At 41.1% G+C, this 72089-nt stretch overlaps 3 protein-coding genes across 3 annotated transcripts in view; 2 read left to right on the top strand and 1 right to left on the bottom strand.

Annotated features, from left to right (window-relative positions):
- The window catches only part of LOC105918450 (teratocarcinoma-derived growth factor 1), a 5893-nt gene extending 1814 nt beyond the window's left edge, over nucleotides 1–4079 (top strand). The window contains exons 4-6 of the mRNA XM_012853532.3: nucleotides 1117–1231; nucleotides 1375–1484; nucleotides 3079–4079. Of these exons, the coding sequence (XP_012708986.2) occupies nucleotides 1117–1231; nucleotides 1375–1484; nucleotides 3079–3188 (335 nt within the window). The 3' untranslated portion in view covers nucleotides 3189–4079. The remainder of the gene's footprint in view (nucleotides 1–1116; nucleotides 1232–1374; nucleotides 1485–3078) is intronic.
- Nucleotides 4080–10432: 6353 nt separating this feature from the next.
- ptpa (protein phosphatase 2 phosphatase activator) lies at nucleotides 10433–41627 on the top strand. Its single transcript, XM_012853533.3, has 10 exons — nucleotides 10433–10549; nucleotides 13088–13191; nucleotides 13316–13402; nucleotides 13505–13630; nucleotides 13714–13831; nucleotides 15440–15539; nucleotides 17088–17212; nucleotides 20529–20629; nucleotides 32957–33064; nucleotides 40911–41627. The coding sequence occupies exons 1-10, from the start codon at nucleotides 10525–10527 to the stop codon at nucleotides 40983–40985; spliced, it is 969 nt and encodes a 322-aa protein (XP_012708987.1). The 5' UTR covers nucleotides 10433–10524; the 3' UTR covers nucleotides 40986–41627.
- A 9576-nt stretch (nucleotides 41628–51203) lies between these two features.
- ier5l (immediate early response 5-like) lies at nucleotides 51204–53519 on the bottom strand. The gene has a single exon (XM_012853534.3). The coding sequence runs from the start codon at nucleotides 53375–53377 to the stop codon at nucleotides 52550–52552; it is 828 nt and encodes a 275-aa protein (XP_012708988.2). The 5' UTR covers nucleotides 53378–53519; the 3' UTR covers nucleotides 51204–52549.
- Nucleotides 53520–72089: the final 18570 nt, after the last annotated feature.

The following is a 72089-nucleotide window of genomic DNA, read 5'->3' on the forward strand; positions in this document are numbered from 1 at the left end:
GATGCTTAGATGTTACAAGGTTTTTTTTGTGGAGGAAAGGAATCAGAATTTGCAGATTTTCTGTTTTAATTTGGCTGTAAAACTGTAAAGAGGGTCTGGATGTTGCAGGCCATGATCAGTGGAGTTTTAGTGTTTTTCTGTTAATTTCAGATGTTTGTTCAGACTCTGGGTGTTTACTGATGTGAAGCGAAGGAGTGCTGCTGGAATGTGCTGCCAGATGCAGACTCTGGTTTATTTCACAGATACAGAGGAGCTGCAGCAGCAAGCAGAGCTCTGACTTAAAAACATTTTTTAAATCTGCTAATAAAACTAATAGAGATCATGCTTTGTCTATATATTTATACCCAATAAAAATACAAAACTAAACAAAACCAAGGGTAATTACAAACGTGTTGGAGGAAACAGACTGTTAAATAGAAAATAAGGGACTTCATGGCAGCATGGTGCTCATCCATCTGAACGTGAAGTACTCTGTAAAACTTCCTTCAGATTGAGATTTTTTTTAGGTTTAATGGGTTTTATTTTGTCCCTAATAGTTAAACATACTTTACACACTGCAAAAACAGAACTAAAAATAAGTAAAATGTTCTTAAAGTTAGTGTATATGTCCTTGATTTGAGCAGGTAAATAAGATGATCCGCCAATGGAATAAGATTTTTGCACTTAAAATAGGAACAATTCATCTCCATCATCTTATTTCAAGTGCAGAATGTCTAATTATCTTATTTTAGGGGTCAAAATACTCATTCCATTGGCAGATGATATTATTTACCTGCTCAAATCAAGGACAAATACACTAACTTTAAGAACATTTTACTTATTTTTAGAATGGTTTTTGCAGTGCAATATCTCATTCTCAAGTCTTTACTGGGGGGGAAACAACTAAAGTGCAAAAAAACTTCAATATCTTTAGAAACCTGGAGATGTTCTGACCAACACCCCTTTAAAAGAATAAAGTCTGAATGCTCAAAGGAAAATGGACATGACAGGAACTAAATCAGTATTTTAAATATTTAATGAAATCACGATGTTTCCCTTTTCAGAACTGAGGTAATAATTAGATGAACACAAAGTGAGACAGAGGTTTATGTTTTTAATGTTTTTAATGTTTTTAAGGCGCTGAGCAGAGCCGGAGCTGCTGTAAGAACGGAGGAACCTGCATCCTCGGCAGCTTCTGCGCGTGTCCTCCATTCTTTACCGGGAGGAGCTGCGAGTACGACACCCGGATCAGGTAAATAACCAGAACGTCTCCGTTAACATTAGTTATCGCTTTGTTTTGGCCAGACTCACAGTCTCTTTGTGTTGAAGTGCAAAGACTCACCGTGGGTCATTAATGCGGTTGTCTTTTAATTCTGATCTCTTTTATTTCTACAGACGATGTGATTTTATACCTCATGGAGAGTGGGTCCAGAAAGGATGTTCTTACTGTCGCTGTTTCTACGGCGTCTTGCACTGCTTACCTCGTGTTTTCCACAAAGATTGTGGTAAGAAAGTTTACACGCATTACAAGACAAAGCATCTGCCCTTATTTGATCTGAAAATGGCTTCATGCAGCTGAGAGTCTGGCAGCTTTAAACTCTGAGAAAAGCATCAAGGTTGTCAAACATTTTAATTTTTAATCCTCTCTTTATCCCCTGTGATGTGCTTCAGGTAATCACTGAAGGGTTTTGTAATCTCAAAGGTGTGGAGCAACAATCAACACCCACAGATCACGATAAAACCCGCCATTCACACTAAAAAAAACAATTCCTTCTTAGTGTAAACAGAACATAAAAAATTAAACCGGGTCAACTCCTTTTCTGAGTTAACAGAGCCAGTTTGCTGTTAAATTAGTTAATTCAATAAAATTTTATTTATATAGCGCCAGTTCATGAAACAAGTCAAATTAAATTTAATACTAGCTTGCATTAGCATGTCATGAGTAACAGCCAAATATTGTAATATGTTAACGTCTTTGAAAAGTCCATAATATTCATGTATTTATTTTTAAATAAAAAGTTATGTTTGTGTTACAAGATGTAGAAAACATGGGAACAGTAACATGAAGAAAATAATATAGATAAAATAAGATTTGATTAAAAATAATTAAGATGATGACCTTAGTTACATCTTGTTTTCAGCTAATGATGGTGTCCATCCTTTGTTATTTATACATATTTACATTTATACCGTTTTGTTTTTATTCTCTTTTAATCCTACAGGGTCCCTGGGTATTTTTTGAGTTAATAATTTTATTTATTTATTATTTTTTATTTCATCACAGGCAACTGTCTGTCATGACGGCAGCAGCATACAATATGGCCCAGTGTGTCTTTTGGGGTGAATTCAGGATTTTCCAGGGTTTAGTTTTCTTCAAGATTATTTGTATTAAACAAAGAAATCAGCATCCTTCCAGCTTTTAGCCATCGACTCAAATTCAACATATATTTTGTAATGCATACCATTACAATTTGATATCTGTTTTTGACTTTATGTTAAAATACCCTCAAAATTGTGTGCTATATTTATGTACTTTGCATCTATTTCCATGTAGACCAGTGATCTGTTAATTTATTTTAAACATATTTACGCAAAAAGTTGACTGAGCTTTTAGTGAAGAGATGGATCGCTTCAGTTTGTGGAAGAAGAAGAAATCTCCGTCATTGCAAGTAGTACATTCCAACCAATCGTGTCTTCTACATTTAACCATCCCTTGGGGAGCGTTGGGCAGCTTTTACAGCTTTTACAGCTCAGAGGACCAATCGGGGCTGAGAGCCTTGCTCAGGGACCGTGGTGGCAGTCTGCGGGATGAACCCGGGTATTTGCAGCCTTCTCAGAGAGCTCAGCGCCGCCCTGACCACCAGACCACCACTGTCCCAGTTTATTCCAAAAATAAACACGATTCAGACGTGTAGAGGGTGAAAGCTTTTCCTGCCCTGTTTGGGAGATAAACGTGTGTCTCTAAGACTTGAAGGAGCTGCTGAAGGATTAGATAAGTCTATGTTTAGGGAAAGAGAGAACGGCTGCAGAACTAAAGAAGTATAAGGAGGAAGATGAGGGATGGGAAGTCTTCAGTGATTCTCTCCGTTTTCTCTCCAGATGACTCAGACGAGGCGGTGCGTTGGCTTGATTCGTCGGCGCTCAGGATGAATCCTCCCAGCTGTTTCCTGTATCTGCTGCTGCCACTTCCTGCGCTGCTGCTCCTCTGATGCGAGCTCCTCTTTACTGCAGACGTGCTGCTTAGATTCATGTCCAGAACGAGCAGAATCGCTTTTATTCTCCCCTCGGCTGTAAACCGACCAACACCGATGCAATAAGCTGCAGCGCTGGTCAGATGTTTCAACAGAGAACGGGAGGACAGGATTTCTTCCAAGTTAAACCCTGATTTGTGTTTGTCGAGGATTTAAACAAAATGAAGGATGCTGTACATAAGATATTTATGCAAAATGTTTTTTTTTAAATCATTTATCACTTTATTCTCTCTTTGTGAAAGAAAAATATTTCCTGTGATTTCTTGTTTGAGACTTGCACAAACTGATCTGATGTGACACTTTGTCTTTAAATCTAACCCTAATGTGTTTTATTATTGCCTTTATTTATGTTGTTGTTGTTGTTGCACAGGATTTAGTTTTAAGGAAAGCACGTTTAACTTTGTGAGCAGTTTAAAGTTTGTGGTCCCAGTCTGTTATCTGGAGGTATTTCCAGAGGGGAGCCGTTCTCCCCTGGCTGTTATCTCCACCGTTTATTGATGAGGCTGAATTTGATTATCTGCTGCTTTCTTATCTTAAACAAACACAGGAGCGGCTGTTCTGCCGTCCGTCGGCTGATTTGCTGCTGCAGATCCAATAAATGAGCAGCAGGATCAGAATAAAGAACTTCAGGTTTATTTTTAATAATTTAATGCTCCCTCTGAAGAAGCTGGTGTCAAAAGAAGGATCCCACATGTGGAAGAAGATCCCTTTATGAATCAAACCAATGACAAACATTCACACATTAATCAACTCACAACCACAGACTTCAGTGTGTTTTGTTGTGAATTTTGTTCAGGTGTAAATTGGAAGGAAAATCATGCATTAAAAACACTTTTACAGTTAAAGTTCTGAAAAGTGTGGCGTGCATTTGTATTTACCCCCTTTAATCTGATACCCTAGATAAAATTCAGTGCCTATAAAACAAGATCCCTACGTCTGACGTTAGTTTTAATTTTAACTCCACATTTAGCTGTAGAGTTCTGGTCAGAATCTTGCTTAGTTTTGGTCACTTGTTGGTTTTATTTGACTGAATTGTGAAATCATGCAGGAATGCTTGTTTTGGGGCCTCTTGAGTCTTTAAACAGAATCATCTGCGTGAAAAGAAATGTTTCTGTTCCTCTTCTTTGTGGATGTGGGTTTATTGAAGACTGGCAGGTAGAACGTTAGCAAAAGAAAGTCATAATATTTAACAGGTGTGAGATAAATGAGACTAACGGCAAAGATGTTGAAGATGCTCTACTCTGGAGGAGGGCAAACAACCTGTTAGGCCAACATGCGTGATGCTCTGAGAAGAAAACACCTCAGTGAAGCATGGCGGGGGCAGCATCGTGCTGCGACGACACTTTTCTCCAGCTGTCACAGAAAAGCTGATCAGAGTTCATGCACAAAGACGTCAAACTCCACGTTACGGTGAATGTGAGCTGAATTTTACCCTTATGGTTTTTCTGCGTCCACATAGATGCTGTTTTTATCAAAAGTTCATCCAATGGTTTGGAAACAATTCAATTTTATTTATGTAGCGCCAATTCATGAAACATGTCATCTCAAGGCATTTTACAAAGTCAAAATAAATCAGATTTTACAGACTGGTCAAAAATGTCCTATATAAGGGAACCAGTTGATTGCTTCAAAGTCCCGACAAGCAGCATTCACTCCTCCTGAAAGAGCGTAGAGCCACAGTGGACAGTCGTCTGCATTGTTGATGGCTTTGCAGCAATCCCTCATACTGAGCATGCATGAAGCGACAGTGGAGAGGAAAACTCCCCTTTAACAGGGAGGAGAACCTCCAGCAGAACCAGAACCAGGCTCATTGTGAACGCTCATCTGCCTCCACCCACTGGGGCTTAGAGAAGACAGAGCAGAGACACAGAAAGCTCAGAAGCTCACATTGACCCAGGAGTACTTTCTATGTTAGATGGTAATAGAGGATGATCTGCCTCCCCTGATGATGTCACAGCTAACAGAACGCCAGACCAGGTGTACCTTCTATGAAGAGAAAAATGACAGAGAACAAAAAGTTAAAAGCTGAAATAACAACAAACAATGCAGATTGGAGAGCAGTAGGAGAACTCAGCAGAGTGAGAGAAATAGACCCTGATGTCCTCCAGCAGCCTAAGCCTATAGCAGCATAACTATAGAGGTAGCTCAGGGTAACATGAGCCACTCTGACTAGAAGCTTTGTCACAAAGAAAAGTTTTAAGCCTAGTCTTAAAAGTAGACAGGGTGTCTGCCTCACGGACCAAAACTGGGAGTTGGTTCCACAGGAGAGGAGCCTGATAGCTAAAGGATCTGCCTCCCATTCTACTTTTAGAGACTCTAGGAACCACCAGCAGACCTGCAGTCTGAGAGCGAAGTGCTCTGTTAGGAATATACGGGGTAATCAAATCAAAAGCATCGTACTTCCAGAGCAAAACGCAGACAATTAGGAAAAACGAGTAACAAAGGTGTTGGATGGATGTAAAATTTATAGTTTTGTTTCATTATTTCACTCATTCTGACATGCCTCTCTGGGTTAAAAATTTCCTTGAAGATCAGGAGATCAGAAAAGGACTTCCTGTGTTTTTAACATGCATGTTAATCAGGAAACTCCCGACTCATTCCAGCCATGAAGTCTTGCTTTTCTTCCTCAGGAACTTTCTGCAGAGATCCACAGCTCCTGTCCAACCATCCACAAAACTTCAGCCTCATAGGAGATAGTTTAATGATCTTATCTTTCTACCAAGATCAGACCTGCTTGTCTTGTCCTCACGGGACTAATTAGTTTCTGGCTTGTCTTTGACTTCAGCTTTAAATAAAAAGACCCAAACCAGAAGCTTCGCTGCTGCAGAGGAACACAAAGATGGACTAATTGGGACGAGAATCTAAGCAGGAAGGATTTTCCCCTGTTTAATCCCACAGTAATCAGAGCGTAATCTCTCCATTGTTGTCCAGCCGACTCCTCATAACAAGTTAATTAAAAAAAAAAAAGTCAGTCAAACCATTTAATGTGATTTTGGCTTCAGTTTGTCCAGAGGTCAAGCCACCCAGCCCTGCTTCTCACTGGAAGATCCAAAAACAGTAAAAGTGCAGCGAACGAGTGCAGAAGCTGCAGGTTTTCCTGCAGGGTGGTGGAGGGTTGGAGCAGATTTAAGGAGCAGAAGCAGCGGGAGGCGAGGATGGATGTAAAAGGGATTAATGAAGATGGGAATGAGAGGAGGAATGTCAAACGACTCTCTGCACCTCCTCCCACGACTTCAGGCACGTCTCCCTTTAACATTCGTTAAAGGAGACACATAAACAAATAAAAGAAAAGGTTTTCTGGGCTTATATTGGGTAAAGAAAATAAAGTGTTAGAGAGACGATGGGGAGATAAATGTAATCAGGAGGAAAGTTTGGCCTCTTAAAGTCCCTTCGTGTTGTTCTCCACCTGGGTTTGTTGGACACAAAGATTCCCATAAAAATGATATCAACATATTTTTTCCCCTTCTGATTTTCATCATTATCATCTGTCTTTACCGTACTGAACACATCATTTACTAAAATATTGATATATATATATATATATATATATATATATATATATATATATATAGATATATATATATATATATATATATATATATATATATATATATATATATATATATATATAATATATATATATATATATATATAAATAAAAGTTTCATTTATTTTGGCCTTATGGTAGCAACAGGGCAATGTAGTCCAGCTACTCTGTCCTCCCAGCAGAGACGGATAGAGAGCTGTGGACGTGGAGGAGTGATATTACACACTTGGGAAGAATATTTAGTGTGCCTTATAATCTGAAAAATACGGTACTTCTTCACACTGACCGGTGGAAATGTGATTTGTTCTTTAAACCCACAGAACCCCAGTAGAACCCAGACAACAGTAACGTTTCTGTAGCATCATTACGCTGAAGCAGGACAGTTCAGCTGCTGCCTTTTAATTCTTCTACCATCAGAATTGAAATGTTGCTGAACCTCCGATCCTCTGAACCATGACTGACATCTAGTGGTCGGTGTTGTGCCCTGGATGGCGCTCCTCTCAGGGAACCCACTGCTGATGAGGCGGAGGTAGGCCTTTCTCCAGACGTCTCCTGTCAGGCTCCGCACATCTTCTCCAGCTGAACACAGAGCTGATCTGGGGTCAGTGGAGTCCCATCGCTGCTGTACACGTCCAGCTGGAAGAGCTGCGAGGAAGGTTAGGGTCAGCAACGTACATCCGCCTCAGCAGAAATAAATAAAATCACAAGGTGCTCCAAAGGAAAGATGCAAATAAAAATATCTGATTTACTGAAACGTCTGCAGCACGTTATACGTAATAAAAGCTCACAGATCTTGGGGCAGTGATACAAATAACTGGTAGGAGAACAGAACCCTGCGGAGCAAATAGTTCTGCAGTAGAAAAACAAACAAACCTGATCTGCACCAGATGTGAGCGTAGACTAAATGACTCCCTTATACAGGAAATTGTTTGACCAATCTGTATAATCTGATTGAATTTGACTTTTGAAAGTGCAGTGAGACATGGCCGGTTCTAGACAGGGGCCAACAGGGGCCCATGCCCCTGTAGAACTGGTCCTGGCCCCTGTTATGGCCCCTGTACTAAAGACATAACATTAAATACACTTCTAATAATTACTGGCAATGGCAAAGAAACTGGTTGGTCACTTTGACCAATTTTATTTTTTACCTATACAGTTTTACTCTAAGAAGGATATAAAAATTAAGATGTTTCACGTTTAGCTTTAGCCGTATTGAGCTGGGGCCAAAGTTTTCAACTGCTAGATCAGGGGTCTGAAATCTGCAGTTCCAGAGCCACAAGTGCCTCACTTAATATTATTACACAGTTAAATATTGCCATTTTATTGTTTCATTCCTTTGTTCTGTGCTCCTGTGAAAAAACACTGGCCCCACCTTGGCCCCCCTGGTAAATTTGGTCTAGAACCGCCACTGCTGTGAGATGACATGTTTCATCAACTGGCGCTATATAAATAAAATTTAATTGAATTGATGCTTTCTAAGCAGAAACCAGACAGAACCAGGTCCAGCTTCTACAAACACCAACGAGGAAGAAGCCACATGTTCTCCAGTTGTTGAGTGAAGGACACTAATAGCTAATTAAGGCTTCTGTTTGCTGCAGAAATTAAATTATAAAAAATAACCAGGCAGCAGAGAAATGTATGCTTTAAGCAGCTTTAAATAACAGAAAACATTAAAACATCTAAATAAAACTGAGCTTGTTCTTAAAAACAGACCGATATATGTTTTTATTCCCAGTTAACCCAGCTGAACTGACCTTTCACCCAGTTAGCATGAGTTGAACATTAGCCATCTGAGCTAACTAGCTCCGGCTAAGCTAAGCTAACAGCTGGGGAACTTTAGTCAGAAAACATTAAATATTTTCAAGCCCAATTACATAATAATTCTGTGGGTTAAACAAACTCGGAAATTTAAACATATTTAAAATTTTCTCTGCTACATTAGCTGGTTCTGTTTTTCCTCACCACTGCTCTGCTGCAAAAAGCCAACATTGTGGGTCAGGAATGCCCACAAACTGCAGTCTGAATGCGGAGAGGATCAGCTCGGTGTTTTATGTCAGATGAACCTTTAACTGTTGGACATCTGAAGAAACCTGCTGAGCAGCTCCAAGGCAGAGAAATGCCTTACATATTGGTCAAAAATCTGTAAGGCAAAAACCATGACCTCCAATGGTGCTTTAGTCTGTCTTAGTTTATTTAAAATGACTTTATTTTATCCATCACACAGCAACACAGAGGCAAACAACTATGCACACTCTCATTCAATTTAGAGAGAATCAATTAACTTAACTGGACTGATGGAGGAAGCCAGAGTACCAGGAGGGAATCCATGAAGGGACGTTCCCTCAAGAACGACTCCAGGCCAGGACCTGAACCCAGGCTTAATCAAACTCTAACCTTCTAGCTGCAAGGCAACGGCGCTAAAATATCCTCCAGTTTTTAGCTTCTAAATTGTCCTCAGGTGTAAGTGTGCATGCCTGGTTGTTTGTCCTTTGAGTCTCTCTGCTGCCCTGCGATGAACAGATAACCTGTCCAGGATGGGCCCTGCCTATGAAATATTTCTCTTAGTGTTAGGGGAAAAACAACCTTCCTAAGTAGCTTTATGAATTGTTGCTTTTTAAATTACAATTTAAGGATTAAACGTTTGCACATTTCTGTTTTTACAAAATAAAAATAAATAAATCAAAGAAATATCAGTAATCTTTTTTTTTCTTTTTGCTTTTTCTACCTACTCCTTTTGATCCATGGTATAACGAGGACATACTGTGTATATATTTGATGCATCTCGTCCTACTTGACTCCTCTTTCCTATGACTACTGATTACTGAGCCAATGTGACGTGAATTTCTCCAATGTGAGATCAATAAAGCTTATCTTATCTTATCTTATCTTATCTTATCTTATCTTATCTTACTTGGTTTATTTAATTATAAAAAATTTTTTACTGACTGTTTTTCTGAAATGCTCTAAAAGGACTGAATTCTGTATTTATTTGTTTATTGTTATTGGGCTACAGCCATTTCAACAACAGACAGTGACAAACTTAATTGAAGTGTTATCTTAAAATGTACATAAAAAGTCATACTTTTTATGTAAAGTGTGAAACAACTGGTTCATAGTTTTGTGTTTTTTCCTTTGTTGTCTTTCAGAACCTATTGATCTCTGGAGGTTGATTAAAATGTAGTTTTGTCTAATGTAATGTACTCTAAGAGATCTTTATTCAATATATTTGCCAGTATCTGTTGAAGAGGTTCTGCTGTTTTGGATACATGAATAGCACACTGTCTATTTCCCATGCATTGTTTATATTGTTACATTGTTTTTCATCTCAATTGTTTACATAAATCGCTGCTGCATCTTTATCCTGAAAAAATAGTGCTGTGATTTTGTAGAGTGATTTCTAGAGTGATTCTTTTCAAGCTGTATGCAAACGATATTTTGTTCTGTACGCACTTTGTGCATACAAAATGACAATAAAGCTATCTATCTATCTATCTATCTATCTATCTATCTATCTATCTATCTATCTATCTATCTATCTATCTATCTATCTATCTATCTATCTATCTATCTATCTATCTATCTATCTATCTATCTATCTATCTATCTATCTATCTATCTATCTTAGGTGAATATTCACGTTTGTCCATATCCAGATGTAGTGGCGGGTGTCTGCCACCTGGTGGCAGCGCTGAGCTGCGCTTGCGTTAAATCCGCTGAGCAGAGCGTAGAAGAAGAGTGCGGCTCGCCATGGCGGAAACAGAGCAGCAGTCAGGTAAAGATGATGTTTCAGCTCTCTGTCACCAACTCTGTGGCTAAACTGGCAGCTGCGGCTCCACTCCCAGCAGTTAAGGCGCTTTTCTGCGTTTTACTGCCGATAATTATCCGCTGACACCGGAAACTGGTCCGTTTGAAGCCGAAGCTGTGTCCATATTCCGAGTTTTTACATCCATCTGACACTCCTGAACTGGTTCTGTGAATATTCTAGTGTTGACATTTCCAACAGCGCGTTAATAACGTCAGGAAACAGCGATAAAAATGTTCACAGCTCTTTGTTCGTTCGTGACAAACAGTTTTATTCTTAAAAACTACATTATTTAAAGCCTTTTATTGTGAACCGGGCGACTGGTGGAGCTTCCAGCTAATGAAGCTCATCAGCTGTTTGTTTTAGCTATGAAGGAAAATAAAACTGCAATAACTTGTGCTACAGTTAAAACACCACAACATGCATTAATATAAGTTATGGTGGAAACTTAAGGATGTTGGTGGAGGAGAACAGAGAGGGTCAGAGGGAGCTGCCTTGTGTTGTAGATCCAGACTAAGCATGGCTGTGTGTGTGGAGGAGCTGTGGTTCTGCACCAGGAAAGCTGGAGCTGGGAGGATGTTAGGGAGGTGCAGGAGCTGTAGGACGGTGGTGAGGTGTGCTGTAGGCGGGTCTGAGTCAATGATCTGAGCCCCTTCTGGTGGTTGTTGTGATGGACGTCAGATGGGTTCAGACAGTAGTAGTAGTTTTTCAACTACTTTAAGTGCTAAATATTTTTGGTTTAGCAAACAGAGATCTTTAGATGATGATAAAAATTATCTCATTTGTTGAAACTGGGCAAGTATTGGCAGAGTTATGACTGAAAATAAGTCAAAATAATCACAATTATGGACAATAGAAAATAACTGAAAGATATTTACAAATTAAAGACACATTAAAAAGGATGATAACTTTTTTTTTATTAAAATAGATATCAAAATGAAACTTTGCATGCATTTAGGTGGATAATAGACAATAAAATATTTAATTTTCACTTTCTCGTGGCTAGTTTAATGATTTCAGACAGAAATATGATTATTTAAAGAACGGACTCCGGAGCGCTTAGCGGTGTCCACCTCCTGGGCAGAGTCACTGTCACGGTGGGGTCTGGTTAAGGGAATCAGATTTCCATCAAACTTCATAATTATTTGTTATTATTTAAAAAAAAAAAAACCTGAATGATTAATTTCAATGACTGGGATGCTGCACTACGTGCTTTTTGCTGTTTAAACCTAACTTAACATGTACAGTCGTGAAAAATGATCAGTACCTCATTACTTTTTATCAAGTTAAAACAAAAGTCTCTTTCTCTGTTCTCAGATTAAAAACAGCCGGTCTTTCAATCAGAAAAAAAAACACGAATTGTGCGTAAATTGCATTTAAATTCAAGCAGAAAACTAACCGCTGAAAATGAGACAACGTCGTTGGAGCGAACAGATGGAGGAACATCTACAGAGATGGAGGTTTGTCCTGGAAAGCAGGTGAAGCAACGTGCCAAAGCAGTTTAGAACAGGTGGGCTAAGAGTGTCAGGTGTGTTAAAAGTGAGTCTCAGCGAGAAGGAAAGGAGAAGAGGATGGTGGTGAGACCAGAGATGGTGTCTGGTTTAGAGACAGGAGGCAGAGATGGAGGTGTTGAGGTTCTCTGGGAGAGACGAGGATGGAGATGACCAGGAATGAGTCCATCAGAGGGACGGATCAGGTTAGATGTTCTGGAGAAGAAGCCAGAGAGACCAGGCTGAGATGGACATGTCCAGAGGAGGACGGTGAGGCTGGAGCTGCTGGCAGGAGGTCTGGAGGAGGACCAGAGAGGTAAAGGTGGAGGTAAAGAGGACATGGAGGTGGCTGGAGAGGGAGAAGAAGAAGATGGAGGTAGATGGAGACGCCTGGAAGGGAAACACCAGAAGAAGATTATGGATATTAAGTTTCTATTAATCTTCATCCATTATTATTTTGTATTTATTGTTAAATTAGTTAATTAGATTTCCTGTGGATGGCAAACGAGAGACTATTTAACAGCCTCACATCTTCAAACTGATAATTATGCATATATTACAGGTTTGTTGGTGTTTTAGTTCCAGGTTTGAAATGATGAGGATAAATTGGGTCAGAACCAGAACCGTCAGCTGTGCCTGGTTAGATGAAAACAGTTGGTCTGATGGGACCGGCTGGCTTCCTGTTGGGTTGTACGGAGGCTGGGATTGGACCGTGTAGCTGCGTCCGAATAGAACCGGGGCTGAAGAGATGCTGGAAGAAGGTTGTGGGTTTGAATCCCAGCCTGGTGTTGGGCTTGTTGAAGGAAACCCAGAACTTCTGACCCAAGTCGTACGGTTTAAAGGGTAATTCTGCCAAATACTGAAGTTACATTATTCCTCTGAAGTTCAGAAAGTGCTTTTTAAATGTGTGAAAAAGTGTGTTTTGGTGCCGTTTGGGTCATTTTCAGCTCGACTGAACCCGTTTAAGAGTTTTAAAACCCCTAATTAATGCTAATTAATATGAAATGGACCTTTTCAGCCTCTTCTCCTGAAGATGAAGCGCCTGAAGCTGGTACCACCTACATCCTCCCCAAGAAGGAGATCAGCATGGTGCCGGATATGGGAAAGTGGAAAAGGTCCCAGGTACGATTCCTGCCCAGAACCGGCACAGGCCGTAACATAAGCTGCAGGTTTATCAGGATTTAAGGTGTTCTGGTTCTGGTTCTGCGTGGCGACCCGTCCTAAAGCGCCTCCCTCCTCCTTCCAGGCCTACGCCGACTACATGGGCTTCATCCTGACGCTGAACGAGGGGGTGAAGGGGAAGAAGCTGACCTGTGAATACGAAGTGTCTGAGGTGGGTCTCCTTTAGATTCCCTGGTACCAGACGCAGGTTTGGACCCATTTCACAGGTTCCAGCCACGGTTCTGCTGATCTCTAATCCGTGTTGGTGTTGCAGACGGTGGAGAAGCTGGTGGACCTGCTGGGAACGCTGGACCGGTGGATAACCGAGACTCCCCCCGTCGACCAGCCGTCACGCTTCGGCAACAAGGCCTACAGAACCTGGTTCTCCAAACTGGAGCAGGTTGGGTCCAAAGTGTCTGTCACACACGTGTGAATGTTCCCCGCTGGACGGCGGGCCCGGATCATGTTCTGTTTGTGTGCCAGGAAGCCGAGGCCCTGGTGTCGGCCGTCCTCCCTGCAGAGAAAGCGGCTGCGGCTCCAGAGGTAGCCGTCTACCTGAAGGAATCGGTGGGGAACCCGACCAGGATAGACTACGGAACAGGTAGTCAGAACCTTCTGCAGATGTTCTTTACTGCAGTCTGGCTGCAAAGATGTTTAATTGACTCTTTGCGTTAAATGGCTTTAAGAAGTGTTACTACCAGTCGTTCCGGTCCCCGTCTCCCTGGTAGCAGGGTGTTTGCGCAAGTCTTGAAAGTCTTAATAAGTATGGAATTTTGAAACACTGTTTTCCAGACCTTGAAAAGTCTTGAATTTTGTGTGAAAGTCTTAATAAAGTATGGGGAAAAAATGTATGGTAGAATTTTACAGTATGCTCAAAGTCATTGTGAAATGAGAAATAGGAAGGTAGGCTATAAAACTATAATTTTACTAACTGGTCACGTACTGTATTAGCCTAATGGAATCAAACACTTGTTTGATGTGAAATTCATGTACTTGTGATTTTCATGTTTTGAAACGTTTTCATCAGTAAAAGCATAATTTACTGTGAATAATGCATTTGTTCATTGAATACTAGCCTATAAAAATTAACATTTCTAATAAACAGTTTGTACAATCTCAACCAATGAAGTAGGCAGTAGGCACACAAGTATACAAGTACATAAAGTTAAGGTCTTGGGAAAAAAATATCAGTTTTAAAAAAGTCTGGAAAAAGTCTGGAATTTTATTTTGGAAAAAGAGCAAGCACCCTGGGTAGAGAAACAAAGGCACTTTTTTTATTTTTTTACACTCGCTGCCTCCAAGACTTGCCTAAAGTCACCAATTTGCCAACATGAAGTAAACGCACTTTATAGTTTTATGTTTGACTGCCAGTGATCAGTGAAATCTTTACTACTGTCCACGCTGTGACTGAAGGACGAAGCAGGAACTGTTCAGAGCTGCAGACGGAGACAGCTGATGCTAACAACAAGCTAGCTTAGCTTTTAGTGCGTCGCTTACACGTCTTTTATCTTGCAAAACGAAACTCTTAGTAATAATAAGTAATTATAAAAATTGTACCAACGTACCTGGTGTAAAAGCGGATGTCGTCATCAGATCCTGCAACGCGCTGCAAACCAAAGCGGCTTCATAGCTGCAGCCACCCAACCTGGACTCGGTGATTCAGTGCAGATCCTCAGTTTCATTTACCAACTTGTCCCGTCGTCACAGAGATACAATAGTCGTGATCTGGAGCCTCAGTCACATCCATCTCAGTGTCTGGGTCCTCTGCTGGAGGACTATCCACCGGAGGGCAGCGTTGCCACACACTGAGCCTCACAGGGACCAATATGTAGTTGTTCCACTCAAAGAGAACAGGTATCGCCTTTCTTCAGCCTCCAGGAGTCTCCACTACATCTCCTGGTAAGAAATGTCGGCTACATTCTCTGGTACCTGCTGTGGGAGTGAAGCTGACGCGTCTTATTTTAGTTAGCCACTGCAGACGCAGCGTTATCAACCGGGAACGAATGGATAATAACGCTGAAGTGCTCAACATTACCCTATAAACCTGTAGACAGAAGCCGTGTTGTGCACAGAGCCTATTATTTAATCCCCATATGCATCTTCGGTCCTTCCTTATTGAAGTCATTTTCAGAACCTCAGGTTGTTCTCACCTTCTGCACAGTTGGACCCGAGCAACAGAACCACCCTGAGGGTTTGTCTGTCTCCTCAGGTCACGAAGCGGCGTTCGCGGCGTTCCTCTGCTGCCTCTGTAAAGTCGGAGCTCTGAGGATATCCGATCAGCTGGCCATCGTCTTCAAGGTGTTCAACAGGTGAGCTGACCATAAATAATACCTGCGAGAAGATCCAGTCGGACCCAGCGTCGGTTTGTACGTTCAGGGTCTGTGACCCGCTCACAGGTTTGGGCTGTTTTCACTTTTTGTCAAACTGAAATGTTTAGTTATTAATATCAGAACACGGCGACGCGACTAAATGCAGAATAATGGACAGAATGTGTCCAAACCAACCTGGATCTGTGTGGAAAAGTCCGTATTAACCAAAGGTTCTGGACACCTGAGTTCAGTTTCAAGCAGAACCGGACTAAAGGATCTCAGAAAGCAGAACGTCTGGATTCCTGATCTAAAGAACTTCCAGAAACAAAGTCTCTGACGTCCTTCCGTCTGGAAAGGGTTCCAGATCCAGATCCAAGGCTTTGGGCTCCAGAGAACCTCAGTCAGAACCGGTATTCACATACGGAGAACACATGGAACAGTGGAGCCTGACACACCAGAACTTCTCCAGAACCTCATCACGACTCATCCAGAAGAACCCAGAACATCTGAAGCTCCGCAGGCCTCACTGCTGACGCTAAGGTCAGAGGTCACAGTTCAACAATGAGAGAGAGAGACATGGGAGAGATCCTAGACCAGAACCACTGCTGACCCACAAGAACACAAAGACCCGTCTCAGATTTACCAGAAACATCTTGATGATACCCAGAGACCAAAGTGGACCTTAGTGGAACATTTCAGTTACATCTGGTGTAAAACTAGAAGCCCTTCAGAACCAGAACATCATACCTAGAGTCGGACGTGGTGGTGAGGAGGTCAGGGGATGGTTTGCTGCTTCAGGACCTGCAGGACTTGCTGGAACTGACGGAACCATGAGGAGATCCTTGAGGAGAAGGTCCGACCGTCAGCTTGTGACCTGAAGCTCAAGGACAGTTTGGTTCTGCAGCAGGACGACGGTCCAAAGCTCAACACCAAGTCCTCCTCTGAACCACTCAAGCAAAGGTTTTGGAGTGGCCTAGTCAAAGTCCAGGCATCAGAAACTGAGGGAGGAACACCCAGTTGTCGGGGTTGGGGAGTGATAACTTTTTCACACATGATCAGGTGTTTTCTTTTAATAACTATTGTTAGAAACTATCATATCTACTCAAGTTTTCCCTCATAATATCCTGTGTTAACATGCTGGTGAAGATTCTCAGTCATCAGGTCATGGTTATTCCAAAAAAAAGTAAAAAACAAAGCAACTGGACTTGTTTTCCGTAGTTGAAGACGTTTCGCTTCCTCTCCAGGAAGCTTTCTCAATTCAAAAAGTTACAAGGCCTTTGTTTGGCAGTAGTATAAAGCTTGTTACTCCACATTACTCCAGACTTTTTGAATTGAGAAAGCTTCCTGGAGAGGAAGCGAAATGTCTTCAAACTACGAAAAACAAGTCCAGTTGCTTTGTTTTTTACCTTTTTTTTGGAATAACCTGTGTTAACCTTTCTAAGTGTGACAAAAAGAAATGGGATCTGTAAGGTAGTGAATATTTTTTCATGTTATTTTGCCTTTGCTGTGGGATCAGAACCTGAGTCTGAGTCCGTGTGTTTTCTCCAGGTACCTGCAGGTGATGCGGAAGCTGCAGCAGACCTACAGGATGGAGCCTGCAGGGAGCCAGGGCGTGTGGGGTCTGGACGACTTCCAGTTCCTGCCCTTCATCTGGGGCAGCGCCCAGTTCATAGGTGAGCCTCAGCGGCGATGAACCGCAAGGTGAACCACGCAGGAAGTGACATCAGAACCAAACGGAGAACAAAGACGCAGCTGCAGAGGCTCATATACACCAGTAACCAGGTTTATGGGAAATTATTTATTCCCCGTCGTGCTCCTGATTGGTTAGTTTAACATTTAAAGTAATATGTCTTCACTAAAGGCTCCTACTGAACTCAATAAAGGTTTAAAGGTCAGAAATACATAAAATACATTTTATATCTGCTTAATTAGACTTAATTAATACCAGAGGTGGTAAAGTAGCCAAAAATTTTACTCAAGAGTAAAAAAGTACAGAGTATTCATAACAGCTGATGATCTAATATTTAAAAAGTTATGTTAGTCAGACTGACAAAAATATAAGGTTATGTGCAAATGCTGGTATTTTAAAGACAAAAATAAAAAAAATTATACAAATAATATAATTTAACAAAGTCGGGTTGCCTCGTTGTCGTTGCGATGACCCTGATAACTGAGAATTTGCACAGGCAACATAATTAAGCCTGAAAGCAATACTTACATCGTTAATGTATAAACAGTATGTTAAAACAATGATAGAACAGAACAAAGTACTTCCAATAACTATATTTAATATTTACAGAACACTCATCAGACCTCCAAATGAATCAATAATCTCAGCAGATAGAAAATAACATTAAAATAATAAAGCTTATGTATAAATCAGAAGTCTCACTTTAACATAAACTCCAGGTTTTTGTCTCTGTTACATTTCTGGTTAAAACAAGTTTTTGTTCTTTATTCGTAAAGTTACTCACAGCAAGTAGAGTAGCCAGAGATTTACTGAACTAAGAGCAGCGATACTTGAGTAATAATATGACTCAAGTAAATATAAAAAGTACAGCACAGTAAGAATATTCCTAAAAGTACATTTTGTTGAAAAAGTTACTCAACTAAATGTAACTGAGTAGATGTAACTAGTTACTACCAGCTCTGACACCTGAAGAGTAGAGGTGGGCGGATCGATCCTAGGATCGATACTATCGATACCAACGCGGGTATTGATATTGAACAATATTCTTTTAACAGGATCGATCCTTTTTATTCTCTCCCGCGCGCGCTGACTGCAGCAGATTCACCAGACCAGTCTCCCCTTCTGTGCCAACACCGGCACTCTGCTGCTCCCCCTCCCCTCTCATACATGGCTCAGCGGCGCCAGCCAATCAGCACGCAGGCTCAGCCTGTCCCGCCCACTGTGCTCTCTCAACTCAATATACACAAACAACCGCCGCGCGCGGCTCCTGTTCAGACACAGAGAGAGAGAGAGAGAGAGAGAGAGAGAGAGACCGCCAGAGCGGAAAAACATGAAGAGAGAAATATGTTTTGTAAAAAGCCGGTTAAATTCAGTGGAAACACAACAAATTTATCTAAGCACGTGAAATACCATGAGGAAGAAAACGTCGAGCGACAGAGGAAACTTCTCTGATTGCCCCGACAGACCAGACCCACAGACTGACGTCACTGACTGAGGCGTTTCAGTCCTCCGGAGGACATCCAGGTAGATCAGAGCAGCAGTTCATGTTAATTTTCAAAGTAGATATAATCTATGATATGTCACTGGAGCCCACACATAAAATGTAATTAAGACCTTGAAAGAACCCAGTACATATATCCTATTAAAAAGTATTATTTAAGATAACATTAGCTAATCCTTTATTTATCCCACGACGGGGAAAATTATAGGATTAAAGCAACAAGCAGGTGCAAACAACACAGACAAAATTACATGAGGATTGAAAGATATAAGAGGTGGATTAGGAAAAAAACACTGAACATAACATTATTATTATTATTTAATTGTAATAATAAAATAAAAATCAAATGTTAAAAGTATCGGTATCGGATCGATATCGGCGATACTGCCCCTTGTATTTACTTGGTATCGGATCGATTAAAAATTCCCGGTATCGCCCACCTCTACTGAAGAGGAAACTGATGTAGTAAATGCTTCCGGGCAGCAGGGGGCAGCAGAGCCTTTCCACGCAGACTGACTCCTGCATCTTTGCAGCTGCTCAGGCTTTTTAGGCCAGTGGGTCCATGCCTGAAGTTATATCCAGCATAAACCCACTTTACCACAAACTAAGTGCACCCCACCATCCACCAGCCTGAGGAGCCTCTCAGCAGTCGACTTCATCAGCCTCTCACGCTGTTTGAGGAGTTCTGGACCTTCGTTAAGGTTCCTGCTCAGCGGAGTCCCATCACAGTATATCTAGGGGTGGGCTTAACATTTTATCACAATATATTGTGGTACTATTGTGATTAGGATAAAATCTACGATAAAAGATTATCCACAGCTTCTTGCAGCTTTTTAGATAACTGAGGGTCTAACGGCGTATCACACTGTATATCAATCCGCCCAGCACATAAATACTGGGCTTAAAAAGCATTTAATAGTGTAACATAACATATTAAAAGAAAAAATTTAAATGTGTCATCATAACACAAGTTACATAAATATGTGTGATTTTTTTTTAATCACCAAATAGCACAAAGTAACTGCATTTAATTGCATTTTTTTAATTGATATTTGTGCTGCTCTAAGAAAGCAACAGTGAAGAAATTAGCAAAAACAACCATCCTGATAATATTCGCTGTTTTGGTGGTTTTCAGACACCTCTAGTTGGAGTTTGTCGTCACGGTAAATTTAAATTCTTATTACGATAACTAATGTTTCCTGATAATGATGAAACAATACGATAAAGGCCCAAGCTTCAGTATATCCACCAGGTTGAGGTCTGGACTTTGATTGGACCGTTGATTCTTTTCTTCTGTGTTTAGGACGGTTCTGCAGCTGCAGCTCTAGAATAACTCGCTCCACTGAGGAGTTCATGTTCAGTACCAAACTTTTTTTATTTCCAGCCCATATCATGAGTCCTCCGCTACCGTGCTCCAGAGTCGGTCTGACGTCGTTGTTTGAGGGAAAAAAATGTTTTTTTTAATCAACAACTGCATTAATCTACCATTGTGTTTTAATGAGTTTTTTTTTTTTTTTTTTTTTTTTTTTTTAAAGACATTGTGTGTTCCTTCCCATTAGACAAAACATAAATTATCTCTCTGCCAAACTTTGTTTTTGACCTGATATCAGGGCACATTTTAAAGCCTAAAATCATGAAGATTTAAATCTCTGAAACAGCTTTAATTTACACCAATTTAAGTGAATTGTTTATCAGACAGACCACTGGTTGTGTTACAAAACGGACGGTAGATTCTTGATCGGATGAAAGGCGCCACCTGTTGGTGACCGTGGAGACTAACACGGTGATCTGTCCTCAGATCATCCAACGCTGGAACCTCGGCACTTCATCGATGAGAGGGTACTTAACGAGCACTATCAGGACTACATGTTCCTGGACTGCATCAAGTTCATAAATGAGGTAGGGAAATCACACTGGGTCCACATCCGCTCCATAAACCATTACACTTCAGTTTATTTACAGAGATCCAATTAACAAGACATCATCTCAAGGTTCTTTCCAAAGTCAGCTTCCATCAGATCCTCCAGGTTGGTGAGAAAGTTTCCTCTCTAAGGAAACCCAGCAGGTTGCATCAAGTCTCTCCAAGCAGCATTCACTCCTCCTGAAAGAGCGTAGAGCCACAGTGGACAGTCGTCTGCATTGTTGATGGCTTTGCAGCAATCCCTCATACTGAGCATGCATGAAGCGACAGTGGAGAGGAAAACTCCCCTTTAACAGGGAGGAGAACCTCCAGCAGAACCAGAACCAGGCTCAGTGTGAACGCTCATCTGCCTCCACCCACTGGGGCTTAGAGAAGACAGAGCAGAGACACAGAAAGCTCAGAAGCTCACATTGACCCAGGAGTACTTTCTATGTTAGAGAAGACAGAGCAGAGACACAGAAAGCACAGAAGCTCACATTGACCCAGGAGTACTTTCTATGTTAGAGAAGACAGAGCAGAGACACAGAAAGCACAGAAGCTCACATTGACCCAGGAGTACTTTCTATGTTAGAGAAGACAGAGCAGAGACACAGAAAGCTCAGAAGCTCACATTGACCAGGAGTACTTTCTATGTTAGAGAAGACAGAGCAGAGACACAGAAAGCTCAGAAGCTCACATTGACCCAGGAGTACTTTCTATGGTAGATGGTAATAGAGGATGATCTGCCTCCCCTGATGATGTCACAGCTAACAGAACGCCAGACCAGGTGTACCTTCTATGAAGAGAAAAATAACAGAGAACAAAAAGTTAAAAGCTGAAATAACAACAAACAATGCAGACTGGAGAGCAGTAGGAGAACTCAGCAGAGAGAGAGAAATAGACCCTGATGTCCTCCAGCAGCCTAAGCCTATAGCAGCATAACTCTAGAGGTAGCTCAGGGTAACATGAGCCACTCTGACTAGAAGCTTTGTCACAAAGGAAAGTTTTAAGATTAGTCTTAAAAGTAGACGGGGTGTCTGCCTCACGGACCAAAACTGGGAGTTGGTTCCACAGGAGAGGAGCCTGATAGCTAAAGGATCTGCCTCCCATTTTACTTTTAGAGACTCTAGGAACCACCAGCAGACCTGCAGTCTGAGAGCGAAGTGCTCTGTTAGGAACATACGGGGTAATCAGAGCTCTGATATATGATGGAGCTTGATTATTAAGGGCTTTATACGCTAGAAGGAGAATTTTAAATTCTATTCTTGATTTAACAGGAAGCCAATGAAGGGAAGCTAAAATTGGAGAAATATGATCCCTCTTGTTGATTTTCATCAGAACTCTTGCTGCAGCATTTTGGATCAGCTGAAGGCTTTGAACTGCATTTTGTGGACTTCCTGATAGAAACGAGTCCATCAGTGACCTTTGAGATGCGGGACTGGGTTATATTTATGTTTATTTCAGCCCCTAAGGATCCAAAACAAGATTAGAAATCCTGTTCTACATTTCAGGTCTTTACTTACAAACTCTTCATAGGTATTCATGACTTCAAGACTAAAAGCAAAACTTTTTTTTCTGTTTAACTGAAGTTTTAATGTTAAAGAAAAATAACAAAATAAAACATCCTGTTGTCCCTCATATCTATGTTTTAGCAGATCTGCATTTAAAAACAGTCCCCCATAAATTCATAATCAGGTGGTGAGAGGAAAAAATCTAAATGATTCAGGTTCTGAGGAGAAATTATTTTTTAAAGTTTAATAATGTTAAAATCTGTGAAAATTATGAACTTTATGAATCCGTTCACTGCTAAAAACAGCTGAGCTCCCAGAAGAATCATTATAAATTCACAACAAACCAGGATTTCAGTCAAAGTCATGATTTTCACGTTTTTATCCCTCTTAATGTTTCCTTTAAAATAAAATGATTGAACTGTTGCCTAAATGACAACATTCTGATGGCACGTCTTAATGTTTATTACAAAAAGGATTATTGCAAGACATTTGTGTTCCTTCATTAATTATTACATGTGACATGTAAATGTGACACCTTTAGACATTATACTAGGAGAAAGTTTTAGAAGATCAGCATCTATCAAATCAACCAGACTTTTCCACATCCATAATATTGGGGACCAAAGTCTTACAAAATCAAAATATAACAACAAAAACACACATGGAGAGAAAAGGAGACATAAAAATAAAGTAGATGAAACAAAATGGACAAATCACGGTAGATAGAACCAGAGGTGCCACCACAGTTTTAGGTACTAAAACACTGCCTGAATGAAAAGTCTTGAGCTTTTGTTTTAAAAAGGCAAAGTTTAGCTGTGGATGGAAAATCTGGTGGAAGCTGATTCCTGAGCTGAGCTACGGCCAAATAAAAAACTCAAGTCACCCAAACGTTGGACTTTGTGGAACCGTGAGAACGGTGTTAAAAAGGCTTGACCTCAGTTAGAAGGTGTGGATGATAAAAGCTACGGCTAACTATAGAGGCCGTTTGATGGTCAAATTTTAGATTATTGGCAAATATGACCTCTAGGCTTGTCAGTCGCTGAAATTAGCAGTTAGGACTCTAAAGATCAAATAAAACTCATTCTGCTTTTAGTTCATTTAAAAACAAATAAAAATCTTGGGTTTGTCACTGTTTGATAGCCGAAATGCAGTCAAAGAGACAAGGTTGTGGATTTCTACATCCTGGCTTTAACTGTGAGTAAACCTGCATATCATCTGCATATTAGTGGAATATAGGGCTGGTCAATTTATCAATTTAATTGGTTAATTCGAATTTGCAACTCCTGAACATTGTACTTTTGGAAATATGTGCTCGCCATTGCACTTTCCTTGGCTTCCATGAAACTCTGCATTATATCCGTCCTGAAAGGGGAAATTGTTCTGGTTATATCATGCAATGTTGACTATATGTTTAGGAAAATATGTTGTCAAAATACTCCAAAGAGGAAACACTTTTATCATAAGATGAGGCAGTTTAATTTATTAATTTACAAATTTTTTAAGTTGGTGTGAAGTTACACAAATAAAGTGAAGCCTGTTCTTAGATGTGTAAAACAACTAGCACCAAACATTTTGTGTTATATTTTCTTTTTTTTTACAATAGTTGGGGCCTGACCTATTGTTTTATAAACAAAAGGGAAGAAAATCGATTAATCAGATTTGGTAAAAAAAAAAAAAAAATTGGGAGGCTTTGTTTTTAAGCCATATCACCCAGCCCTAGTGTAATACGTCCCGTTCTATGATAGATCCAAGCGGCAACATTTATAAGGTAAAAAGCAAAGGGCCTACCACGGAACCCTGTGGCACCTCACACAATAGAGGAGCAGTAGTGAAGGAGCCATTGAGCAGAACAACAAAGATTTTATCCGTCTGGTAAGAGGTGAACATGCCAACATCCTCCTGACAGAAATTTCAAATCAAACTTTATTTATAAAGCACCTTTCAACACAAGAGAATCTCAAAGTGCTTTACATAAAAGACTAAACCCGACCAGATTTAAAACAAACTAAACATATTGGACATGAATTAAGATGAAAATAAATAAAAATAATAAGTGTGTTCAAAGCAAATTAAAAGTCAACTAAAAGTCCTTGGATGCTGAGAAGTAGGGCTGGATGATAATTCAATAACAATATATATCGATCGATAGACGTATATCGATAATAGAAAAAAAGGATCAATAAAAAGTAACATAGAATAAAAGTTTTCCTTTTGCATTCCATCCATGTAGATTAATACAAAAGTAATTTAAATCCTCCCAACCAATCACAACGCAGACCCAGGAACCAAGCTCCGCCCCCTTCAAAGAGTTCATAGAGCACACGTTCTTTTTTTCTTTTTATAAAACTTGCAGTTTTGGTAAAACATTTGTAGAATAAAGTGTTTAGTTTGAATTGAGTGTTGAACTGAACTCTAAATATCCAGGGCTGCACTTAAAATAAATGTTTTGATTTGTTGATAATTATCGATATCGATCAATATGATTTCTATTTTATCGATATGCTTGTTTTTCTATATCGTCCACCACTACTGAGAAGCATTTAGAATCCAGGCTGGCAGCTGATTCCAGATCAGAATTGGTTTACTAGTTTCTTTATTACATCACCAGTTTGTTTTTCTCTTCTTGTTTTTTCTATTCTTCTTTCAGCATTTTCTATATTTTGGTACATATGCAGAAATATATTTTTATAGAGGTGAACTGAATGATTAAGTCAGTTTAGTTTTGCTCCCTGAAGTCATATCTGACTTTTCCAAACCAAACTGTTTGTTTTCATGTGTTTTTCCTTTTGGTTCAAATTAAAAGTTTAATATTAACAATGATATGAAATTATTTTTTACAGTAATCCTTCATTACTTTAGTAGTGTCCCCTGCAATTAATTTTAATCTTAATATTATTTTATTTATTTTTTCCCCTATGTAATCTATTTTTAGCTCATGTGTAACAATAATGATTTGATTTCCATTTTAAAAACTAAATATTTTATTAGGGAACATTATTGAGAGGGTGGAAATGAGCGGTTGGGCTGCAGCTGAATGTGGTTTTGTCCAGGAAGAGGAAGACGGCGTGCGTGTGTGTGGATGGGGGGGCAGATGGACGGTGTTGGTGGGTTGCCAGAGCAGGAACTGTGAGCTTTGTTTTGGGAATTTTAGAGGAAAAAGGCGGGGAGGGAAGTCGGAGTGGGCGTCAGTGGAGCGGCTACATCCTTTTTCCTTTTTCCCAGTGCACCACCTCATTCACCTTTTTCCTCCTCCCGCTTTAACCTGACCCTTCCCTCTGTCCCGCTCATGAAAAGATATTACTGTTGCTGGATTCTTGCTCATAAGGCTGGAGGTTTTCCTCACTTTTACATACAAATTTATTTCCAGTTCAGTTTAATAGGATTTCTGTTGATATATTGATGAAAAGCAGGTTAGACCTTCCTTTCATTGGTTGTGACAGTCTACCTCTTCTTAAATGTGTGGAGTGTCCACTTTTACCTTGTAATTTATTAAAGCTTAAATTGGACTGATTTACATCTCTGAATGATAAACTAATATACATTGACTCCACCGGCCCAAACGGAGCAGTCCTCCAGTTGAGAACCATGACCTCAGAGGTTGAGGAGCTGACTCTCATCTCGTCTACTTCATCCTCAGCTATGAAGCTATGCATCGTGCTCTGGAGGTCTTTGCGGAAGACACCAACAGGACATCATTAGCCATAAAGAACAGAGACAAGCTTGATGTTCTCAAACACACTCCTCTCCAGGCCTACGCCTCTTAAATCCCATCCATGAACACCGCAGACAGCCCTGGTGGAGTCCTACACCTACAGAGTGCAAACACAGCTATTGGTCTGATTGTGACATACTGACACAGCACCTTGCAAAAACACCTGTTTTAAGCCTGCCCAGATCCACAAAACACACACAAAACACTCAACTAAATGCCCTGTAGCCCCTCAGTATTTACCCTGAACGTAAGGAACTGGTCCACAGTTCCACCCCCAGATGGACCGCATGCTGCTCCTGCTGAATATGTTGGAGCTTTCTTTCCAATGCCGTCGAGGAGTGAGATCCCTAGATGGCACACTCTCCAGTCCACTTGCATAGAAATTGGATCCAGCACCCGCTCGGTGTGCCATACCACAGGTGTCCCATTAAAGAGGCCTGTCTACTATGAGAGTCATGACATCCAAAGATTTACGCTTATAGGGAATCTTGTCCACTCTATGCACCGTGCCACTGGGGAACCTTTTGGCTACCTCAGCCACCTCTGGTGTGGTAATGGACCCTCCGTCCTCCAGGACCTCAGGCTTTCCCTTCTCCACGGAAGACTTAGTTTACTTTTTTAATCTTCCCTGACTGGTTAATCACTGAACTTATCCGGGCTTGGCCACACTGCAGCGCACCGGCTTACCACTGAGGTACCCCTAGGCTCGGTACTGGGACCGCTTCTCTTTACAATATACACCACCATGCTGGGCCAAATCCTCTGTTCCCATGGTTTTCTCTTACCACGACTATGCTGACGTTACCCTGCACCATCAGTTATTTTCACTGATGACCACAAAATGTCTACGAGATGCACAAATCTCGTAGTGTTTTTCTGACACATCCTGATGGACGATAGTCCACCATCTCCAGCTAAACCTCCGTTAAACTGAACTGCTTGTCTTCCAGTCCAAACTGACCTTACGCCACAATATTGGCATCCAAACTAAGTCCTCTCTCTTGTTCCATCAAAAGTAGGCAATAACCTGGGCATCATGTTTGATGTCCTGCTGACCATTAAACATCATGCTTCCTCCGTCATTCCATCATGCTGCTTTACAGTAAAAGATCAGGACGTACTTTACTCAACCCAAAGGGTTATGTCACTACGCCGCCTCTTCCATCGCCAAGGGATTGTCAGCTATCTGTGTGGTAACTTCACCACTGGGGAACGATGCATGGCCTACCGAGCGATAGCTGAACTGGGACATTCCTTTCTATCTTCAGGAAACTCTTAGAGGACCCAACTCTTCTGCTACCCTGCACTTCCTGCTGTGTTCTAAACCCATACTCCTGAAATTGGCTCCATCCAAATTCCCTTAATTACAGCTCCTTGACCATTCATGGGGCCAACAGGGAAAAACTAACTGCTGAACGATGCTACATACTAAGCTAATGTTAAATCACTAATCAAATGCTACATGCTAAGCTATTGCTACAGGCTAACGCTAATACACTGCTGTTTGAGAACAACGTAAAAAAGTTGAATACCCTTAATTATAGCTCCTAGCTTCTGCTCCTTAACCTTTCACAGGGTCTACAGTCAGAACTCTATCGTGAGAAGCAAAGGAGCTTCAGACTGCTGTGCAGTTTTTGACTCCGACGTCATTATGTGACGGAAACACACATTGTAGCGTCCCCGGCTAATAGATGGTCGGACTCTTTAACTGATGGTTCATATCCCTTTATTCCAACGGTCAATGTAGGTATTACATGAACTCACTAAAAGAAATTAGAAAATAGAAATACAATTACGTTCCAATAAACAGTCTTTTAAACCTTATAAACAAATTACCGTGTGAGCTTAGCTAAAAATAGATCAGCACGATGCTAAATTACCGTGTTAGCTTAGCTAAAAATAGCTAAGCACGATGCTAACACTTGATACTGCAAACATACTTTACTTATTTAAAAACAAACATATAACTCAAAACCGGACACAATATAATACGAAATAAGATACAAACCTTGTGCCCTTTTAGCCAGGAGCTAATATCCTTAAATAACCGTTTAATACTTTAATATGTCGACCGTTTTCCTTTTAACTTTCTCTACAGCTCCGAAAAACCGGAAGTACTCCGATAACCCGGAAGTCCTGAGATCTCACGAAAGCCCTTCAAAATAAAACGCTTCGTTCAACCATAAAGGAATCTTAATCTAACCTCGTTATTTTACAACACAAATTACACAGGAAAAAGAACAACAAATTAGATTACATTAAAAGGTAATCTACACACGTGGATAATGCGAGTCAGATTCGGGCCTACAGCCTTCTGAAAATGAACTTCAAAGAGCGAGTTCTCTTCTCTGCGAACATTTTCGTTAATTTCCGTGAGGTGGGCTGTGCTGATACATCATGTTATGCAAAGGATTGTGGGATACCTTATGGCTGCTTAGTGCCGGTAAGGGCCATCGGGAGATTCCTTGGCTAAACTTGCCGTGCGAGGAAGCATTCAGGTTCCTTTTCCTACCTCCTTCCTCACTGACTGCACTATTCAGGCAGCTAGAGTCCTGACCCTATCAGGGTCTTCTAAAGGAGCCATGATTTTCCTTCTAAGTATCTTTTTGTCAACTTTCATATTAACAGCATTATTAAATCCTCTCCTATAAGTCGCGTTGGATAAAAGCATCTGCCTAATGTAGAAACATGACCAGTTTTTCCAGAAATATTTCCTAAAATGTGGACTTGTACTTCTGAAGCCACAGTGTTCTGGTGAAAGTGTCATTATAATTTTATCGTTCACCATTTGTAACCGCCGTCTAATCGGGTGCTGTAATTACTGGAGAAGACCTTTAAAAGCCTTCAGTTTCATTTCCTCTCCTCTGCCGTCAGTAAGAGTAGAAATAAATTGTTTCTGGTTCTGGACTTTCACCAATGACTTTTATCACTACCTGAAACTTTACAGCATTACAGACACTTTTTGGCTCATATATTAAAATCTGGTGTCAAACGAGCCTTAAAAATTTTAAAAACTCCAAAGCAGCGGATGTCTTTCAACAGTTTCACTTATGATTAACTCATCGTTGAGCATCTTCTCCATTTCTCCGTTTTTATCTAAGCCCTGGTAACCATAGCAACGTCACTGTTTATCGTTAAAGTGAAGCAGGCAGCTTTAAGAATTTAAAAGGCTTTTATTTTGCCGGGAAGCGGCTCGCACGATGACGCGCAGAGGTCGCTTTCTTTGTTCCTCAGATCTTTTTTCTGGTCCTGTTTGGACCTGACTTGCAGCCTGTTTGCCGTTCTTTGTTTACTGTTGTGCAGTCGGGCCTTTGAAGGCATAAACACGCCGTCCTCCCTGCGTGCACGCCCAGGTTTTTTTTCTGCCATCTACACACATGTGGACATTTTAAACTCATGCTCTTATTTCTCTTTTTTTTTTTAACGTCAGACACAGGGCTTGTGTGCGAGTGCGAGCCCCAAACATGAGTCATTTCCTTCCCCACATGCTGCTGTGAATCACTCCTTCCTCCAGGGAATACGGGCTGTCTCCTCCCCCTCGCTTTCCTCCCTCCTCCCTGCCCTTCCCCCCCGTCTTCTCATGCGAGGCCCTGGAAAGTGTCTGCAGCAGCGTTCAGCCGGGGCGGGATGGAAAAAGGAGTTTTTTTTTTTTTTTTTTTTTTTTTTTTTAAGATTGATGCCCCAGGGTCTGGATTCGGGTTGCTCAGCCTCTCCGGGGAATCTGCTGGGAAAACGAGCGCAGTTCTTAGTCCTTCATTCAGACATTCATAAATTCAACATTTGTTTGTCCATCTGTAGGCTCATACTGTGTTGTGGCTCTAGAAGGGAGGGTTGTGTTATCTTGAAAATACTTCTTTGTTCTTTTAGATTAATTGTTAAAGCAAAATGAAACGGCATCATGTGTTTTCCTCCCAAAGCACCAAACTCTCCTGAGATCTTTTGAAACGGTCTTCATCTCCAGACTTTCTGTACGTCTTTCAAAGTTTCTCTTTAGACTCTGGCTCCTTTTTACTTGAACCATTCCTCGTAGCTGGGATTCATTTACAAAGATAACGTTGATGTTCTAAAGTTTATTGGGAATTCATGATTGTTCTGAATAACAAGAGCAGCAGGTACAGATTTATTGCTCCAAGAAAGGTTAAAGATCTTGTGGACAGACCAAAATACCAGTCAGTATTTTTTAGGATATTCTTGGTTGTAATAAAACATTTTATGAGGAGTAAAATATAATAACAATGATTTAATTTGACATAAGTCTAAGAGAAACAAGGACACACAGTTCATGCTGAAAGCTTTGTCCAATCGGACGTGTTTCTAATTTCCTCGGTTTGAGTAATTTTGCTCCGCCGAGATGCAGACAGCTTCGTCAAAAATATAACAGACATTTGATTTATTCTAGTAAATGTCAAGTCTGTCATATGAATTAAATCTCAAGTGGAAAACAATAAAGCAAAATGTTGTCGCTATACAAGCACATTAGAAAGAAAACATATAATAAAAAGTTCATATAAAAAAAGAGTTCCAAGTTGAGAGTTAAAAGTTGACTACCTCACTTACTAGCCTAAATGTGCATTTATCAAGCTAATTTGTTGCTGGGTTTTAAATCTCAGCTGTAAGTCTTCAGCCCCAAACAGGGACATTTACATAAAACTGTGTGAACAGGTTCTTCATTCTGCTGCCTGATGCAACTCAACATTTCGTCGATGTTATTATAATAATGCTAACATCCGTTTTTAGTTTACTGACGGTTTTGTGTCTTATATCAGAAAAAAATAGATCTTATAGAACATAAATATAACAATGTATAACCAAGCATTAAATGACATCCTCCTTGATATATTATGATTCAAGCTGAAATACCTTGTAGCATGATCTAACTGAACATGCTAATGCTAAATGCTAACTTTAATTTCCATTTTTTTTATTCTACGTTCCATATTATATTGAGAACAAAGTTTTTAATTTTAGATCTTAAACACACAGAGTTGATATCATCTTCGGGTTTTTCCCTTCCATCTGTTTCCGTCTAACCCTATCTTCTGCATTATCTCACACCAGCTACCTCCATGTCCTCTTTAACTCCATCCATAGATCTCCTCTCTGGTCTTCCTCTAATCCTTTAAGCCTCCTGTCTAGCAGTTTCAGCCTCAGCTTCCTTCTTCTGATGCCCTCACTATCCCTCCTTTGTACATTTCCAAACCATCTCAGTGTGGCCCCTCTAGCTTTATCTCCAAAACATGTAACATGAGCTGTCCCTCTGATGTAGTCATTCCTGATCCTATCTGTCCTCGTCACTGGCAAAGAGTCAGTTGATATATAACTGCACATTGATCAACATAAACAACCCTAAGCTTATTACTTGGGTCCTTCTCTTTGTATTCAGCATTTATATCTCAGTCCTCAGTCTGAAATATGCTCACTGAGAAAGGCCGACCATGGAGAGCAATGCTGAGTTTGGAATCCAAAACGGCTACAGCGAATACATGATGCAGTAAAATTAGCATTTTTTATGGTTTGTATCACGTTAAATCAGGGGCACACACAGTGCTAATAACAATTTTTATTGGTGAACAAATGAAGATACATGGTTATTGACTTGTTTTGAAAATAGTTATCAGTACGTTGCGGTACTGATTGTTAATTCTCACTGGTTGCCTGACTTGCAGGAAAAACATGCTCCAGTTGAATGTGACTTCATTCTCAGATCCAAACTCTGACATTTGATGCAACTTGAATGCTGCATATTAGACTAAGAACCTGAGCTGATCATGCATGCCGAAGCTAACATTAGCATGCTATCCTCCTCTGTTCTTCTAAATCAGAAAAAAACAAAACTTTTTAATGAAGAAATGTGTAAACAGTTGGTATAAAACTGAGTGGTAAACAACATCCACAGCTAAATATAGTGATTTTTGTCAAACTAAAAAGGCATTTGAGTCATAGCTCCTTTAGCATGCTAAAACCAAGATTAGCATTCTAACGCTAACAAAATCATGCTAACCTCTGTTGCAATTTTTTGTTGTATTGACATTTTCTCTTACAAATCAGAAAGTAAATATTGATACATAAAAAAATTATTTTATAAATCAGATAATAAACATTTTACAGAACAAATATCTGCATAATACCTGAGTTTTTATAAAACTGAGCAGTAAATGGCATCCACAGTTAACTATTGTGCATGTGTCAGACAGAAATGCACCACAGTCTGAGGTGATTGAGAATGCTAAAACTAACCATAGCTTTACTTTACTTAATTTTTTTTTTACTTTATTTTTTTATTTAAAAGGGGACAGTGTACATTAATCAACATTAAAACAATGTAGTTTTAATGTTAGCTAAAAAATCCTAAAAAGTGCTAATTTTCATCGGTAGTCCCCCAGCCAGGTGTAAAAAAGGCTACCTTAAAAATAATCGCAAGTATAAAATCACAAGATAAAATTACAATGCCAATTACATAAAAAAACATTATGGTTAAGAAATAAAAAATAATTATAAATTATTTAAATAATGCTAACCTCTGTAGCTGTTTTTTTTAGTTTCATCTTATTGAAAATTTTGTTATCTTAATCAAAAAAGAGAAATATTATGGAACAAAAATATAACGTATCCACATCTTGAGATTACCGAGCTGACTGAGCAGATTGAAGTTAATGATTGCATGCTTACGTGTACCTCTACATTTTTGTTTCTTTTAAGAACTAAAATAACAATATTACCATTCATTATGAAGAAATTTAGAAAATATTGAGTATTTAGAAATTATAATGTCTGTACCATTTCTTCGATTAAACTCAAATCTTTATAACCTCTGCAAACAAAAACCTAAAAAGTTTTGAAGGCTCTGTAAAATTGTATCGATCAGAAGGTGAAATGAATATAATGTTAAAGTAGATTAATAGTTTAACTATTAAAATTTTTAATTTTTACCTTTTGTGGGTTTAGATTACAAAACGGTTGAAAGACAATGTTTTGTGGCTCTTATGTAATATTTTAATTTAATCTTTCATTTGCTAATGCAGTGAATGATGACTTGAATCTTCACGGTATGAATTAGTTATAGCGGCTGCGTCTCTTCAATGTTTCATCTCTTTGGTCTGCAGATGAAGACGGGTCCATTTGCTGAGCACTCCAACCAGCTGTGGAACATCAGTGCTGTTCCTTCTTGGTCCAAAGTCAACCAAGGCTTGATCAGGATGTACAAAGCAGAGGTAAAACTCATCATTTTCCCTCTTTCGCTTCCACTGATGAGCATTTAATGATTCATCAGGCTGACAAAAGGTTTGATGGGGAGCCGAAACAGCTTCTACCTCCAAAAATAAAAAGTTTTGTCTACAAAAGCAGTGCATTGCCATGGAACTCCACAGTTTCTGCGTGGCTGCTCAAATTTCTCAGAAATGTTTTGGCTGAAAAAGAGTTCAGCTTTGCAAAAAAAAGAAAAAAAAAAGGTTATTTTTGGTAGAATTGCTCAATCCTGAACAAGCGGTGTTCTAAGCCTAACATCATGGCTTCCAACTGTGATGGGGGAAAAAATGTGAAAAGAGTGCTTTACTTCAACATTTCTTCCAACTGCACATAAATTAGGACAAAAATCAGACATGGACGTTTATAAAATGTCGTTTGTATGCAAGTCTTTTAATAAGAGAAGTCATAATGAAGGTTTTTCCAGCAGATCATTATCAAGTCAGAGAGAGACAGTTTTGTAACACAGAAGAAAAAATCTTTTCTGAACAGATTTGACTTTTTTTTTTGTAAAAATAACTAATTATTCTTCCTCCATGTTGCTTGTTTTTACCCCTAAGTAAAACTGAGCAATGATTCAATGCGTGACCTGCGGAGAAGGTGCAGAACTGTTGCTGTTTAGTAGTTTTCTATTAATCTCGACTGAGGCATTTAATCATTAGTCTATTGAAACCAGCTAGTTTTTGTTGTTAACGTTTAAAGACAATAAGTCCACTTTTTCTAAAGATCCTATTTGAAAGCGTGTATTTTCAATTTATCCTTTTTTCAATTAAAGTTTTTTCTTCAACCACCACCTTAAAAAAGTTCAAACATTGTTTAAAACTGGTGTGTGTAGTTGTGTGATTTTTATGATTACCTGGGTCCACCTATAGGTGGCACTATAACCAGGGTCAGTGCACTTTGGCTTATAACTTTTTACATCCCCTCCTTTGGGCCACACCTATTACTTAATTAAAATTTTGTGAATGCTTGTTTTGGAGTCTTCTTCGATAATTCAAACCCTGTTAGCATAAAACTTTGCACCATATATTTACCTTTGGAGCTTTGCAAGGCCTTTGTTGGGCAGTAGTATAAAGCCTGATTACTGCACATTACTCCAGACTTTTTGAATTGAGAAAGCTTCCTGAATAGGAAACGTCTTCAAACTACGGAAAACAAGTCCAGTTGCTTTGTTTTTTACTCTTTTTGGGATGACTTTGCAGGATTTGTACAAAAACAAATTGGTTGGCAGAGAAAAGGCTTTTTGGTTCAACTCATGAAATTATGCTAATATGAATATCTACTGCCCAGGTAGATGAATATCTTAAAGAGAAACCCAGTTTCAATAGAGTACTTTGGTAAATCTTATTTACATATAATTCTTCAAATAAAATTATAGAGCCAATAAAGCCTTTTAATACTTTTTTGAGTATTGTTGTGTGTGAAATCAAATATTTAGAAAGATTATTTCCTAATAGTCTTTATTCTAAACATACATGACCTGATTAAGATGTTGCTGGTTAGTTTTCTGACATCCACTTTTTTTGTGAAATTCTTATTTTTCTTTCACTGGGATACAAACAGATCAGCTTAGTGTGTCTCATTCACAAAAACGAGCAGAAATGAAGGTAAACGTGTTTACGCGACTTCTTGTCCGGCCGCTGAGGCGCTTTCGGCTTTTACTGCTTGAGCAACGGAGGTCCTGAAAGGAGCCGGAGAACAGGATCCCTTTGAGTGAAGCAGCCAGACGGGCCGAGGCGAGAGGCAGGAAGGGGTTAAAGCAGGAACGGTGTGTGTGTGTGTGTGTGTGTGTGTGTGTGGGCGGATGGGGGTGGGATGGGGGGGATGTCTAAGCCCGTTCTCCCCGCCTGCATGCCCACATCCTGTGTTTTCCAGAGCAGCCTGCGAGTCTTCCCAAAGAGCTGAGGGGCCAAGCTGTCTGCCGTTCCCTTCCCCCTCCCCGTTGCCTTCATTAAATCCTCCCTCCCTCTGTCCCGACCTTCCTCTCAGCCTGAAGCAACCATCAGCAGACTCGCATTCCTCGCTCCCTTTCCCTGGCCCCACACAAGGTTTCAGACCGAGCTGAAGACCAAAGCTCCCAGTCCAACCGGAGTTCAGTCCTGATGCAGGAACAGAGCAAGAAGAACTTTATTATCCGCTAATTTCAGCAGGATTTACTACAAGTTAGGAAAAAATACTGCTCGTGCTCCTCCTGTTGTTTATAAATCACATAATCTGAGTCCGAACGTCGCTCTGTGTGTTTAGGAAACGCCACATTTTAACAGCAAAGAGTCTTCTTGTATTTAGACCCAAACATACTCTGATTTCTTCCTCCATCCATTTGTCTAATAAACATTAAAGGATAACGTCATAAAAATGTACCAAAGAGTTAATTCACAAAACTGAACATCTAGTCTGATTGAACGGGACGACCATTGGCTACGGTTGGCTCGGTGGACGAGGCGCTTAATGGCTTACTCTGAGGTTAACGAGCTAAGAAAATACATTTTAATCAAATGTTTAAAACACATATAAATAATTGCTATTTTATCAAGTTTTCATACTTTAAATCAAAAGTATGCTACAACCACGTTGGAGGCTAAAAACCTAAACTTTAACACTTTAAACATTTCTTTCTGTCAGTTTTAGTTTGTTTGATCTCGTTTATTCATGTTTACCCGTATGATCAACTCTAATTACTGAGCCCATTGCAGAAAATAATTAAATCTTACTGGTGGCCAAGATAAGCGGAGCTTTTAGCTAGGCTAATATGTAGCCTGAAGTAAATGGCGACAGTAAAGACCAAGACACAGCAAACCAAACTTCATCAAATGAAGTCGTAGAAATTAGATCTGGTTGAAGGGAATGTTGCCCTGCAAGGTAAATTTATCTGTGTAGTACATTTCAGTACAAAGACAACGCAAAGTGCTTTACATGATTAAAATATAGGAGAATAAAAAAAGCATAAAAGTGTGAATAAATTTAGAAAAAATGGAACTAAAAGCAAATATTAAAATCAGTTGGTCTACTAACTTGATCTATTGATGTTTCAGTAAAACAGTTTAACTAGAACAGTTGAAATCCTGAACAAATGTGTTTTTATCTTGATTTAAAGGAACTCAGGCTTTCAGCACTTTTCCAGTTTTCTGGGAGTTTGTTCCAGATCAGTGGAGCATAGGAACTAAATGCTGCTTCTCCATGTCTGGTTCTGGTTCTGGTTCTGGTTCTGCAGAGCAGGCTGGAGCCAGAAGACCTGAGTGGTCTGGAGGGTTGATGCCCTGATAACAAGTCTGTGATGGATTTAGGTGCTAATTCAGGGATTTATAGACTAACAGAAGGATTTTAAAGTCTATTCTCTGAGAACCAGGGAACCATGGAAGGACTTCAGAACCGGGTCCATGTTCTCTACGTTCTTAGTCTTAGTGAGGACTTCAGAACCGGGTCCATGTTCTCTACGTTCTTAGTCTTAGTGAGGACTTCAGAACCGGGTCCATGTTCTCTACCTTCTTAGTCTTAGTGAGGACTTCAGAACCGGGTCCATGTTCTCTACGTTCTTAGTCTTAGTGAGGACTTCAGAACCGGGTCCATGTTCTCTACGTTCTTAGTCTTAGTGAGGACTTCAGAACTGGGTCCATGTTCTCTACGTTCTTAGTCTTAGTGGAAGGACTTCAGAACCGGGTCCATGTTCTCTACGTTCTTAGTCTTAGTGAGGACTTCAGAACTGGGTCCATGTTCTCTACGTTCTTAGTCTTAGTGGAAGGACTTCAGAACCGGGTCCATGTTCCATTCAGAACATGGACCGGTGTGCTAGAAATTAAGCATGGTATGACCATATTTCTATAACTTTAGCTGTGTGTACATTTTTTGCCTTTGTAATTTATATTTAGCAATCTAATGAACTCGAAGGAATTAATCTGCATCACAGAATAACACAATTTTGCACGTTCCGCTTCCAAGTTAGTTTAGCTATTAGCGACGTTATACGCTAAGCTATCAAGGAGTTTGAAGCTGGAAAAATTAATATATAATTTCAGCTGTGTTGTAACTAGCAACCGTATCAGTCACTGTTGGTACATGTCCCTTAAAGTCATTTGGAAAGTAAAGCTTGAGTAAACTGCTGATATGAACCTCTATTTAATTTTAGATCTTATTTTTTTAAATAGCTAATTCAGATAAAAATATGTTGGATGCTAAAAGCTAAAATGAGCAATGACCTGTACTTTTTGTAAATCTAGGGTTTCCTTCAGAAAATGGGCTAATCCTGGCAGTAGATGTGCATCGAGCTAATAACAGCTAGCGCGTTAGCTATTTTGACCGGGAGGTTTTCTCCCAGAACTTTACTCACCGTTTTATGATATAGGGGAGGAGCAAAGCCAGGCTTGTAATACACTGGGGGAAACCCTGCTAGCTTACTCTACCTTTTTCATTTACTCAGGTATGTTATTAATTTCATGACTGTGAGGATAAGCAATATAATTATAAAATCTTGCAGCAGCCAAGATAAGCTAAGCTGTTAGCTAGGCTAACAATAGGCCTAAAGCTAAATCAATTAAAAATAATATGCCATTGTCATTGACAACTGTATCAGCTTTTCTTTAAATAAGTTTTAGAAAGATGTGAAAATCTATTTATTTGGCTTTTTGTGCATGAGAGGCTAAAATATAAACATAAACCAGATTGATGCTTTTTGGTACATTTGTTTTCTTCTATTATTTTTACTTTCATACTCTTATTAAAAACAGTCAGGAGCAGATGTGAAAATCTTCTTAATACTTATTTTTTTGTTTGACTTAAATTGGGAAAAATTAAACAGTGACTAATTTAAGGGCAGTTTAAATAATATCTTAAATGATGGATGTTTATGAGAATAAACGCTCTTTTCTCTGGGGCGTTTTGCCTCTACAAACAGAACATTGATCAAGTATCGGTTCAGCCGGCGGGTCTCTGAGGCGTGCTTTTCCACCCAGTTCTGCCTGGATGATCATGACCTACAGTGTCACGGCACAGACAGACTGAGTGTTCCCCCAGCCGAGCCTCCCCACCCCCACAGCAGCCACCCAGCCCAGCAGACCCCCACTGCCGCTCCCCAATAAAAACGGCTCTGTGGCGGTCCACACAAAGAGTCTCTGCGCCGCAGACCGTCCAAACACGCTCAAAGGGAAAGAGCAGCAGCACCGGCCACAGGTCAGCGTTAACATGCTGGGCCGAAGGTCTCCTGTCTCGTTAGCGGGGCCCGATCCAGCCCATCGTTAGGTTCTCCTTTAAAGCACGCAGACTGTCCTTAAATCTTCTAAAATTATCTTGACCAACAGTTTTTAGGCCTTCTGGACGTATTTCTGAGTTTTTCTTTGAACTCTGGCAGCTTTTGTTTTTTGCCTTTGAACCATTTTGAGATAAATATTTACTTTTATGCAATATTACTCAGACCTATGGATCATCAGGAATAAAAAAAATTAATAAATTAGAACAAAAGAACCAATGTTGTTTCCACATCTAACAGCCTGCTAATTTTAAATGAAATGTTTCGGCTCTTTATTCTCCGCAGCCTTTCACAAACACAACTTTTAATTCGTTTCTATAGCAGATGTTTAACAGAACGATAATTTATCTCTCATGTCTTTAATGGATTTTTAATTTTTTATACAAAGTAAATCTCTGAGCAAATCCTGCAGATTAGCTGTGGACAGTTTTAAGGCCTGACACTTTTATCCTCCGTGTGTTTGTTTTTATTACATTTTTATTATGGCTGCATAATAGATCTCAAATGTATCACCATATTAGTATAACATATTAATATTAATCTAGCTAAGACTTGCAATCTTTACAGTTTTATTATTCATTTGCATACCAATAAGATATTCAGTCAGTTGGAGTCGCAGTGCAGCAGCGCTTATGGGGCAGATGCTAGTCGGCAAAATGTTAAAGTAAGTCGCAAAGTAAACTGAAAACCTTCTAATGAAAGAATGGAGTCAGCAAAACGTTGATTTATCGTAGCTGATATTGTTTCTTTAAGAAGAAAATTTGTGCTTTTCTGTTGTGGTGAAGCTATAATATTGTTTAGGAGACGTTTAGTTCCAGGTTCTGAAAGGAGACTTACTAAGTTATATTTAGAACGTTCTTTTGCACAACACAGAGGAAGGTTCTTGTTCTTCATGAATATTTTCACCAAATAAAGCAAAAAAAAAACCTTTGAAGTTTAAACATCTCAGCTTTTTGAGGCCAGGATGTCTCTGATCCTGTTGGACTCGCCTTCACTGATGCGACTTTAGACTTTGGTGCTGCTTGGACCGACCGTCACACCGTGGATCACGGTGGTCAGACGGATCAGTACTCCAGATGAAGTACTGAAATGGAGCAAAGAGGAAGAGGAGTAGCCAGTGGTAAGCAGTCCCTGCAGCCAGGCCCTGTGATTGGAAGTGGTTGGATCATGGTATGGGCTTATATCTGGGCAAAGATCATTTCCACTTCTGTGACGGCAGCATTAGTGCAAAAAGGTCCTGCAGAGATTCTGCTGCCTTCCACACACCGTTTCCTTCCTGAGACCTCCACGCGTTTTTCAGCCTGACGATATAAACCACACTGCAGAGGCCTGAGTGAGGATGAAGGCGTACGGCGGCTGGACTGTTCCCTGCAGAGAGGGTTGAAGATTTGAACGGCTGGAAATGGGACGACCTAAAATGTTGTAACATGATTAAGTTTCACGTTTCAGAAACGAATCAGCCTCATATTCTGTCAGAAATCAGTCAGGGACAGGAATCATCTTCCTTTGCATGGAGGGATCTTGTATTTTCCCCAGGATTAGAACACGTAGCATAAATCAGGGATATTTACACTTCAGCTTGAAGTATATTTAAGTTTCCATTCATGCGTTTGGCTGATGCTTTTGTCCAGATTGATACGAAAACTAACAATAAGCCAGGCCGAAGGACACCAACCAGTCTGGGTTTGTCCGACGTGTCGGTGTAGAAACAAGAGGAGAAAAACAAGGCTCTCCAGTTTATAGCCCCGTTTTGCCTTTTATCACTTCCTACTTGCATGTTATTAAAAAAAAACATTGCAAATACATTAACTTAAACCATCCCATGTAAATCTAAAGCTCACATAATTTTAATTTGTGTATATATATGTTTAGAAACCTTTAGATTACGTCTCGGTTTAATTTATTTTGGTTTGACTGAATCTGAAAAAGTTTTTAATGATTGAAGGTCGGAACAAAATGTCTCCCTGACGGGTCCAGAGTGACACACGGACGGTATGAATTTTTCTGACTGTTGATGAGACCCTTTCACACCTGAAAAGGTGGAACAAAATGACTAAAACTGCAAAGGTTTGAAATGAAAAAGGGACAAAATGACCAGCAGCCTAGTTTTACTCTACAAATGATTGCTTTTTAATTCACAATAGTGTCTAAACTGATAATTATCTAACATTTATTAAGCGTTTATTGGTCTCTCTGGAGCCCAAAATAAAGGAGTTTGTGGCCTAAACTAATATTTGTAAGTGAGCAAACTTTACTTATTTGCCACGTTTTAACATAGAAAAAAGAAAAACCAGCTAGAACTCGTCCCATCAGCTTTCATCACCAGAACCACAGTGATGGACCAGGAAGTCTGAAACAGAAAATGTTCTGGCTGGACGGCCACCGAGTTCACACCTTTATGGAGTCGGACTCTCGACTCCAGAGGGGTTTTTAGGTGCTGGGAGAAGGAATGGAAACGTTTTCTGTCTGACGCTGCAGCCTGGAATGCTGTGAGCTTCTCCCAGCATCATGTTCTCCATCCATGAGGAGCGCTTTGAGCTCCTGGTGATAAACCGTCTCCTCTCTCTGTTCTGCAGTGTTTGGAGAAGTTCCCTGTGATCCAGCATTTTAAATTCGGCAGCCTGCTCTCCATCCAGCCGGCGAGGCCTTGACGCTCCGTGACCGAAGGAACCAACCAAGATCTCCACAGCTCACCTTTTCCCTGCAGCCCTCCCAACAGTAGCTAATTCCAGCTGCGTCGTCTGACACATGCATTCCCTCATGAGCACGCATGCCGTTGTGAAAGTTTGCAGACATCCATAACTTTCCTGCTCAGCATGTCGTTGATGACCTCGGACCCTGGAGCATCTGCGGACTTTTGTCTTATTTATAGGAAAGGTTCAAATCTAAGTTTTATTTTTTATTATTTCTGAATGTGTGATCATGAATGCTGCAGTATTCTGATTTAATAACAGCTTCATTCATGCCGGGTGGCCGCTATTTATGAGACTGTTTAGAAAATCTTTTCATTGTCTTTTTTTTGTTTTGCTTCTAAGGCCAAAGGTTTAAATTTAGCTGAAATACCACCCAGCCTCCGTTCATTGGTTGAGAACCGACTGTAGGCTGATAATAGAACCATCAATGTAGAGTAGATACAAAACTGCTAGACTGACGAGGTTTAGATGGAGAATCTCTGCATGTAATTCCACTTTTTCTGTTTTCTCATCACTGTCTTAATAAAGCCCCACAAATAAAGTAAAAACAAATTATATCAGCAAAGTGTTGATAAATATTGTCATTAAAAGAATAAAACAAACATAGTTTTGTGTTTTCAGTTTCTGTTAAAGGTATACTATGCAACCGGGGTTGATTTTCCAGCGAGGCTCCCCCCAGAGGGTGAAAGTAAAAGTGCACTGTCGTAAAGATGCTCAGCTGTTCTGGTTTCTCCGTCAAGCCAGGCGCGGTTGTTTTGAGCTTAGCAGACAGGCGAACGCAACGAAAAGTCGAAAATCAGGTTGTTTTTTTTTTATCCAACATCAGGGTTTCCCGCAGCACTACCGCCTCGCCAACATTCAAAAAAAAAAAAAAAAATAATAGGAAAAAAAACTCGATATGCTTGCATGTTTATTTGACGTTAACACGCGGTTCTTTGTTGCTTTTGCGCGTGCATATAGTGAATGGCAAGGAAAAAACACATGGAGTTCTCGCCGTAAAGCAAAACCGACTCTCGCGGTCTAGCACGAGGGCTCCTGCAATTGAAAGTGCGGTATTTCCCCCACAGACCACCAGGGCGGCTGAGAAAACCTTTGTTCGACCTGAAATGACTCATTTAATCATCCAAAACGGTATGGAACACATTAATTAACTGAAAAATGTTGCATAGTATGACTTTAACACATCTACATGATGTTTGAATTACAATCTCTGCACATGACTGCTGCGTCAAAAAGTGAAAGTATTTCCCCGCCCCGCCACTAGGGGCGCTGTGTTCTTTGAAACTCGATATGTTGATGCAAAGAAAGACTCCCGGCGTAAAAAGGCGTTACTGCTGAGTTGTGCTGCGACAGCGGAGAACGCCACGTTTTAAAAACGTTGCACCCATAAGAACCCGTTTTTATGAGAAAAACGTGCCGTTAGGGTGTGCACGTGCTGCAGAACCCAAAAAAAAACATTTTCACCAAAAGACGTCTCATACACAAGGCCTTAGAAAGCACAAAGTTCCTAACCAACCCTGACCTCCAATCCATTATGGCTGCAGCAATAACCGTTAATTCAAAGTTTACATGGAACAATTCTCATAGCTTTCACTTAAAGCCAGACTCTAGATGTTCTTCCTTCAGAGATGGAGTGGTGAGGTTGAAGGCAATTTACGGCTACGCCTTCAGGATGCCAACGGATCGGCGTTGTTGGTCCATCTGAACCAGCAGAGCTGCTGACAATCACTGGTTCCCTGATAACAGCTTCACTGTGTGCCATAGATCTGTTCGGGCTGCGGCTGTCTGACTTTTTATTATCGATATATTGTAAGTTTATCCTCACAACTTCCACAGGAGATCAGATTAAATGTAGGAGCCAAGAGATGCTACGTACAACTAAAAACTCAGACCGGTTTGATGACATATGAGCAAAGACGAGTAACTTAAAGGAATTTCTTCTTCCATCTGACAAATTTAACAAATCATCTATATATATATCTATATATATATATGGGAACCAAATAGAATTTTTATTCCCATTAAACCTTCTTTACTCTCCTTTGGAACCACTGTGTCCTGACATTTTCAACCTCTGCACTGAATTCTGCTCCAATCAGCCTCTTTCTGCTCAGAGCGAGCCTGTTTTCGGTTTGCGTCCCTCAGCTTTATCTGAAACAGACTTCACTCTGCTGACCGAGAGATGAACCTACTGAGGCAGATGGAGTCTGAGATGAACAGGGGGAAAACTGTTGAATTTTGCATGAGAAGGTCTACTACAGTATTCTGTCATGTGGAGGAAGACCTCAGCGTAGATGCGGTTACCAAAAATAAACTCTACAACCTTTACGGGTCCCGGTTGCTTTTTAAACTGAGCGTTAGTCTTCACAGAAGAAGTGGAAATCCCCCTGACTTACAGGATGTTGAACTGCTGAGGGAGTGGAGCTGACGGCACCGACCCAATGTGACTGGGGGACTTTACACAAAGGTCCATTCAAAACCTCAGCTGTTTCATTCCAGATCAAACTTCTGCTGCAGAACCACCAAGCTGAGTGGAAGCTGGAGCGATCCTTTCTCAGATAAACTCCTTAAATGTGGTCCAGCTAGGAGAATTTTGACCTGGTGTTTGAATGTTTTTAATTATTTATCAGCCAATTTCTCATGATGCCCCAGTTACTGAAGATTTCTGGGGCTAAACTTTTAACCTTCATTTGAAGGAAAAAGTATTTCATCAAAAAAAAACAGTGAACTGTCTTATCGGTATCATCAAGGAACAGAGAAGATACCAACAGATGAAGCATGGAGACGTGTCCAGGGCAGGGAGACATGATTGTGTCTGTAAACCATAGTTTGCCTTTTTGTTTCTGTGGTGAATACCAAATTTTAGTTTTAATAAACATAAGCTTTACAATAAATTTTAAAATATTTTAGTGAAAGTAAAAGAAAACTGCAATATTTGACAGGCTCTTTAAACGAAAGTGTTAGGGTTAGTATTTAAAAACATGTTTTATTGTAAAGTATAACAAAAAGAACAAAAACTGAATTTGAATTCTCATTTTTAGCTAAATAATTAGGGCTCATGCTCAGCTAATGCTAACAGTAAAGTTTTAGATGTTTATCTTCGGCATAAAGCTAAAGTCTAATTTAGTCAAACATTAGCATATAGCTTTAGCTATCTGTTCAATTTCAGAACAATAATATAAAATCATTGTTTTGGTTTGAAACTATATTTGGTCTAAAATAAGTTAAGCTTAATCAAAATTTAGATAATTGTTCAAAATATACCTATACTTTAAAAAAATAGCAGAAATTTAGCTAGGTTTTGCTACTAGCATTTTAGGCTAGCCTGCTGTTCAAATTTAGCACATTAACTGATACATTTCATTAGAAATAACTGTTTTGTTTTAAAACATTTTGGCTAACAAGTTAAAATTACAACTAACTTAAAACACAAAATTTAACCAACTCTTTAGTTAGGGTTAAAGTTTAGCCAAAGTTTTAGCAAACAGTAAAAGGTTTTAGGTGTTGTTTTATCTTTAATTTAACAATTAGCTTTAGCTTCCTGTTAATTTGAAATTATGATTTATTTGATTAAAAACCTTTGGTAATTGTGGTACAAAAAAGAAGTAATTAACTTATTATGAACTAACATATCAACAGCATAACCTATAACTTAATCTTTATCCTAAGTTGAAATTTAGAAAGCGCTAATTGGGTTTTGCTAGCCTTAGCCTAGCTATTGGTCCAAAGTTAGCACAATATTTTGAATATTGATTTGGTCGTTTGTTAAGAAACTGTATTTTGGTGAAAATGTAAACACAACTAACTTAACTAACATAAAAAAACACCATCTAATATTTGAACATTATTTAGTTAAAAAGTAGAAACTAGTAGTTAAAATTTACCAAACCTTTACTCAACCAGATTAAATATGATTTGTTCAATAACCACGCAATAAAGCAAAGCAGATACATAAATCTAAACAAAATCTATTTTTTGTTTAGCTAGGTTTTGCTACTAGCATTTCGGGCTAGCCTGCTGTTCAAATTCAGCACATTAACTGATACATTTTATTAGAAATAACTGTTTTGTTTAAAAACATTTTAACCGACTCCTTAGTTAGGGTTAAAGTTTAGCCAAAGTTAGCAAACAGTAAAAGGTTTTAAGTGTTGTTTTATCTTTAATTTAACAATTAGCTTCCTGTTAATTTGAAATTATGATTTATTTGATTAAAAACTTTTGGTAATTGTGGTACAAAAAAAGAAGTAATTAACTTATTATGAACTAACATATCAACACCATAACCTGTAACTTAATCTTTATCCTAAGTTGAAATTTAGAAAGCGCTAATTGGGTTTTGCTAGCCTTAGCCTAGCTATTGGTCCAAATTTAGCACAATATTTTGAAGATTGATTTGGTCGTTTGTTAAGAAACTGTATTTTGGTGAAAATGTAAACACAACTAACTTAACTAACATAAAAAACACCATTTAATATTTGAACATTATTTAGTTAAAAAGTAGCAACTAGTAAATAGTTGAATTTTGCCAATCCTTTACACAACCAGATTAAATATGATTTGTTCAATAACCACGCAATAAAGCAAAGCAGATACATAAATCTAAACAAAATATATTTTCTGTTTGTTTATGCTTGTTTATGAAATCTTGTTTTGGTCCATGCTCTGATTATAAAAATATGGCCCATTTTGGCTGATCTCACTTGGACCAACCTGCCTGTCAAACCACCCTGAAGGAAAATGAGAAACTAATACTGGCATTATTAATAAAAGCCTCTCGTCTCTGTTGTATCCCTGGAAACAAAACCTAAACACTAACAGCAGCCAGGCATCCTCCACTCCTTCAGTTGTTCCTTTCAACGTGTTGCTCAACAGTGCGTGAGGCCTGTTCTGCTAATGTTCTGCTCCAAAAGCTGTGCTGGAGTGGCAGCATTGTTAGGAAACCCACAAGCTTTCTGGAGCGTCTCTCAGACCAATTTTCTATAATTCTGCCAGTTTTTCCCCAGAACCTCAGCAGGTAAATGCTGCCTGAAAGCCCAGAGTTGCTGTAGCCGGATAAATGTGAGCAGAGAGCCGACTTTTTGGGGCTCACTGGGAGGAATGATTGGAATGGGACAGCTGCGCCGACCCGTTTGGACATGTCTGCGCTTGAATCGCAGCTTTCCACGGAGGCAGATTCTGAAACGGGATGCAGCTGTAGATGAAGATGGCGAGGAGCGTTTTCCACGGATAAAACATACAATGGCAACAGATTAAACTTCATTTAATTATGTCCTAAAACATCTGAAGAGTCCAGAAAGTGGCTGGAGATTACAACCTCTCCAAAGTCCACATAGAGTTATAACTGCTCTTATGTTAAAAAATAAATGTACAATAAAACTGAAGAAAGATATTAGAATTTTTTTTTTTAAATAGTGAATAATCTGCAATTTTCATGGTCTCTGTTTGCAGGGTTAAACCAAAGCAGACTGAGATATGGCAGCTCAAACATGTTTGATCATAGAATAGAATAGAATAGAATAGAAATCTCCTTTATTGTCCCCCAAATTCAGGTTTAATAGCAGCAAAGTGAAAGGCAGATGGAAGCATGCCAATTCACACAAAGGTAAAAAAATAAAATAAATAAGAATCATAGACTAAGAGCAAATTTACAACAAAGAAAGTCATACTGTACAGTTAAATAAAATAGTGTACTCTTAATTAAAGAAATGTGCAACTAAATAGGCAGATTTAATGTTTATAAAGTCTAACAGCTGCTGGGAGGAAGGATCTGTGATAACGCTGCTTAGGGCACAGAGGATGCAGCAGTCAGTCACTGAAGATCCTCTCTAGACGTATTATAAGAGTAATTATAAGAACCTTAATTATTCAGTGTTCCTTCAGCTGATCCAACCTCTTCCTGGGTGTGGCCAGCAGGTCCGTGACCCGGTTAGGAACGCCACAGAAGCAGCAGAAATGATCCTTAGCATGCAGATGAGCTGCCGCCTGGTTCTCTGTGTGCCGTCAGGATCACATGTGGGTGGAGATTTCTGCCTCATGAATATTCAGCAGCTGCTCTGTGATGAACAGGCATGCCATGCTGGGTGTGGTCTATTTGTTTTAATATGCTAAATCATTTTTTTGCCCTTGCATCCCTCTGGGTTCATACTTAGAAGCGTAAGTAACTGCATGTTTACAGCTCTAGATCAGTGGTGTTTTTGTTGGTTTTACTGTTTCTAGTTTATTCTCCAGATGTTCTCAACACCTGCATGATCAGCATCATGTTGACCTGACATGCAGCACATCTGGAAACAGAAACCAGGCCATAATACTGTTGAAGTTCGTTCCTCCACAGTCACATGAAAAGTTCCACTTAGCTTTAAACCAGATGCCATTTTCAGTACGCCGCCATCTGTATGTTTATATTTTATACTTCATTCATCAGTGTTTTTGTTGTTAACTCATATCTGCCTTGTGTGCTGCCGTTAGTTATCAGCTAAATGAAGGTTAAATGATCGGCTTTCAGAAGCAAGACTAGAATTTTTGCATCTTCCTGACGACAAAATATTCCTAATTTTTTTACAATATTGAACGAATGGAATGGAACGTTCTAGAAAAACATTTTGTTAGGTATTGAAAAGACATGTCCTAGTCAAAGTTCTGGAGGACATAGCAGCATTATTGCAGATCCTTCCTCCCAGCATCACTCCTCCCAACAAACTCAAAAAGTTTTCACATCCCTGCTGTCTCTCCACCAGGATTTTCACTTCTTTTAAATAATTTGTAGGTTTTTTTAATACCTAAATATACAAACACGTTTTAAACATTTTTTTTAAGCGCCGGCGATCCACTGTATATACATCATGCACCTTTTCCTCCTTTTGGCTTCTTTTGATTATTGAGCCGATGTGACACGTCAATTTCTCCACTGTGAGATCAATAAAGTCTATCTTATCTTATCTTATCTTATCTTGAGTTATCCTTCTCAGTTGCACACTTCTATAATTGGCGTATGCTATTTTAATAACTGTGCAGCACTTGTTTACTGTAAATGTTCCCCCTACAGTCTTATTCTCTGTTTTTATATTATTTAGCTTTGTGTGGATCGTCTTCCTGCTGCTGTTAAACCTGAATTTCCTCTCTGAGGAGCAATGAAGGAGGCGCGGGGAAAGAAGCAGAAACCGTTCAGTGGGTCACTAAACGTTTGAAAAGGGACGGCAACACGCAGGTTTTTGGAGGAAGTCGGTGAATTCAGGGATTTGAACCATAAACCCTCGTTTCTCTGCTGTTTCTGATGAATTATAGAAACCTTCCAGGTTTATCTCACAGTAACTTCAGCAGATCTTTGCAGATGAAACGAGATTTTTCTAAATTAGACGAGCAGATTTCCAACTTTGCTGAGGTCTACTACAAAGGATGACGCCCCCCCCCCCCCCCCCCCCCATCCTCTCCTCAGACCTCCATCAGACCTGGCTGACCACTACGGTCCTCCCCCTCCCACAACACCTATTCCCTGCAGCCCACCCCCACCTCATCACTCCTCTCTGCTGTCACATGTGGCCTCCTCCCCCCCCCCTCCCCCCCCCCCCCCCCCCCCCCCGCCTCCTCACAAAGCCCTCCCCCTCCCCTCCTCTCTCTGTTGTCTCCTCCACCTCCCCCTCAGCCTTTCTTTACCCCCTCCTCAAACAACCCCCCCCCCCACCCCCAGGCCACCTGGTGTCACCCCCTCTGCTGGTCAGCCACTGGATAAAAACTCAACATATTCAACGCTGATTGGTGCTAAAATGATGGTTTGGACTCTTTTGTTTGTGAATTTATTCCATAAACTATTCTCTCCTCGTTTATTTGTGTCTGTAAGCGTTAATGCGCGCAGACATTTGAAATGAGATGCTTAGAAACCGCCTCGGTGTGCTGGGCTGTCAGTCTCTGCTGCTCCTGATGGAGGAGCTGTGAGAACCGAACCGAGCCGGGTTCTGGTTCTGGTTCTGCCTCTGGTTCTGGTTCTGGTTCTGGTTCTGCCTCTGGTTCTGGTTCTGGTTCTGGTTCTGGTTCTGCTTTCAGCTGGAATCCTCCTCATCATCCAAAGGTGAAAGCCTGCGGCTCCGCTGCTCCATGCCAGCTGCAGAAAAGCCTGCAGAGCTGCAGGAAACAAGGAGCAGCGACAGCTGAGACGTGTCGGGAGGAGAGGCGGAAAATAACCAGGGAGGAAGAGGAAGAGGAGGAGGAGGAGGAGGAGGAGGAGGTGTGGAGCGTTGGAGGGAGGGTCAGCCTGAGGTGGCTGTGCTCCGTATACACGCTGATATCTTCATTCATTGATTTTAAAGAACACCACCAAGTGGCACAGAGCAGAGATAACAGGAGCGCTGCTGGAATAAAACATTTCAGACGAGTCATCATTCCTGCATCCATGTCCTTCACAATAATTTAACTGTTTAAAATACATGTTTTAGGTTTATTTTGGGACTCATATGATCTGAAAAAGAGATAAAAACACCAAACAAACAGGATGCATGAGATCTTCCAATGAGGCTAAATGCAGCAGATCCCAGTGGAAACGTTAACTCCACCTTTATTTCCCTCACGGGTTCATGAGGAGAAGCTTCATCCAGGAGCTGCTGATCTTCATCAGCAGGAGCATCCAGGTGTGTGAACACCTGGGCAGAAAGACATCAGCAGCTGGTGCTGCTCATCAACCTGGGAACGACCATGAGATCCTCTGAGGTCCATCGTTCTCCAGAGAGGAGAACATCTCAGCAGGATGGAGGCAGCTTCAGCCCAATATCAGAGCGGGAAGCTCAGAGAAATGAGCAGAACCACCAGGAGCTCCAACTCAGACTCTACAGGCCTCAGGTAGCAGGTTAAAGGTCAAAGGTCATGAACCTGAAGTCTGGCTTCTGGAAGGTTGAAGGAGAAAGAACCAAGATGGCAGCAGGACTGAGGTCAGCAGAGCTGGATCTGGAGGAAGGACCAGAGATGATGGACCATGATGGACAGAACCATGATGGAGGAACCCAGCAGATCAGCACAAACACCTCAGACCTTCTGTCCTGCACGGCGGTGGAGGTTCTGGTGGTCTGGGTTTGTTTTTCAGCCTCAGGACCTGAGCTCCTTGCAGACACTGGTGGACCATGATCTCCTCTGTGAACCAAAGCATTCTGGAGTCAAACGTGAGTCCATCTACGACAAAACGAAGACGTTGGCCTAGTCAAAGTCCCGACCTGAAGCTAAATGATGCGTTCAGATTTCACAATGTCTGTGTGGCGTGGATCTGTGGAGCGGGTTGGATGTTGGCTTGGAACTTTAAACCTGAAGAAGAAAACTGGTTTCTGAGACTCTCTCTGGTTTGGTTGCATCTTCTTGACCTTCTGTCCAGAGACCTGAAAGCCGTCGTGCTTTACGCTCTAAAGACACGCTGTGCTCCTCTGGACTCTGGATCCGAACAGAAACCGTCAGAACCGTCTCACTCAGAGTCTTCAGAAACCGACGACACTGCCTGTGTTCTTAATCTTAAATTTCATGCTGACTGTAATTCTAACTCCTGCACTTCAAAATGTCCGATGCTTCAAACTTTCTGCTTGTCTATTTCTTCATTTCCACAGTGACGGCTGCTGCCTGGCCAGATCAACCATGCTTTGTATCCGGTTACTTCATCTGATTAAATAAAGAATAAAGCGAAATGCTGCTGTACAGCCAGGTGTTCTGGCTTTAATTTTATATCGATGTGGAAGGAAAATGTAAAAAGTGACGGAGGCAGAAAGTGTACATTTTCTTCTGCTCCTTTTTCTCGCTAAAAGTTTATTTGAGTCTTTTATTCTCTTGTTAATGTCGTTGTAAATCTTTTAAAGTTTTGTCCAAAGTGCTTGAAATAAACTCAGGGATTGATTGAGTTGAAGTCCTGCAGCTGATTTCTGCTCAGTGTTTCTGTATTTCTGTGATTTATTTTTCTCAAATAAATCACCACAAATACGTCATTTGATCTGAATCCATTTCATTTATGACGTATCGTAAGAAAATCTCCACAGGAAATAAGAGGATATTTCCTTTATTGGTCATATTTGCAGTTTTTGTGTAAAAATGCTGCTGCAGACACCTGGCTGAGGTTTATAACTAATTAGATTGTGTTGATAATTGTGTTGCTGTTGGTGTGTGTAGCAGCTTAACACAGAGAATACAGTCCTGCACAAAACTCAGACACAACAGTTAAGATGAAAGACTTTTATTTTTTATTAAGATTATAAATTTTAACAAATACTTTCTCGAACAGTTTCACCCGGAGATATACAATTTATTAAGCACAAAAATACAAGAATAACAAAGAAAATATGTCGAGAATGGCTGAATACTCTCTTTATTTTGGTACACATAGTGCTCGTAAAGCTAACGCATGGATCCTCGGGTTATGGCTGAAAACATGGGCTTCCCTTTTTAAAACAAAAGGACTATGATCAGTCTGTTTCTTGTTTTCTTTTTTTTTTTTTACAAAGTTCAAACTCACAAAACCAAGCTGGAGTCCTAAATGACGGCGACGCTGATTGAAAGGAAAAGGATGTGATCAGAGAGGAGCTGCAGAGTCTCTTCCTCATCGACATGCTGACAATCTGCTCCGGCTGAGCATCGCTCCTCTGAAAGTGGACAGCAGAACATTCGGTCTCCTCCACCGGGGCGAGCAGCATCAGATTTAAGGCAACTGAAGTCCACCGTCCCTCAGACCCGGGTCTGCAGCTCCGGCCCCGGCCTGTTCTGCTCCTGGCTCTGCAGGAGGAGGCCCACTTCTCCTCCAATGAGCTCTGGGTGACACGCATGTCCCTCCTGTTCATGTTTATTTTAAGACACGTGTGCTCTGAGGTAAAATCCTGCATCAGGCCGAGCCTCACACAGGACCGCGTCACAGCTGTTGACATCAGGTGATTAAAGATGGCCGAGACAGGAGGCAGCGACCCGGAGACCTGATCTGCTTCCTTCTGCTCCTGCAGCCCGGCTTCTGCAGACATGTGGGAGCAGATAACTGGACCTGGCTGGGGTCTGACCTTCAGGTGGAGCTGTCTGAGGAGCAACTTCAGCCTCCTGGATGTGCAAAATGAAACCAAGCCTCCTTCCCCTCCTGGCTGTGTAAACTGGAGCAGGTTCTGAAAGGTTCCCTCACAGAACATCTGGGCCCGCTCTCCCTTTCATCAGAAAAGCTGCCTACGGGTCATTTCGCCCCTTCGCCATTTCGTACCCATCCCCACCGCGCGTCATTTCGTACCCGCTTTGAGAACCGTCCTGCTAAACAATCTGTTCAGGAGAACCTGAGAGGAAAACTGTTTTCAGACTCCAATAAATAAAAATCAGCTCGTTTTGGTTTGACCAGGGTCCGAATCTGGGAGCAGAACCAGGATAAATGCAAAGATTGACAAAGTTCTCTAGTAATTTACAGTGAATAGGATCATGATCGATTCTATCCAGAACTCTTTCAGATATTAGCAACGGACCGATCCTCCTGGGGTGACGCGCGGGTACGAAACTGCGCTACGACCTGGCGCGGGGGCGAGCTGACCCGGAGCCGCTCAGAACGCCACGATGGCCCGCGTCCAGGCGCCGAGGCTGGCCAGCGCCTGCTTGCTGCAGACCTGCTCCAGGTCCGCCTGCCGGCTCAGCAGCCCCGAGAAGCCCGAGCCGAAGATGGAGATCAGGTTGGAGATGTTGGACGTGTCCGTGTAGTCCGGGTTACAGTCCGGGTTAGAGCAGTCCTCCCGTTTCAAGCGCTTGCGCGCCGCCGTGAAGTCCGACGGCTCCTCCGCGTCCGGCGCGCAACCACCGGAGTCCACCTTCCGCTTCCTGGCCGCGGCGCCCGGTGCGCACTGCGGCGCGGCGCAGCAGCAGTCCTGGTGCAGGAAGCCGTTCTCCACCGTGGTCACCACATGAGTGTCCAGGTCCAGCACGGTGGTCTTGTTGCAGTGGGAGCCGCCGCCGCCGCCGCCGTTCGGGGCGAACTGGTCGCAGGGGGAGCCCGGCGGAGCCTCCATGCAGCAGCTCCGGTAGTACGGCTGCTCCGGCTCTCTGCTGCCCGCCGGGCGGCTCTCCTCTCCGCAGCACGCAGCCCGTCCCTGCTCCTCCTCGTCGCCGTCCTCCGCGCCCAGGTCCAGCGGGTCCAGCTCCTGGATCTCGTTGCAGACGGCCATCACCTCCTCGTACTGCTGCATCCTGTAGATCTCCGCGTACTTCTCCTTGATGTAGACCTGCCGCGCGTTCCTCAGCACGTAGGACACCAGCAGGTTCTTGTGCAGCTTGATGCCTCCTCTCTGCGTCCTGGAGTTGTGGATCTTCATTAAGGAGATGGAGATCAGGCTCTGCGCGTCCACGGCGCACTCCATGGCCCTTCGGTCCACCTCCATCCAGCTCCAGTCCGAGGGAACGGAACCGCCGGTCAGTGGTCTCGCTTGGTTCTGTCAGAACTGTTCCAGTCAGCTGTGCGTGGAAACATTGGAGACGCCGAGGCGCCGCTGAGCATCAGCACTCATTTACAGAAGCTCAGGCGGTGGAGAGCTTATTTATAAAGTTGCACAGAACCCGCCCCTGTCCGAACCGGCCTATCGGAGGCCCGGGTTCCGCTGAGCGACAGGCAGGCGCTCAGAGAAAGCGTCCCAGCGGACCAATCAGCTGCAGGCGGCTGCTCTCAACTATTCAAATTCCGGCCAGGCAGTCTGACAGGAATGTCCTCATTTCAGGAGCTCCACAGGAAAACTTGTGCTGCTCAAAGTGAATGTCCCAGAACCGGTCCAAACAGAACGTTCCGTCATTCTTAAGGTTCTTTTTTTAGGTAGAAAGCTTCCACCTTCACTCCAAAGTGTATCATTAAATAGTGGCAGCCTAAATTATCGTGATAAAAGTGAAAGTTATGAGTAAAATAGTTAAAAAATCTAACTAATTAATTTATAGTTTTCATGCATAAAGCCTTTTAGACAAGGCAGAGATGAGAATGGGTGTTAGGAGAGCGGCTGAGGAGGAAAGGTGTGCACGGTGCAGAGGTGAGGGCAGGAATGTCTGGGGGGGGGGAGGAAACGCTCTTCCTGCAAAGCTTCACGCATTCAGCAGGAAACCAAGCAGCTTCACTCATTCATCTCCCTCCTCTATCAACAGGTTCAGAACTTTAAAACCACAAACTGCAGCTGGAGCGCTTCCTTATAATGAGAACTAATCAGATGATGCCAGAGGAGGAGGTCCAGGTCTGGTCCAGACTTCTCTGCAGCGTCTCTCTTATAAACTGAACCTTCCTCCTGATGCAGCTCATGCTCCCAGACTCAGAGGTGGTGCAGAAGTTCCTGACCGCCACTAGATGCTGGCTCCTACAGCTGCCTCCTCTCTGCAGGAGGACGGCCTCCTCCTCAGGTCCTCCTGGTGGAAACATGTCAGCCTCTTTCAGCCAATCACAGGAAGCAGAAACAACGGAACGCGTCTGATTGTGACAACATCACGAACCCAGGCTCAGTGAGAACATGGAGAAGATCAACGCTGCAGACTCTCATGATGTCTGGGCTGCAGGGGCCTGAGCTCCTGCTCTGTGCAGAAAGTCGGCCTCTCTGTGGCCCCTGCAGGTTAATGCAGGATCAGGAGCCCCTGCGTGTGACTGCAATAACCTGCACTGAACCTGTAGAGGCCAGTGCAGCACCAGTTTTCCTCCCTTTGTGATTAGTGTTTTTGTTATTCCCTGTAAATTCCGGCTTTGAGGCGGGACGGCTCTCCCGCAGAGTGAAAGCAGATCTCCACTTTCAGGCAGGATGGGCTGGAAGTTGGCGGGAGCGCAGGAACTCCCCCAGGAGGAGACCTCGCTGAGGGACGAGGGGAAAACATCTGCTTGCAATGTTCTCTGTGGATGATGAATGCAGAGCATGACACACACTCGTCTTTTCTTCCAGAGGAGGTAGCTGTTTGCACAGAGGAGCTCCAGCAGCTCTCTGGTGGAGCTGCTGGAGCTCCGCTTCTACATCTAATCACAGCGAGGTGTCAAAGCCTTGACTTTAATTAGGACACATTTAGGTCAGGGAACGTCTTTAAAAGCCTTTTTTTTGGTTAACTTTTAGACGCTTGCTTCAGATTGTTAAACATGCGGTGCAGTTTTTACAGTCAGAGACGGTTTTCATGCCTTCTGCAGCACCTTTACACCACTTCAGTCTAATCAGTGTGCCGTTGGAACACTGAGCAGATTTATTTAAACGTCTGAACCTTTGAGCTCCTCTTTGTGAATTATAAATGATGGGAGCCGTGCATGCTTGGAAGCAAGCTGTAAGACGGTAGAGTTCTGATAAAATAGTAAAACACCACGGTTTGATCCAAAGCGAGGCTGATTAGCAGCGTTAAAGCTACATGTGGAGGATTAGGAAGTGAAACAGTTCAGAGCCTTCATGATCAGGGCTGTTAGGTCTAAAGGGGGGGGGGGGGGGGGGGGGGGGCATCTACACCAACACACCCGGGAAAAGTAATCACACCCCTGACCCTAACGAGGCGGCAGCAGCTGGTTCTGGTTCTGAGTCTCACTGTGGAGGAACGTTGACCCGCTCTGCTTTGCTGAATTTATTCCATTCAGACATTTTTCCAGCCTGAACGGCAGAAAGTCAACATTTGTCTCTCCGGTCCTCACAACAGGATCATCAAGACGTTTGATGGTAAATGTGAGGATGGATCTTTGTGTTCTTTTGGGTCAGCAGTGGTTCTGGTCCTGGATCGTTCCCATGGAAACCACCTTTACCCAGTCCCTCTCTCTCTCTATGTTGAGTCGTGACCTTGACAGAGGCGGTGAGGCCTGCAGAGCTTCAGATGTTCTGGGTTCTTCTGGGACCTCCTGGATGGGTCGTTGACGAGGTTCTGGAGTGATTCTGGGTAGGTTGGTCTCTCCTGGGAAGGTTCTCCTCTGTTCCATGTGTTCTCCATGTGTGGATCATGGTTCTCACTGTTATTCTCAGGAGATTCGAAGCCTTAGAAATTAATCTGTAACCCGTTTCAGGCTCATAGATGTCAGAGACGTTGTTTCTCATCGGTTCTTGAATCACTTCCAGGTGTTGATCTTTCAGCCTACTTCGCATCAGACAAGTTCTGTTAAAATCTGTATAATCTTATTGAATTTGACTTTGTAAAGTGCCTTGAGATGACATGCTTCATGAATCGGCGCTGTTTAAATAAAATTGAATTGAATTGAATTGAATTAAAATCAAGTTTAGAGCAAAATCCAACTGCTTTTGGTCTGAAAGCAGCCAGGTTCCCTGCTGACCCAAATTCATCCCGTTCTGAGAACCATGTTGGAATCACGTTTGCTGCTGTCTAATGGTAGAACATGAACAACTGTGATGAACATTGAACAAAAACACAATTCACCTTCAAATCCCAGTTCAGCAGCAGCAGCAATGATATCATCTGAAGATTTGAGACTGGGAAACTGGTTCAGTTCTGATTATGACGTTTCTAATTTACGTCGTACCGAAATGTGCTATATTCAGATTAACAATCTCTTCTTAATCTAGCATCTGTTTGACAGAGGAAACATACAGACGGTAAGAGCTTTAAATGGTGAAAGAACAATCTTTCTTGGACACTTTTTCATAATGAAACACTTTTCTACACATTTACTCCGAATGTAAAGGAATAACAGCTTTTATGTCTATTTCTCATTTTTTCTTCCTGCAAAGCAGCAGTGTGTAACATTTAGCCACCAGGGGGCACTAGACCTGGAACTTCCAGGTCTAGCGCCCCTGAAGGCCGCTGGCAGAACTGCACGGTCGTTAAATTAAACAGCTTCCTCCCTGTTTGGGAATCTGATAGCAGGTTGAGAAGTCATGGAGTTAGTGAGAAACACGAGGCTTCGTTCACCCTCTGGATTAAATCCTGCATCAGAACCAGAACTATGTCTGATCAGGTCAGAGTTAGATCTGTTTTGTCACTGTAACCCAGAATGGGTCCATTCAGCGACGGATCCGACCCTCTCAAGTTACAGAGACAAGTTTGTGACAAGGGCAGCCCGCATGGAGCATCGATACGAGGCAAGTGGTGCAGCTTGACCTGCAAAATAATTTGATATATCTCAAATTAAGATAATACTTGGGCCAAAACTGACACGGTGCTGCTTTAAAAACAGTCATTAAGATTTTATTTTATCCTGAAAAGTCATTTGCGGAGTGACAGATGCCCCCTGCTGGTTATTACTGGTAAGGGAAAATATTTGTTAACGTTTCTTGTTGAAAAACTGTGAGAATATCCTCCTTTATAGACTGCACTCTAACTCTAAAGTGAAAGAACTCAAATAATTGTCCCAGTCAATGGAAAAAAAATTATACATTAAAAGCACTAAAAAGATTTGAAATACAGATAAAATTTTAGACCATCGATTAGGAATATTTTAAATGTAAAGATTCAGATTTAGAAGCTAAACATTTTTTTTTTCAAAACACAAATGTGCCTCTCTATAATTAATCGGATTAGTTAGAGACAGAGAATGAGATTATTTATTGCTTTTGTGTTTTTCTTTGGTCCTAAACGTTAAATAAACTGAATTATCATCAGCATATAATTGGATTTAGGTTCCCTGTGTGCTGTTAGAACCACCGGGTGCGCTTTATTAGAGCGAGTTCTCGCAGAACGCTCTGATTTCCCTGCCTTGCCGTGCTTGCCTTCCCTCCCCACATTCTTGCATTATACTGCGGTGCCTTTCTATTTTCAGTCTGTCCTCGTTGGAGCTGCACTCCCCTGCTCGCAGCCGTCCTCCCACCCTCGCCTCATCTTTTCAGCCTCACCGCTCTGCGCTCTCTCCTTTTAACGCTCCTCTGTGTGCTCTCTTATTTCTCACCCCTTGGTGTCTTCCTAAGCATGTTTATTTCTCTCTCTCGGAGCAGGAGGAGTGCAGCTCTGCAGCACAGTTGTAGGTGTCAGCAAAGCAGAGGTTGTTTTTCCTTCCTTTGCATGCACCAGAGAGCATCTCTGTCTGGGAGCTGAAACATTCATGCACCCGTAAACACGGCCGTTATTTCTGTGCCTCTAATTTCTCACCCTCTCACTCGGCTGCAGCCTAATTACGGCACGAAGCAGGCGAGCTGGAGGAGAGATATTCTAGAGGAGAAGGGTTGAAACTGTGAAGATACGGAGTTCGATGATTTATTGATGAATCCTTGCGTCATTTTCTCCCACACTGAAGCGGGGCGCCTTCTCCACCGCCTCCATCACACTAAACACATGTGAGACGCTGCAGATCGGATCCTAACGAAGCGCTGCAGGGCGATGCGCCTCTTTGACTAAACCAGAATGAATGACCAGGTGGAAAATGTTGCGTTAAATATGAAATATTCTCTCTCTCCATTACCTTGTTAGTCATTTGCATTACAGTCAACAGATAATCCTGTACTGCCTCTTTCTGCAGCAGCTTTGCTTCACATCACTGACGTTTGCAGAGATTTGTTCTAACTCAGCTCTCTGGAGGCCTGAGGCTGACGCCCGGACTTTGACTAGGCCATTGAAGCACCTTCATTTGTTTCTTTTTCAGTAGTTCTGTTGTAGATCTGCTGCTGTGTTTGGGAGGATTGTTCTGTTGATGACCCAGAGACCCCGGTCCTGCAGCTGGAGAACGAGCCCCCATCATCAGCGCTCCACCACCATGTGTGACGGATGATAAACGTTTTTGTGTTGGTCTGAGTGCAAACTGGTCAAACCTGAACTGGATTCTTCTCCACTGATTGCAGCTTTAATCCATGAACTTCTTGTTCCGTTGTGTTAAACAGAGTTTTAGCATCTCTCAGCAGCTCCAAACGGCTTTAATGTAAATCACTTTCCCTGGTTATCAAACTGAAATAACAGAAGAAGAGCTGTTGAAAAGATGAACGTTCCTGTTTATAAGAATTAAAGCTGATTTAAGAGCTAAAGGAGCCCGTTTGACTCGACGAGGTCAGGAGGAAGATCATCAGGTCTAGTTCACAGATTTATGGTCTATTTTTTAATCTTAACCCTCCTTCACACCCCGTGTCCTCTGGGTCATCATGACCCGGCTTCACTCAACCCTCAATATAAAGCAGTTTAAATTTGAATTTTAAACACCAAATCCATTTTGCCTGAAAGAACAACTTACTTTTAACCACAAATTGAGGGAATGCCAGAATTTTCCCTCTTCACGTGACATAAAAACTGCATTTATTCAGGCGATAGCGCTCACTTCTACAACACTGTTAATTGTATTATTTTTTAAATGTGGTTCGTTTTTGAACGAGTGTGAATAATATTTGTTTAGTGTCTCTGTTGACTACACACACACACACCACCAAATAAAAAGACAGTTTGATCATGATAAAATAAAGTTACATACACCAAGCATCCATTTCGATAGTGTTTTGAATGATGGACCATTTTTAACCTAAATATAACCCAGCAACAGGCACGATGAGCAGATATAGACAGACATGGCGCCATCTAGTGACAGTATCACAGAACTATTAGAAAGCCAGACGGCGACTACTAAATCATTACTAAAGTTTATACTGTATTCCCAGCACTATTCCAGTCTTTTCCTTTTGGAATCATATTATTTGCATTTTTTAACCCTGGATCTTGGACCATTCTTCATTGTTTCCATTATTTTGCTGGGAGATGCTAATAGCTGTTAGCTGCTTCCTGGTTTATCCCCTCCTGCTGCACATGCTCAGTGTCGTACTTCCTTTGTTATTATAAATAAACATGAAAAGTTTTATTTACTAACAAATAGAGGAAAAAACAAAACATAAAACAAAAAATAACAACTAATATGCCAGCAGGATGTGATAATCTTTCATAAAAACTTTGTATCCAACCAGAGTGAGCTGCTGACGTATAAATTTAAAAAAAGTCAAATAACGTGGCTATGCACCTTTAAAGACTCTTTTGTTTAGAGATTGAGGTCCGAGGGTTCAGATGGAGCTGCTTTACTAGTAACTTTAAGACGGGACGGTTCTGGTGGTCTTTGTTGCTCTGGGTTTGGTTGTTTGAAGGTTTTTCAGGTTTGGGTTCAGAACCAGGGTCCGTATTTACAAAGATTCCCAAAGACCCACAGAGTCTCTCAGAGCTCCTAGCTTAGCTCAAAACTTCCTCCCAATGAGTTTTCGCTTCAGAGGGATTTGCTGGGTGTGGTTGACCTTTAACAGCTGTAATTGGTTAATACTAAAAACAAAAAAACAGCTTAAATGTGCTCCCAGTGATCAAAGGAGATAAATTAACTAAGACTGGACAAAGAAATGTGGGACATGGTCTTGAAATGTAGCTAAATTGTCAGGCAGCATCAAAATGTTTGAATGCGCCTTGTTGACATCATCCTCATTATTCTGGTTTGCTTGTTATATTTACTCGCCAGTCAATTTACTGCTCCATCTATCTGATATTAACGCACTTTCACCTGTCAGCGTTATACTAGGATCGCCTGCTTGTATAAAGCGTTTGGATTTGGCAAAATGACCGACATGAAATGGAGAATAAAGTTAAAGAAAACCGAAAGGAGCAGCATCTGTGGGCTCAGCTCTGGGAGGAGAATAGAGGAGTGTTGAAAGGTAAATGTTCCCTGGATCACAGAGTAAATACGTGGGCTTTGAAGCTTGTTGCTTCAGATCAATGCGTCTTTTTCTCCGCTTTTACGCACCAGCCTGGAAAGTGAGAAGCTCTCCGTGCAGCAATCAAAGAGAGGAGACGGCATCACACCAGCAACCTTCTAGACCACCTTTGGGCTGCTAACATCATGTACAATGTACAAATTTTTGCCTCTTTTACATCTTCCCTCTATTTATACAGAGTGGACATTATTGTAGTTTATCTAGTCTAGAGTACATGTATTTTTCAGCAACTTTTTTCAATGTTTTCAAAAAGTTTATTATTAAGAACATTTTACTGTCTGTAAAAATAGAATTTCTTCTGTACTATATTGTACACTTTCCACTTTTCATTCATGATCCAATATTTTTATTCTTAACTACTGCAGCCCCACATTTAACCCATCAAAAAACGCAGATAAAACTGAATAATGTCTAACCAGGTCAGCCAGAGTGATAATGGATTAAGACTCAGCGGTTCAAGATGAATTCTGGTGTCTGAACGCACAAATACCGCGAGAATTCAGCTCGCAGGCAAGCGTTAAATAATTTCCCTCTATGGGGACGATAAAGTTTATCTCATCTATATATTAATAATTGCCTGATTGTTATAGAAGTTTCTGTGCTCATTTCCTCCGCTATCCACTGTCGCCATGTGCTTATTCAGGAGGAGGGATTGCTGAAAAGCTACACACTACATATAATCCACAGTCCACTGGTGGCACATTCTTATAAAGAAGGAGGGATTGCTGCAATTAATGAGTCCACTGTGTCTGCATGCTCATTAAAGAGGAGAGATTGCTGCTAAGTTACAATTTACATGCAATTGACTGTCCACTGTTGCCATTTGCTCATTTCGATGAGGCAATTGCTGAAAAGTTGTTCAGTCAGTGGAATCAGTTGAGTTTCCTTATTGCCATGATGGACTGAACTTGAATGTACAGTTTTAGAGCTGAGAGTATATTAGAATCTGTCAGCAAGATTGTAATGAACTTTAATTGGTTAAATTTGTTTTTCTGATTTTTGTTTTAATAAAGCATGTTGGTCAATGCTAGGCTTTGCTGGAAGGTGCCATATAAATAAAGTTTATTTATTATTTATTTAATTCTTTTAAATTTTTAGAGAAACAGTCTTTTGATCTATCTGTAACTCCTCCTCACATGATAAGTTGACAAATCAAAGATGATAAATAGATTTAGCTGCTCATATATTTCGTGAGGTAAAGGCAGTGGAAAGATCGACCAATCACCACAAGTTCTCCTCTGTGACATCATAGAGTTTGCTAAGGGTTGTTCTGCACATCCAAAGTTTTTAAATTTTACAAGCATTTGCTAAATTAAAGCAGAGCCCAAATTAAATAAAAACAAACATTCTGTATTCAACCTTACAATTACTCAGATGCTCTAAATAAAAATTACATTTTGTCACATCCTGACACGTTTTCTTACCAGTAAATAAACTATTCAAAGTGTCAAGTATAGATCATTATAAAGGAATAAATGAAGAATGATCAGATGTTTTTTTTATTTTTAAGTTTAAAATCGCTTCTTGAATTATAAAAAGTGTACCTGGCAGGTAATGAGCTGATGAGCTCCAGGTGTGACAGCTCAGAGCCAGAGAGCACAGCCACATGGGACAGAGGTGCTCAGGTAAGGGGGGGGGGGGCACATAGGAAAACAACAGGTTACATGACAAAAGTGTCCTCTAGCTAGGCTTGGGAATTGGTGAAGCTGGTATCAATTAACTGATGGTCGAGATGAAACGCCTTGTAGCATCGTCACAAAGTCTTGTTCTGTTACAAGGTATCATTTTAGCATAATTTTGACTAAACTAAATTTATTCTGACTGATAAAAACTACCTGACCATCTGAAGAGGGCAGGAGAGAAAGAGTCTTTGGAGATGATAATCAAAATCCAAAATATAACTAAATCCTCATCTTGGTACTGTGGAACATCAGGGTTCATATTCACAAAGAATCCTAAGACTAAAGTAGAACTTTAGGAGAATTGATCACTGCAACGGTGTTTTCACAGGTCTGCCTAAAAAGTGGATCAGAAAGCTGCTGCTGATCCAGAACCTGCTGCCCGCGTCCTCACTAAGACTAAGAACGTAGAGAACATGGACCCGGTTCTGAAGTCCTCACTAAGACTAAGAACGTAGAGAACATGGACCCGGTTCTGAAGTCCTTCCACTAAGACTAAGAACGTAGAGAACATGGACCCGGTTCTGAAGTCCTCACTAAGACTAAGAACGTAGAGAACATGGACCCGGTTCTGAAGTCCTCACTAAGACTAAGAACGTAGAGAACATGGACCTGGTTCTGAAGTCCTCACTAAGACTAAGAACGTAGAGAACATGGACCCGGTTCTGAAGTCCTCACTAAGACTAAGAACGTAGAGAACATGGACCCGGTTCTGAAGTCCTCACTAAGACTAAGAACGTAGAGAACATGGACCTGGTTCTGAAGTCCTCACTAAGACTAAGAACGTAGAGAACATGGACCCGGTTCTGAAGTCCTTCCACTAAGACTAAGAACGTAGAGAACATGGACCCGGTTCTGAAGTCCTTCCACTAAGACTAAGAACGTAGAGAACATGGACCCGGTTCTGAAGTCCTTCCACTAAGACTAAGAACGTAGAGAACATGGACCCGGTTCTGAAGTCCTCACTAAGACTAAGAACGTAGAGAACATGGACCTGGTTCTGAAGTCCTCACTAAGACTAAGAACGTAGAGAACATGGACCCGGTTCTGAAGTCCTTCCACTAAGACTAAGAACGTAGAGAACATGGACCCGGTTCTGAAGTCCTTCCACTAAGACTGAGAACGTAGAGAACATGGACCCGGTTCTGAAGGCCTTTACTAAGACTAAGAACGTAGAGAACATGGACCTGGTTCTGAAGTCCTCACTAAGACTAAGAACGTAGAGAACATGGACCCGGTTCTGAAGTCCTTCCACTAAGACTAAGAACGTAGAGAACATGGACCCGGTTCTGAAGTCCTTCCACTAAGACTAAGAACGTAGAGAACATGAACCCGGTTCTGAAGTCCTCACTAAGACTAAGAACGTAGAGAACATGGACCCGGTTCTGAAGTCCTCACTAAGACTAAGAACGTAGAGAACATGGACCCGGTTCTGAAGTCCTCACTAAGACTAAGAACGTAGAGAACATGGCCCCGGTTCTGAAGTCCTCACTAAGACTAAGAACGTAGAGAACATGGACCCGGTTCTGAAGTCCTCACTAAGACTAAGAACGTAGAGAACATGGACCCGGTTCTGAAGTCCTCACTAAGACTAAGAACGTAGAGAACATGGACCCGGTTCTGAAGTCCTCACTAAGACTAAGAAGGTAGAGAACATGGACCCGGTTCTGAAGTCCTTCCACTAAGACTAAGAACGTAGAGAACATGGACCCGGTTCTGAAGTCCTCACTAAGACTAAGAACGTAGAGAACATGGACCCGGTTCTGAAGTCCTCACTAAGACTAAGAAGGTAGAGAACATGGACCCGGTTCTGAAGTCCTTCCACTAAGACTAAGAAAGTAGAGAACATGGACCCGGTTCTGAAGTCCTCACTAAGACTAAGAACGTAGAGAACATGGACCCGGTTCTGAAGTCCTCACTAAGACTAAGAACGTAGAGAACATGGACCCGGTTCTGAAGTCCTCACTAAGACTAAGAACGTAGAGAACATGGACCCGGTTCTGAAGTCCTCACTAAGACTAAGAACGTAGAGAACATGGACCCGGTTCTGAAGTCCTTCCACTAAGACTAAGAACGTAGAGAACATGGACCCGGTTCTGAAGTCCTTCCACTAAGACTAAGAACGTAGAGAACATGGACCCGGTTCTGAAGTCCTCACTAAGACTAAGAACGTAGAGAACATGGACCCGGTTCTGAAGTCCTCACTAAGACTAAGAACGTAGAGAACATGGGCCCGGTTCTGAAGTCCTCACTAAGACTAAGAACGCAGAGAACATGGACCCGGTTCTGAAGTCCTCACTAAGACTAAGAACGTAGAGAACATGGACCCGGTTCTGAAGTCCTCACTAAGACTAAGAACGTAGAGAAACATGGACCCGGTTCTGAAGTCCTCACTAAGACTAAGAACGTAGAGAACATGGACCCGGTTCTGAAGTCCTCACTAAGACTAAGAACGTAGAGAACATGGACCCGGTTCTGAAGTCCTCACTAAGACTAAGAAGGTAGAGAACATGGACCCGGTTCTGAAGTCCTCACTAAGACTAAGAACGTAGAGAAACATGGACCCGGTTCTGAAGTCCTTCCACTAAGACTAAGAACGTAGAGAACATGGACCCGGTTCTGAAGTCCTTCCACTAAGACTAAGAACGTAGAGAACATGGACCCGGTTCTGGAAATCCTCACTAAGACTAAGAACGTAGAGAACATGGACCCGGTTCTGAAATCCTCACTAAGACTAAGAACGTAGAGAACATGGACCCGGTTCTGAAGTCCTTCCACTAAGACTAAGAACGTAGAGAACATGACCCGGTTCTGAAGTCCTTCCACTAAGACTAAGAACGTAGAGAACATGGACCCGGTTCTGAAGTCCTCACTAAGACTAAGAACGTAGAGAACATGGACCCGGTTCTGAAGTCCTCACTAAGACTAAGAACGTAGAGAACATGGAACCCGGTTCTGAAGTCCTTCCACTAAGACCTAAGAACGTAGAGAACATGGACCCGGTTCTGAAATCCCTCACTAAGACTAAGAACGTAGAGAACATGGACCCGGTTCTGAAGTCCTTCCACTAAGACTAAGAACGTAGAGAACATGGACCCGGTTCTGAAGTCCTTCCACTAAGACTAAGAACGTAGAGAACATGGACCCGGTTCTGAAGTCCTTCCACTAAGACTAAGAACGTAGAGAACATGGACCCGGTTTCTGAAGTCCTTCCACTAAGACTAAGAACGTAGAGAAACATGGACCCGGTTCTGAAGTCCTTCCACTAAGACTAAGAACGTAGAGAACATGGACCCGGTTCTGAAGTCCTTCCACTAAGACTAAGAACGTAGAGAACATGGACCCGGTTCTGAAGTCCTCACTAAGACTAAGAACGTAGAGAACATGGACCCGGTTCTGAAGTCCTTCCATGGCTCCCTGGATCTCAGAGAATAGACTTTAAAATCCTTCTGTTAGTCTATAAATCCCTGAATTAGCACCTAAATCCATCACAGACTTGTTATCAGGGCATCAACCCTCCAGACCACTCAGGTCTTCTGGCTCCAGCCTGCTCTGCAGAACCAGAACCAGAACCAGAACCAGACATGGAGAAGCAGCATTTAGTTCCTATGCTCCACTGATCTGGAACAAACTCCCAGAAAACTGGAAAAGTGCTGAAAGCCTGAGTTCCTTTAAATCAAGATTAAAAACACATTTGTTTAAAATTGCCTTTGAATGTTCAAGTTAAACTGTTTTACTGTTTTTAAATGTTCTTTTTTTATGTTTCTACATTCTATCCCTACTTGCTTTTATTCCTATATTTTAATCATGTAAAGCACTTTGCATTGTCTCTGTACTGAATTGTGCTATATAAATAAACTTGCCTTGCCTAAAAGCAGCTTGTAGTGAAATTCATTTTTGGAACATCTTAGAATTTGTAAGATTGTTCTTAGAATTTTACTTTGGTAAGACAAAAGTTGTTCACAAAGCATCTCAGGCTCTCAGAGAGCTGCTGAAGCTGCTTTTAGTGAGCCTCAGAGTCTAAAACAGGAAGACGGAGGAAACAGAGAGAGCTGATTGGCTGATCCACCACCTGAACACAGGAGGAAATGAGCACCAAAACTTCTTTAACAACCATAAAATTATTAATATGTAGATAAGATAAACTCTGTCATCCCCATAGGTTGGAAATTAATTCGTTTCAGGCGCCCAGCGGGTTTTAGTAATGTAATTTTATTAAGGATAAATAAATAATAGGAAAAATATTGAGTAATCATTTTTCTGATATTTACAAATAATATTTTTAATATTAATATGTTAAAAATATTTTATATATATATATATATATATATATATATATATATATATATATATATATATATATATATATATATATATATATATATAAATAAAATCACACAGCTATTTATTTGGCTTATTTACAATACTTGAAAATCTATATATGCACAACTAAGCTAAAAACCTTAAAAAGAATGGTCTTGCACAGCTTCTTCCTAGTGTTACCACTCTGCAGCTTTAGTGAGTCCAGTTTTGCAACATGGTGCAGCCTTAGTTTATGGAAGGCAGATACAAGTAGTGAAATCAGCCAGAATACATTTCCATGCAGCACAGGAATGAGGCATCTTCTCTGATCCACGTTCACAATAACAGAACTTAACTTTTTTCTGCCACATCCAATATGGCGGTGACGTTGACGTGCGAACCTGCGCCCTATGACGCGTCTACGTATATGATGTCTATTTCTAAACATCAATGCGATGTTGTAAACATGGATCTTATAATGATAACTGGATTCTACATGCTGTGCTGCTATAGTTTTAAGACAGTTTGGTTCTTTGGTGTTTGCAGTAAGTCCTTTAGTCTGCAGCGATGAACTGAGCAGCATTTAAGACGTTTGTTTTCGGCAGAAAGTAGTTTTGTCTGATTTCAGTATTTCCAAAAAAATAAGTGCTGCAGATGTGCAAATTGAAACTGATTAAATTTAAAGAGGCTGAATTTTTGTTGCAAACTGATTCAGAGCTTCTGCAGCAGCTTTTTGGAGCCACACAATGGATATTATGATTATTATTAATAAATGTATTTGATGGGGATAGAAAATTTTTTTGTTACAATTTGAAGTGCAACAGACGCCATGTTCATTGGTCATCTAGCTAATAGCTAATTTACAGATCAGGTCCCTAAGATGAAGCAGAGAAAAACAGTAAGACACAAACATGAAACATATACAGAACATGTCATACAGATTTTATTGAAAAGTTGCTCTAATGTTCACAGCTTTGAGTAGATTTGAGCCACTTTGCTGCTGAACTGTTTTAGGTCTGTGAGGGTTTTTAATTGGGCAGGTATGGTGTTCCAGACCTGAGGTCTTTTTACTGTGAATGAGCTCTGTGCAAATGTTCTACATTTATATATATAACACGACACATATAACATCACGTCATTATCATGATACTATGATGAGCTGTACTGCAGTGATAAGAAATATAGTCGTGTTCACAGATAATCTGATTTTCTTTTAATGTTGGGTCAGTGCATCTAACATCTAATTTCCCTTTTGTTTTTTCTCGTGTTTAAATATATCTGTATTTGTACATATTGTATATATTGTGTATGTATATATTTGTATATATTTATTATTTATCTACTTCCAATCTGGTGCGTTTTGTTCTGGTTTAGTTCTGGTGTTCATTGCGGTGGACGACCTGACTGTTTGTCTAAAAGTAGAAATGTATGTAAGAACAATATTCTTTTTAACCTTTTCCGTTAGTGTTGAAAATATAAACGCACATAAAAACATTAAACGTTCAGTTTGAGCATCTCTCCAGCGCCACCTGCAGGCCAAACCCTGCTGCTCACGCCTGATGTTACTGCAGGGTTTAATGAACGCTGGTGCTTTGGGTCCGCCGTCTTTGTCCTGTCCCTGTTTGTCCATGATTTACCCTCCGGTCCCGGTTCGGTTCGGTCCGGTCCCGGTCCGGTCCGGGATCCGGGCCTGAGACCCAGGTTGTGTAGAACCCTCTCTGTCCTTCAGTTTTAACCTTCTGTTTGTGGAAAATGAGAAAAGCTTCTTTCCCTGCTGCCTGTAGAAAGAAAATCTGTTTTCTTTTTTTTCTGTCTGGGTCCCTGCTGCTTTGCTGAGCTGCTCCCCCCCTCCTCTTCCTCCTCCTCCTCTTCCTCCTCCTCCTCCCTTCCTCTGTTTTCATTCCATCCTCCCCCCTCGTCTTCCCTCTGGAGAATAGGGGTCATTGCACAAATGATTACTCAGACCCCGGTCTCCATGGCAATGCTGCCGTGTAACGGCGACAGGCATGCATGGAGCTCAGCAAAGACGCCGATTAGTGAGCTGGCGGTGGAGAAAGCGAGCGCTGCCTTTGTGTGGCTTCGTTTGCCTCCATTTTTTTGTGTTTTCTGGGTGTCTCCAGCTAACTGTGGTGGAGGGAGGGGAGGCAGAGACATTCTGCTCACAGCCCTCCAGCTTTGTCTGCCTCCCTTTCTCTGCCTTCTGCTTCTGAATGAGGACTGCTGCTGGTTTAATTCAGAAACCGTTCCAACGGTCCAGTTCCAATACATCAAGTCTGGTCAGAACAGAGCCGCCATTGTTCCCTGACGAGTGTGAAGAAGGAGGAACAAGTACAGCAAAGATCAAATGATGCGTTTAAACTCATTAGATTTAGTTTTACTGTCTCCTGTGGAAAATATATACCTGCTCTCCAATTAAGGATTGTCCTAATTACCCATAAAACGGCCATTTATCTCTGCTGGTATCGGTCCATACGGATGTGTGATACTTCCTGGAGTTTAGCTACACCTTGCAGAACCAGTGGTTCCTGGAGTCGTTCTTGGTACCCAGCTTAGGATCCAGAGGGTCTTCAATTAACCTTCAGACATGAATTACAATTTTAAAATGTTTTCTATTAGCACACTGCAAAAACGGATCTACACATAAGTAAAATGTTCTTAAAGTTGGTGTTTTTATCCTTGATTTGAGCAGGTAAATAAAATTATCTGCCAATAGAATGAGTATTTTGACCCATAAAATAAGATAATTAGACATCCTGCACTCGAAATAAGATGATGGAGATGAATTGTTCCTATTTTAAGTGCAAAATTCTTATTCCATTGGCAAATCATTCTATTCACCTGCTCAAATAAAGGACAAATACACAAATTTTACAAGACATTTTATTTATTTCTAGCTCTGTTTTTGCAGTGCATATGTTCTCCACTGTTGTAACAACACACAGATATGGTCGTCACGTCCATCCGTTTGTTATTGACATAACAAAACTAAATGCAACCAAAAATAACCATTAATTATCATAGATGATGTGTGTGAGAATGTGCTATTTTTAAATTTTTTTGTTGTTTTTATCAATTATTTGTTATTTATTTCTTATATTGTGTGTAAATTGAGGGACAGAGATTTATTTATTATTTATTTATTATTGTTTTTTTTTAAACATATGCACGGATCGATGGCACTTTTTAAATTTCGTTGTTCTTGTGACAATGACAATAAAGTTTTCATTCATTCATTCATCCAGTTGTCCTTGGTTGTGGCAGAGGAACCCGTTCCAGACGGGGAACCCAGACATTCCTCTCTCCAGCTCCTCCTGTGACGTCTCAAGGTGTTCCTGGACCAGATGGTCCCTCAGAGAGTTCTGGTTCTACGCTGGGGTCAAATCAGGATCAGAGGTTCTGCTCCAAGCTCCCCATGGAGGACAAAGGTCCTTCTCTGATATCTGAGTCAGAACAAGGTGACGCTACACAGGAGGCGCGTTTGGGCACGTTGATTCCAGGTTCTTGTGTTTTTTGGTCTTGATTCACATCTCATGACTGAAGCCCAGGGTTGGAGCATCAATAGAACAATAAATCCAGAGCTTCACCTTTCAGCACTGCTTCTTGTTCTCAACACAACTCCCTCATCACTGCAGAGAAGGTCCTGATCCATCTGTCCGTCTCCAACTCTGCATCAGTCAGGAGTAAGGCTCCAACGTTCTTGGACTGACTTGCTTCAGTCCGTCTCCTCTCTGAGCTGCAGGGCGTGTTCCACCTTTTGCCCAGCTGAGAACCTGAAGGAGCCAACCTTTATCCACTTGACTGCAGATCCCTCCAGAGCGCATTGAAGGACCTGAATATGCCAAAAAAAACACAATGTCTGCAAAAAGCAAAAGTTAGTCCCTGACTTTCCCAAGTCAGAGCCTGGTTTGGGAACTTGGTGCTTTCCTGGTACCAAGTTTGTGTATTTGACAACAAAATGGGATCAGGTCTTGTTTCGGTGAAACGTAGTTTGAATATTACTCTTCATTTGGGAATTACCCTTCTTAGCAGAAAATAGTTTTCAGGTTTTGAAGCAGAAAGGTTTTAGGACAACACACTGTTTCGATCGTCGTGTGAACTTGTGTTGTTCTCACCGTTTGTTTTTCCCCACATCGATCAGTTCAGTCAGGTTTCATGTTTTACATTCACTGAATACGAGTCAGAGACATCAGAGGAACTGAAGAGCAACTCTGTTGGGAAAGCTTTGGACCAAATGTTATGAATAGTTTTGTACCAAAACTACACTTTTGTATTTAAACAGAAGTTAACATTAAACGTTCTGTTATTTGGTAAATAGAAACACTGATGATCCTAAAAGTATCATTTATTCATGAAATATCCCCGTTTAACCTAATTCAGAGTTATAAGTGTTGCCTTGCTAGATTACAACAGTAACTCATTATTTTGCAGAAGACCAGATGCTGTGCAGATATAGAATATGATCTTATGTCTGGAGCATTTTTTTGTGTCAGAAAGTCTAAAAACTGAGACCATTAATAGTTACTGACCGCGCTGTATTAAGAAAACCTGTTTTTTTGTTGTTGTCATGAAATTGAGAGAAAATTAATTATTACCTAATAACCAGAGTTTTGAAAGATACACAAACATGTGGATGATAATGTAAGGAAATAGAAATGTAACTCCAAAAAAAAAAAAAAAATCTAAGCTAAATTGTTCAGGGTGCATAAAGGCTCCCACTTCCTGAGTTTCTGTTTCCTAAAGCAGTGACATGGTAACATCGTGCTATTTCTGAACAGATTATTTAAAGCAGATGCAGTTACATCTAAAAAAATTGAATATTGTGAAAATGTTCAATATTTTTTGACCATATCAGAAATAAAACTCAAATACTACATAGAGCCATTAATGATAGAGTTAAACATTTTGAACCGTTATTTCTTGTATTTTTGAGGATAAGGGCTCAGAGGGAATACAAATTGAAAGATCAGTGTAGACTAGACTATTACAGGCTTCTGCCTCCGATTTAAGCCTGTTTGCTGTTACGATTAATTTGCACAGGCATGTTCTGAAAAGTCCTGAATCCTTTTGCATGAATTCCTGCATCAATGCAGCGTTGCATGGAGGAGGTCAGCCTGTGGTTCTGCTGATGCGTTCAGGAAGCCCAGGTTACCTTGATTGCTGATGCTGATTTCCCTACAATACTTTTTCCTTCCACTGAACTTTCTATGAACATGCTTGGATCCAGCTCTCTGTAAACCAGCAGCTCCTTCTGGACATCTGTCCAGTCAGCAATCTTCCCCCTACTGACCCAGACAGAGAGTCCATTTAGGCTCAGGAAACCTTTGCAAGTGTTTGGAGTTAATTTGCTGATTAGGGCGTGTCGCTTTCAGACTTGAACTAAACCCCCTCCTCCACATTTCTTTATTTTGAGTTAAAGCTCAAACTAGCTACAGTTCTACAGATCTCAGAATCAGAATCAGAATTAGACTTACTTTAATGATCCCAGGGGGAAATTATTTTTGTTACATGCTCCAGAATAC

The sequence above is a fragment of the Fundulus heteroclitus genome, chromosome 8 (assembly GCF_011125445.2).
Source record: "Fundulus heteroclitus isolate FHET01 chromosome 8, MU-UCD_Fhet_4.1, whole genome shotgun sequence".
NCBI lineage: Eukaryota > Metazoa > Chordata > Actinopteri > Cyprinodontiformes > Fundulidae > Fundulus > Fundulus heteroclitus.

Excerpts from the sequence above, each read along its gene's own strand:
- ptpa (XM_012853533.3), top strand. The coding sequence starts at position 10,525 with ATGGCGGAAACAGAGCAGCAGTCAG. Across the intron at positions 15,540-17,087 it reads GTCTTCAAGGTGTTCAACAG|GTACCTGCAGGTGATGCGGA; the intron begins GTGAGCTGACCA and ends TGTTTTCTCCAG. Across the intron at positions 33,065-40,910 it reads TCAGGATGTACAAAGCAGAG|TGTTTGGAGAAGTTCCCTGT; the intron begins GTAAAACTCATC and ends TCTGTTCTGCAG.
- ier5l (XM_012853534.3), bottom strand. The coding sequence starts at position 53,377 with ATGGAGGTGGACCGAAGGGCCATGGAGTGCGCCGTGGACGCGCAGAGC.